The sequence below is a fragment of the Microtus oregoni genome, unplaced genomic scaffold (assembly GCF_018167655.1).
Source record: "Microtus oregoni isolate MIOR12 unplaced genomic scaffold, Mior012 000029F_ref0000214, whole genome shotgun sequence".
Taxonomy (NCBI): domain Eukaryota; kingdom Metazoa; phylum Chordata; class Mammalia; order Rodentia; family Cricetidae; genus Microtus; species Microtus oregoni.
Window position 1 is genome coordinate 14,678,405 of NW_024543088.1, and position 72,089 is coordinate 14,750,493.

Genomic DNA, 72,089 nt, shown 5'->3' on the forward strand with positions numbered 1-72,089 from the left:
AGATGAAGGTTCTATGGTTATATGCGAAATATTCATCAGTATGGCTATAGGATAGGATCATTTCAGGTTCTCTACCTTCAGCTGCCCCAGGAACTAACTGGGGACCACTCCTTGGGCACCTGGAAGCCCCTCAAGGTCTAAGTCTCTTCGAAACCCTTAGGTGGCTCCCTTAATTAAGATATGTGCTTCCCTGCTCCCCTATCCAACCTTCCTTTATCCCAATCATCCTGTTGCCCCAAGTTCTCCCCATCCTACCCTTCTCACTTTTCTCTCCCCATCTCACCTTACCCCCCTCCCCCCACACTTAAGATCCCGATTTTTGCCTGGCAATCTTGTCTACTTCCCCTACCCAAGAGGATAGCCATATGTTTTTCTTTGGGTTCACCTTCTTATTTAGCTTCTTTAGGATATCCAATTATAGACTCACTGACCTTTATTTAAGGCTAGAAACCAATTATGAGTGAGTATATCCCATGCTCATCTTTTTGGGTCTGGGTTACCTCACTCAGGATAGTATTTTCTATTACCATCCATTTGCATGCAAAATTTGAGAAGTCATTGTTTTTTACCGCTGAGTAGTACGGAACTTATTTTTAAAAGATTTTTCAGAGCTTATATGACTATACATTACCAGAAATAGGACTCCATATGTAGATGGAATTTTTGGACTACCAACTCACAAAAATGGCACAGAAACCCATTCTTAATTATAAAATGTCAGTCTATAGCTTAGGCTTGTACCACTAGCTCTTATAACTTAGAGTATCCTATATCTTTTAATCTGCATTCTTATACAGGACTTGTCTATCTTACTCTCTAATACCCATCCTGTTTTCTCCCCATCTGGCTGGCAACCCTGCCTATCTTTTTACCAATGCCCTCTGTCCAGAATTCCTGTTATATCTCTGCCAAACTATTGTCCATTTAGTATTTTTATTAAATTAACAACACCGACAAATCTTCACAGAGTGTAAAGAGATATTTCACAACAGAAGACTATTTCTCCTTCTTTCAATGCATCTTAGTTGTCTCTAAATATTTTAGTGGACTTGAGGCCATGTGGGCTTTGTCTTATCCAGGTTAGTATGTTAATTGGTATCATCCATGTACAGCTCATGTTTAGGCAGTCATTTGTTGGGATTTTATGAGTGGATCTTCTGAAATTTCTGGACAACACAAAGTCACAACAAAGGACCTATTGCTCTTGTTCTTAGAATGATACCATTTCCTCTCCTGTAATGATCCCCAAGTTTAAGGGTTAGTAGTTGTATCAACTTTTCATGTTTATTGGCTGTGGCTTTCTGTAGGGGTCTCTGTGTCTTTGCTTCATCAGGATTGAGAGCTACACTCTTCGGTAGAAAAAAAGATTTTAGTATAGTTAGGAATTATGCTGATTTAGCAAAGTAATGATTATAGGTTCTCTTCTAACCTCCATAAGTACAATAACCATGGGTAGTTAGCTAGGTTTACATTTCCAGCCATGGTTTACTCTTGTTGATTAGGTCTTAGGTCAGATTAGACAATTATTGTCTATCTACATAATCTGCATGCCACTATTGCACCTTTAAGGTTATTTTGTCATACTGATATTTCGTGTGGTGGTTCATAGCTAAGTAAGACTCTTTGTGGCTTTGTTCCTTTGGAAATTTACATAGCACTAAATATAAAATAATAGACTCTTGGTTTTTTAAAATTAATAGAAGAAAGAACAACTATTAGACTTTCCCTTTCCTGCACATTTTTTGTATTTTATTTTTCATTGTAATTGAAAATACATTCCTCTCTTATACAATATATCCAGGTTACAGGTTCCCATTTCCTCTCCTTGCAGCTCACCCTTGCCTATAGCCTCCCTCAGATCTACTCTTCTTCTATTTCCTCTTCAGAAAAAGATCAGGCCTGTAAGAGTCAAACAGTCCAATTGCACAAAACCAGGCACACCAAGACAAGGCAAAAAGCCTTCACATAGAGCTACATGTGCACCATTTAATTTGGAGCTAGTAACGTCAGAAGATAAAGAATGTAAAAATTTGTATTTCTAGCTCTAGGTTACCTTATTCAATATCATTTTTGATTTTATCAAATTTTCTAAAAATTCCTTTTTTAAAAACAACTGAGTATTCATTATTTCTTTTTCTGAAGTTCTCACATAATTCCATCATTTTCTGCATTATAAACTTTCACAAACAGCTTTTCTGGCTCTTTCAAATCTATGGACTGTTTCTTCATTAAATGTTATTACATGCATATATTTATGCATATATACACTCATATATATCTTTCTCAACCTTTATAATGCTACATGTCTGTATGTTTTCATGGTTTATATTTGCTGGTGTATAACTGACAGGTATGTTCTTCCATGGGGAGAACTATTTCTCCCACTCTCAGCCTTTACTCATCCCATGTAGAATTTTGTGTAAGGTCAGGGCCTTATGGTCTCTTCTTGAATCATTTTTGAATGCCTATTATCATTTCCCTTGTTCAGTTCATGTTTAGGCAGTCATATTGGTAAGACTTATGGTGTAGCTTCTGACATATTAGAAGACACAGTTACAGAGACAACTCTGATCCTCTGCTCTTTACAATCATAGAACTCTATATTCTGCATGTTCTCTGAACCTTAGATGTGGGTCTTGTCTTGTAGTTGTTCCAGATATGACTGGGTTCCAGAATTCTGCCATTTGTTTCATTATTTTTTTTCTCATGAATTGTTGCAAAGAAAATTTTCCTTGGTGAGGGGTGAACTAAACTTATATGAGGGCTAATAATAAATATTTTATTAGATATTATCTTCTTTTATTAAAGTCATGGTTGTATATTTTCTACTTCATCTGTATTATATAATTGTACCTGATGTCCATTTATTATAGTTACTTTTGATAGGTAGTTGATAGTATTATTGCTCATGATTCTTTTACATCTATTTGTAGGAGTTATGCATATTTCCCTCTTTTGAATTGATCAACCCTATTCTTATTTAGAGTAGCACCATTTACTATTTCCCAAATAAGATCACTTGTACCCTGGTATTCTGCTCTCCACTGCATTCTCACCTTCTTTCCTGGTTTCTATACTTAGTCTGGGGGATACTCAGGGTGGATAGAACATGGGACATTTTTCTTTCTTGGTCTGGGTTACCTAACTCAACATGATTTTTCTATTTCCAACCATTTATGAGTAAAACATTTTCATTATCAAGTTGGCAATTGATGGATATCTAAGTGTTTCCATTTCCTACCTATTTTGAAAGAACAGCAATGTGAATGTCTGAGCAAGAATCTCTGCAGTGGGATGTCAGTTCTTTTGTGCATATGTCAAAAAATGGTATAGTTGGTCCCGGTAGCAGACATACTTTTAGCTTTTAGAGTATTCTACATGCTAATTTATGGATTGGTTTGATATTTGTACAAAAACCCTTTCTCAAAGAACCAGTTTTTGCCTGAACAATACAAGAATCTCAACTATCACACAAAGCCCCTTATACTCTAAAAATAAAAGACTTTAAGATAGAAAGTAGTTCTCGTATTATTTATCTTGGATACTGTCATGTAATTAAATATTGAGTATAACTATTGGCCATAAATTTAAAAGTAACACGAATAACTACATAGAATAAATTTTCAGCAGTAGCTTATATTACATAATAGATTGTCTGTAATAAACAGTGATGGAATCTTTTACTTTTATTAAAGTATACACTTCAGAAAACCTTTCTGAAAAATAGTTCAATAATTATAATTTTTTGCTTTACTATGTTAAAGTAGTTTATGACAGAGTTAGTTAATTGATCAAAATGATCATTATTTTTGAGAGTGTCTTTTGTTTTTGAAACATTTCAATATTTCTTATCAGGCCTTAGGAGTATTATGTAGCACTTTGGGAAAAATATGCACCCAAGCATCCCCGCAGTCGATGCCAAGATGGAAAAGACCTCCACAGCCACCATGACTTTGTCTTTGGTGCTGTGGTAGACAGGGAGGAAGGTGACCCAGACACTGCAGAACACTAGCATGCTGAATGTCAGGAACTTGGCTTCATTGAATCTTTCAGGCAGGTTCCTTGCCAGGAAAGCCACAGTGAAGCTCCCTATGGCCAGGGTCCCTAAATATGCCAACACACAGTAGAAAGCAGTGACTGAGCCCTTGTTGCACAAAATGATGATGTGATCATGTTCAGAGTGTACATCTGCTTCAATATAGGGAGGCGAGGTTCCCAGCCAGACTCCAAGGAGAATAAGCTGGATCAGGAAACAGATGGGGATGACAGAGTTATAGATGCCTGAGACAAAGAGCCTTCTCATTGTTTTTCCTGGTGCCGTGGCTCTAAAGGCCAGAATTACAGTTATAGTTTTGGTCAAAACAGTGGAAAGAGCCAGAGTGAACACCAGAGCAAATGTAATTTGTTGCAATATGCAGGAGGCTGTATTTGGCTGGCCAATGAAGAGAAATGGGCACAGGAAGCAGAGGAGGAGAGAGATGAGCAGGATGAAGCTGAGAGTCCGATTATTGGCCTTAACGATGGGTGAGTCTTGGTGCTTGAGAAAGATTCCAAAAACTACAACTGTGCTGACAGACATGCACAGAGCTGTGCAAGCCAGAGCCATGCCCAGAGAGTCATCAAAGGACAGGAATGTCACTGACTTTTGTAGGCAGCTGTTTCTCTCAGGGTTTGGATACTCTCGAATTGGGCAAGGGATACACTCCTGCTGATCTATGGGAGGAAAAGAATCAACATTTCAATTTCTAAAGTTATTACTCATTCCATATTTAAGTTTTGGAGAGCAACTTCCACTGATATTGTATATAGCCTGTCACAATCTGCTTTACAATAGTGCCAAGAAGGCCTCTCTCCTCTTCTTCTGCCTTCCCTTCTTTTCCCATCACCATGTTTCCATTTTCTCCAGGAGATCTTGGTAAGAGAATATTTTAAAAAAGAAAAGAAAATGTGTATTTCAGTAAGTGTGTAAACCTTCATGAAATGGATAAGTTTCTACCTTTGGCCATGCCATAAAAATTAAAACACCAAGTCAAGAAGCTAAACAAACCCATAACACACAGGAGATTGAAATAGTAACAAAAGTCTTCCAGCTATATAAATATTAGGACCTCGTGAATTCAGAGCAGAATTTCACCAGAGATTCAAAGAAGATGTGCAGTCAATCCTACTTAAGATATTAAAATAATAGAAAGAGAAAAATAATTTCCAAGTTCCATTAAAAAGTCATTTCATCCTAATACCAAAACCAGGTACTGACACAACAAAAAAGAAAACCATGCACCATTATTTCTTATAAATGTAGGCTCATAAAACTCAATAAATTTTTTGCAAATAGAATACAGATTTACAACAGAACTATTGTATAATACGACTAAAGTGGCTTTTTCTTTGACATAGAGCAGTGGTTCAACATAGTTAATTCAATAAATGTAAAACCCACAAAAATGGATGTATAAAACATTAGATGTTCATGTGACAAAAGCATGACAAAATAAAACTTCCTTTATCATAAATGTTCTATACAATATACAGAAAGAGGAAAAAAAATATACAGAAAGAGGGAACATACACCAGCACAATAAACGCTATATATAAGAAACTCAAGCCAACACCATTCTCAATAAAGAAAAACTTAAATCAATTCCACTGAAGTGAAGAATTAATCAGCTATATCTACCACTACCACTCCTTTTCATTAGTGTGCTCAAAATTATAGCTGAAGCAGTAAGTCAAGACAAGTAAATTAAAGGAATAAAAATAGAGAAAGAATTCAAACTATCTCTATTTGCAGTTTATAAATACTATGCATTAGTGATCCAAAAAAGTCTACCACAAAAATTCTTCAAGTGATCAGCAAATGCAACTATGTGGCAGAATACTGAATCAACCTACATAATCAATGTTCTTTCTATATATAAAGAACAAACATAGAAAGGAAATCTGGACACACTACCATTCACAATTCTATGAAATAAAGTACATTATTTAGGAATAAATCTAAGCAAGGACACAAAGGAATTTGACAAGAGAATATAAAAACTCCAAAGAAACTGGGAAAGGCATAAAAAAATAAGAAGATATCCCATTTGAAGATTACAGGTAGGTAGAATTAACTTAATAAAAAATATTGTACAAAATCTATTTATAAATTCAATGGGCACTCAATAAAAATTCTGATATTTTTCTATGCAGACAGGAAAAAATATTATACCAAGACACAACACACCAAGGCAATCCAAAATAATATTGGATGAAAAAGCACCATGGTATAGGGATTACTATTCTGAATTTAAAGTTATATCACAGTGCTAATGTTAAATAATAACAACATAAACAACCACAAAATTATATGACATAGGCAGAAAATAATCTGTAGACCAATGCAGAAACATATCCAAGACCGAACATGAGCACATGTTAGCTCAATCATTTAATACTCAGTAAGTACACCAAAAGCATAAGTTAGAGAATGGAAAGCATTATGAAGACAAGTAGAACAATGAAGTTAAACCTACACTTATCACCTTCACAAATTCTAACTCCAAAAGGATCAAAGACTTAAGACTGAAACCTCTAAAACAAACTCTTAGAATAAAACATAGGCAAAATCCTCTATGATCTAGTTTTAGTTAAAAAGAAAAAACTTCGATTGTGGTGAGTGAGTGCTGCGGCAGCTGGGATCATACCTCAGCCCGCCCACACTTCCTGCCCATCCTACAGGGGCTATACTGCCCAAACCCCCTCTCTCTTCCTATCCCACTCAGCTTACATCCAGATCCCCACACCCCCTGTCTCCCTCCCTCCTTTGGGGCATAGCGCCTCCCTGCCCAGCCTGCTAGGGCGCTGGGACCGAATCTGAACCGGGAGGACATAGGGGTGGCCGGTAGCTCCTTTGTTCCCATAGCCTGCCCACAGCGAGCAGGGTGGGCCCTTTGTTCGCGAGCTAACCAAGCAGCGTGGAGTTTCCTTCTGGGCACGGAGTGAAACATTGTGGAGAAACATCTCTGGGGAGTGACATCACTGGGAAGGTACATCAGTGGGCAAGAAGACCTGATCCTATAAAAGAAGATCCAAAGGGGAGTATTGGGAGGAAGAGATGGGCAGACGCCAATGCAGGAATTCTCCCAACAATCTGAAAAACAACACGAAACCACCAGAAGTCAGTGACCCCACAACAGGAGGACATGAACACCTTAATCAAGAAGAAGTAGAAAAAACTGACTTGATGAAAGTGATTGACACCCTTAAACAGCATATAAAAAACGCCCTTATAGAAATGGATGAGAAGTATAATAGAAAGTTCGAGGAATTGAGTAAATCAGTGAATGATACCCTAGGAAACCAAGGAAAAACAATCAAGCAGATAAAGGAAACAGTTCATGACTTGAAAACTGAAATGAAGGCAAAGAAGAAAACACAAACAGAGGGCTGACTGGACGTGTAAAATCTAGGTAAACGAATAGAGACTACAGAATCAAGTATAACCAGCAGAATACAAGAGATAGAAGAAAGAATCTCAGATTCTGAGGATAACATAGAGAAAATAAACACTCTGATCAAAGAAAACAGCAAGTCCAACAAACTCTTATCACAAAACATTCAGGAAATATGGGACACAAGAAAAAGACCAAACCTAAGAATAATTGGAGTAGAAGAAGGAGAAGTGCAGCTCAATGGTCCAGAAAATATACTTAATAAAATTATAGAAGAAAACTTTCCCAACCTGAAGACAGATGTACCTATGAAGGTTCAAGAAGCATACAGAACACCAAATAGGCTGGATCAAAAGAAAACATCCCCTCGCCATATAATAATCAAAACACAAAATATACAGAATAAAGAAAGAATATTAAGAGCCGCAAAGGAAAAAGGCCAAGTTACTTATAAAGGTAAACCTATCAGACTTACACCTGACTTCTCTATGGAAACCATGAAAGCCAGAAGGTCCTGGATAGATGTTCTCCAAAAACTAAGAGACCACGGATGCAAGCCCACACTACTATATCCAGCCAAACTTTCATTCACTATAAATGGAGAAAACAAAATTTTCCAGGATAAAAACAAATTTAAACAATACGTAGCCACAAATCCAGCCTTACAGAAAATAATAGAAGGAAAATCACTAACCAAGGAGTCCAACAATGACCACAATAACTCAGACATCTAGAGACTCTTCACCAGCGCAAATCAAAGAAGGAAAACACACAAACCCTACTACTTAAAAAGTGACCGGAGTTAACAACCACTGGTCATTAATATCACTTAATATCAATGGGCTCAACTCACCTATAAAAAGGCACATGCTAAGAGATTGGATAAGAAAACAGGATCCAACATTCTGCTGTCTACAAGAAACACACCTCAACCACAAAGACAGGCACCTACTCAGAGTAAAGGGCTGGGAAAAGGCTTATCAAGCAAATGGACCTAAGAAACAAGCAGGTGTGGCCATACTAATTTCTAACAAAGTTGACTTCAAACTTAAATCAATCAGAAGAGATGGAGAGGGACATTTTATACTCATAACAGGAATAATTCATCAGGAAGAAGTCTCAATCCTGAATATCTATGCCCCTAATATAAAAGCACCCACGTACGTAAAAGAAACATTACTAAAACTCAAGGCAGCCATCAAACCGCACACACTAATAGTAGGAGACTTCAACACTCCTCTCTCACCAATGGACAGGTCAATCAGACAGAAACCTAACAGAGAAATTAGAGAATTAATGGAGGTAATGAAGCAAATGGACTTAACAGACATCTATAGATTATTCCACCCAAAGAGGAAAGAATATACCTTCTTCTCTGCAGCTCATGGAACCTTCTCGAAAATCGACCACATACTTGGTAACAAAGCGAACGTACACAGTTACAAAAGAATATTAGTAACCACCTGTGTCTTATCAGATCACCATGGATTGAAGTTAGAATTCAACAACAATGCTACCCCCAGAAAGCCTACAAACTCATGGAAACTGAACAGTCATCTACTGAACCATACCTGGATTAAGGAAGAAATAAAGAAAGAAATTAAAGTCTTCCTTGAATTCAATGAAAATAAAGAAACAACATACTCGAACTTATGGGACACTATGAAAGCAGTCCTGAGAGGAAAGTTCATAGCACTAAGTGCCCACCTGAAGAAAACAGAGAAAGCACATATTGGAGACTTAACAGCCCACTTGAAAGCTCTAGAAAAAAAGAAGCAGACTCACCTAGGAGGAGTAGAAGACTAGAAATAATCAAATTGAGGGCTGAAATCAACAAAATAGAAACACAGAAAACAATCCAAAGAATCAATGAAACAAAAAGCTGGTTCCTGGAGAAAATCAACAAGATAGATAAACCCCTATCCAAACTAATCAAACGAAAGAGAGAGAACATGCAAATTAATAAGATCAGAAATGAAAAGGGGGACATAACCACAGACACAGAGGAAATTCAGAGAGTCATTACATCTTACTACAAAAGCCTATATGCCACAAAACTGGAAAATGTAAAAGAAATGGACGCTTTTTTAGACAAATACCATTTACCAAAGTTAAACCAGGACCAGGTGAACAATCTAAACAGACCTGTAAGTCACGAAGAATTAGAAGCTGTTATCAAAAACCTCCCTACCAAAAAAAGCCCAGGACCAGATGGTTTCAATGCAGAATTCTAGCAGAACTTCCAAGAAGACCTAATACCTATACTCCTTAATGTATTCCACAATATAGAATCAGAAGGGTCATTACCAAATTCCTTTTATGAAGCCACAATTACTCTGATACCAAAACCACTCAAAGACTCAACAAGGAAAGAGAACTACAGGCCAATCTCACTCATGAATATCGACGCAAAAATCCTCAACAAAATACTGGCAAATCGAATCCAAGAACACATCCGAAAAATTATCCATTATGATCAAGTAGGCTTCATTCCTCAGATGCAGGGCTGGTTCAACATACGAAAATCTATCAATGTAATCCAGCATATAAATAAACTGAAAGAAAAAAACCATATGATCATTTCATTAGATGCTGAAAAAGCATTTGACAAAATTCAACATCCATTTATGTTAAAAGTCTTGGAGAGATTAGGGATACAAGGGTCATACCTAAATATAATAAAAGCTATATACAGCAAGCCGACAGCTAACATCAAATTAAACGGAGAGAAACTCAAAGCCATCCCGCTTAACTCAGGAACACGACAAGGCTGTCCACTCTCGCCATACTTACTCAATATAGTGCTTGAAATTCTAGCAATAGCAATAAGACAACATAATGGGATCAAGGGGATTCGAATTGGAAAGGAAGAAGTGAAACTTTCGTTATTTGCAGATGATATGATAGTGTACATAAGCGACCCCCAAAACTCCACCAAAGAACTTATACAGCTGATAAACAGCTTTAGTAATGTGGCAGGATACAAGATCAACTCCAAAAAATCAGTTGCCCTCTTATACACAAAGGATAGGGAAGCAGAGAGGGAAATCAGAGAAGCTTCACCATTCACGATAGCCACAAACAGCATAAAATATCTGGGGGTAAATCTAACCAATGAAGTGAAAGATCTATTTGACAAGAACTTTAAGGCATTGAAGAAAGAAATCGAAGAGGATACCAAAAAATGGATGGACCTCCCTTGCTCTTGGATTGGGAGGATCAACATAGTAAAAATGGCAATTCTACCAAAGGCAATTTATAGATTCAATGCAATCCCCATCAAGATCCCATCAAAATTCTTCACAGATCTGGAGAAGACAATAATCAACTTTATATGGAAAAACAAAAAACCCAGGATAGCCAAAACAATCCTATACAATAAAGGATCTTCTGGAGGCATTACCATCCCTGACTTCAAACTCTATTACAGAGCTACAGTAATGAAAACAGTGTGGTACTGGCATAAAAACAGAGAAGTCGACCAATGGAATCGTATAGAAGACCCGGATTTTATCGCACAAACCTATGAACACCTCATTTTCGATAAATGAGCTAAAAGTATACAATGGAAGAAAGAAAGCATCTTCAACAAATGGTGCTGGCACAACTGGATGTCAACCTGTAGAAGAATGAAAATAGACCCATATCTCTCACCGTGCACAAAACTCAAGTCCAAATGGATTAAAGACCTCCATATCAGTCCGAACACACTGAACCTGATAGAAGGGAAAGTGGTCACTAAGACACAAAGGCAACCTACTTACTGGGAGAAGATTTTCACCAACCCCGCAACAGACAAAGGTCTGATCTCCAAAATATATAGAGAACTCAAGAAACCAGACTTTAAAATGCTAATTAACCCAATTAAAAAATGGGGCACTGAACTGAACAGAGAATTCTCAACAGAAGAAGTTCAAATGGCCAAAAGACACTTAAGGTCGTGCTCAACTTCCTTAGCAATCAGGGAAATGCAAATCAAAACAACTTTGAGATATCATCTTACACCTGTCAGAATGGCTAAACTCAAAAACACCAAGGATAACCTTTGCTGGAGAGGCTGTGGAAGAACGGGTACCCTCATCCATTGCTGGTGGGAATGCAATCTTGTGCAACCACTGTGGAAGTCAGTGTTTCGGTTTCTCAGGAAATTCGGGATCAACTTACCCCTGGACCCAGCAATACCACTCTTGGGAATATACCCAAGAGATGCTCTATCAAATGACAAAAGCATTTGTTCAACTATGTTCATAGCAGTATTATTTGTAATAGCCAGAACCTGGAAACAACCTAGATGCCCTTCAATGGAAGAATGGATGAAGAAAGTATGGAATATATACACGCTAGAGTACTACGCTGCTGTAAAAAACAATGACTTCTCGAATTTTGCATGCAAATGGATGGAAATAGAAAACACTATCCTGAGTGAGGTGTCCCAGACCCAAAAAGATGAATATGGGATGTACTCACTCATAATTGTTTTCTAGCCATAAATAAGGACCACGGAGTCTACAATAGGTGAACCTAAAGAAGCTAAGGAAGAAGGTGAACCGAAGGAAAAACATATAGTTGTCCTCTTCGCTAAGGGAAGTAGACCAAATTTCCGGGGAGAAAATGGGATATTGGGGGGGGTGGGATGGGGGTAAGGGGAGATAGGGAGAGAAAAGGTAGAAGGGAAGGAGGGGGGACATGGGAAACGGGAGAATTGGGATAAAGGAAAGGTGGATAGGGGAGCATGAAAGCACAATTCTTAGTTAAGGGAGCCACTTTAGGGTGGGCAAGCGACTTGACCCTAGAGGGCCTCCCTAGTGCCCAAGATGAGGTTCCCAGTTAGTTCCTTGGGCAGCTGAGGATTGGGAACCTGAAATGACCCTATCCTAGAGCAATACTGACGAATATCTTGCATATCATCATAGAATCTTCATCTGGTGATGGATAGAGATCGAGACAGTGACCCACACAGGAGCACTGGACTGAGCTCCCAAGGTCCCAAGGAGGAGCAGAAGGAGGGAGAACATGAGCAAAGAAGTCGGGACCACGAGGCATGCATCCACCCACTGAGACAGTGGAGCTGATCTACGGGGAGCTCACCAAGGCCAGCTGGACTGTGACCGAAAAAGCATGGGATAAAACTGGACTCTCTGAACATGGCGAACAATGAGGGCTGATGAGACACCAAGGACAATGGCAGGGGGTTTTGATCCTACTTAATGTTCTGGCTTTGTGGGAGCCTAGCCAGTTTGGATGTTCACCTTCCTAGATATGGATGGAGAGGACCTAGGACTTAACACAGGGCAGGGAACCCGGACTGCTCTGTGGACTGGAGAGGGAGGGGGAGAGGAGTGGGGGGAGGGGGAGAAGGGTTGGAGGAGGGGGAGAAGGGTGGGAGGAGGGGAAGGGAAATGGGAGGCTGGGAGGAGGTGGAAACTTGTTTTTTTGTTTATGTTTTTTTTCTTCTTTTTGCAATAAAAAAAAACTTCATTAAATAGCCTTCATTTGTCCAAGAATTAAGGCTAACAACAGACAAGTAGGACTTCATGAAACTAAAAGCCTCTGTTACAGTCAAAGAAGCAATCTACTGAGTGGAGAGAAACCCCTCAGAATGGGAGACATTCTTTGTCAGGTATATATCTGACATTGAAATTATAGAGAGCTGAAAAAAACCCAAAGAGTTAAAAAGTCAAATGCATAAGAAAAATGACCCTGGAGTGACATACACCTTTAATCCCAGCCCTCAGGGGGTGGGGACAGAGGCAAGCGCAGCTCTGTGAGTTCGATGTCAGTATGGTCCACAAGAAATAGTTCCAGGACAGGCTCTACAGGTACAGAGAAACTCTGTCTTGACACACCAGAGAGAGGGGTGGGGGGGAGGATCCTAGGATCTGAACAGTGGATTTTCATTGAAATAAAATGGCTAAGAAATATTTCAAAATATGTTGCCAACCTTATCAATATAGAAACATGAATAAAAACAACATTAAGATTTCATCATACCTGAGCCAAAACAGCAAAGAGCCAAAGAACAGCCAACAAGAAGTGTTTGAGCTGACCCAGAGGAAAAGGAAACACTATTTAACTTATGCTGGGACTGTAACTGGTTTAGATAGACACCTTGGAAATCAGAATGGGGAATTTTATAAAGCTAAAATTAATTCTGTCATATGACCACCCCTTGGCATATGTCCATATGACATGCCATTGTACTCCACAGGTATTTGCTTCACATGTGCAATGCTGCTTTTGTTCACTGTATTTAGGAAATAGAAAAAACCTAAGTGATCTAGTTCCGACAAGAGGGTAATAAAATTGTGATACATATACACCATTGAATACCATTTATCTGTAAAGGTGAATGAAATAATAAACTTTATGGGTAGGTGGGTGGAACCAGAAAAGATACTGAAAAGTTGAGTCATGAAAGCCCAGCACAGAAAGACAAATGTCAGGTGTACTTTCTTATCTGAGGCTCCTAGTTCCAAATATTCAGGTGTGAACTCATGTCCTGGAGAAACTGCAGAGGATAGGAAAATGAGCAACAACTTCAGGAGCTTGAGGAACAACAGAAAGAGATAGCAGGGAACAAATAACATGAAACGGGAAAAGCAAAAGATGGAGATTCTAGTTATAGAGGGAAGAGGAAGATAAATACAGTTGAAGTGAGTAAGAGAGTGAAATAACAATAAGGATGTCTGGAGAGAAAGGAAACATGGGGCAGGGGTGAAAGGGACGCAAATACAGAAGAATGAGGTGTTAAAACATCAATAAGGATGTCTAATAATCCACAAAGAATCATAATATCACCATTTCCTGAAAATCACACCTAGAATAGAGTTAATCCTCTTTACACCTTACATATAGTTTTAGTAAACTTTTCTTTTCTGGGCTTTTCCTTCCAAGAGCAGACAACATATACAAATCCAGTAGCAGACATGGGAAGCTTCCTTTAGAGGTGTTGGCTAGGGTTGATAAAGGGACACCCAAAGCCTACAGCCTATTGCTATTGCCTTTGTTTATCATCCAGAGTTGAAAAGTGAGTCCCTATTGCTGAAGACACCATGTACTTCAGAAGTAGTGTCCAGAGACCCTTGAGGTGGCTCTGATATAAATGTCCTGTCCCTGAGGATTAGCTTTCAAGATTACAGAAGACATCATGTAAGCTTTCAAATGATGGAGACAGTCAACAGTGCTATTCTTCTATGATAACTATGAGCCACATCAATGACCAGACTATTTCTTCTTCTACTTAAGCAGTTTGAGGAAAGGGATTATTTTTCTACCTGTCTGGTTGGAAATGTGCCCTTCTGGACAAAACATACAAGAAAAACAGCATATCGGTCTTTCTTCTTCTAGAATTTTCCAGAAACCTGGAACACAACTCTGTGAACATACAGATTGAGGACTCTGAAGGCAAAACAGAAAACCTGGTCATAAATTTGCATATCAGTCACAGGTTTAAAATATTTTTAAGCTAAATAATTTAAACTGCAAGTATACTATGACAGTTGTACATATTTATGAGGTACTGTGTAGTTTTCTTATAAGCGTATAGTGTGTAGAGTTGAAGTTTGGACACTTCCCATTGGTAAATGTTCAAAGTTTCTTTAAGGTGACAAACTATGACTCACTTATGCTAGCGTTTTAAAAATGTGTAGAACAACCATATATCCTCTCCTGGGAGACAGCAATCTGGAACTTCTACTTTGTATGAATTATGCAACAGTTGAATTGTCAGAGATACAGAAAGATGCCCTGTCACTCTTTTTTTTTAACAGTCTTTAGTTTTTAATGAACTTGTAAACAAAAATCTCCTGTTTCCAAATAAAAACAAAATCCCAGATCATATAGATGTTTACAGTGATCACACTTATCGAAGCATCACACATACATGTTCAGTTGTAAGACAGTAACTAAATTTGTGACAAATATGCTTTTATAGTAGCAAGAACATTATAGAGTTAATGCAGAGTCCTAAGGATAATCTAGTAGTCGCTATGTTTTTTTTTTCTTAAGTCTTCACTTTAGATGCTTTTATTACTAGCACAGGTAAGCAGGCAGAGTCTATCAAATGCTCAAACACTGGAATCTTTGGTTGCTACCATATCAGCTGGCTTGCAAACAAGAAGCCAGCCTTTTAAAGAATGTTTTAAGTTAACAATTTGCACACCCCAGGGAACACACAATTGTGAACATTCACAACCATCACAACTATGGCTGAAGACTGTTCATGCCGTTCTTCTGAAAAGAGATCACAAAAGCAGTATAGTTCAAAATAAAAGGTTTTAAACAAAAGTATTGGCATATGCACAATTTCTCCACCAATTTGTGTGTCAACCATTTAGATAACTTTTCCACTTGAAAAAAAATACAACAGAAAACCGGACACCATGTTTCACTACATCAGTTAATATTCACAATTACAGCAGCTACAGCTCAGGGTCAACACCGGCAATGCTGCCCAGGGCCAGTTTATACTGAAATTAAGTTCTTTACACCACGGAAATGGTTGTCCACAACCACTGGCTAGTGGACATATGAACTAAAAGTCCAGTTTGGGGAGGAACAAAAGCTGCTCCAATCATCTGCTCTGCTGCTTCTCTTCCTCAATTCTTCTGTTTCTATCTTTTGCTTCCCTAGCTTGTGGTCACAACCATTCACTCTGATTCACATTTCCCATGAAAGAGGGTTTGGCCATTGATGACTAGTCACAGCTTCTGCTGGCTCCATCACATATTGATATTCTATAGACACTGAAATACTATCCATTACTGTGACTTTCACCCTTGACTCCTAATGCTCAGAATAATGCCATGTTCTCTTCTTTGAAATGCTAGTGATAATATTGCTTAGCATTTTCTTCAATTGCCTTATTTAACCACATTAATCATACTAACCAATATACTTCTATCACAATTTTAATTTATTAATATTTTTAATTTTTGTAAATTCAAGCATATGTTTCTATTCTTCCCTTAGACATGCTTCTTGCCATGATTTAGACACAGTTTTTGTCTCATAAATATCTAGGTTTGTGGGGGTAGAGATTTGGCTCACCAATTACTAATTTATATATGTTCCACAGAGAAACCTGAGTTCAGCTCCCAGCGCACAAATTAGGTAGCTCATAAAAATCACTTATGAAGATGATTTGTAAAAAAATCCATATTATCTTCTTTATGAAAACTATGGACATGTTATCTTAAAAGGAGGGATTTAATGGGGTGGTGATGGCACATGTCTTTAATCTCAGCACTTATGAGACAGAGGCAGGTGGATCTCTGTGAGTTTCAGATCAGCCTGTTCTACAGGAGCTAGTTCCAAAACCGGCTCCAAAGCTACAGAGATACCCTGTTTTGAAAACAAAAACAGCAAAAGAGAGCTGTATTGAGCATCATCATGCTTATATAAAAATGTGTATGATTGTGTGCCCATGTGTGTGACTTCACACAGAAACACCCAGACACATACTTCTATATATAGCAATTACTGCTGTCTAGGAGAACAGCTTCAAGAAGCACAAGTCTTTGAAGGAATCCATGGAGTCAGTAATGTTAACCTTTTCTATCTGAGAGGGGTTAGAGAAAAAGGCACTCACAAGCTCTCTTAATGTTTTTCTTCTTTATTCCTTCTCTTCTTTATTGTTTCTCTTAATTTTCTCTCTCCTATCTCATGTTGTTTTACAGAACTTATATCCCAACAGAATCTTCCAGGCAGTGCAAGAATCAAAACAGTTACATTCCACTTTTTAAGTAAATGGTTATAAGTAAAACATACTTTTCATCTCCCTCACATGATTGAACATTTTATGTATTACAGAGAAAAAACAAATCATCCCAAGAACCCACATACATTCATACTGAAGCAACTTGTTACAGATTAAGCGCGTGCAGAAACCAAAGTGTTTTAGTCAGGTCTTTTACTATCACGCTGTATTTTGTAGTTACAAATAGAGGGCCAATTACTTTATTGCTTATCTTGAAAGATAATTTTATAAGAAATCTTAAAGAAATTAGAAATGAAAACTGATAGATATAAAAAAGAATCAGTCAGCTTTACCTAAACTCTTTAGGATATATAAAGATGTAGGAATCATTTTTTTACACCAGTACATTGAGGACAGAAATGTGTATAAGTAATTCACAACCATCACCTTTGGTCATCAACCACACCTAAAAAGTAGAGTATGTCAGCCAGTAATAATTGGGTTACTTTGTTCTTGCTCCATGACATTAAAGAGTTCCACATTCAACTATTCCAGTATGTGCCTTTCAAAAACTTTAAATTGTCATCTTGGGGTTTTTCCCTCAAAGTTATTTAACAAAAAAATCTTAGTCTAACTTTGTTATTTTTAAAGCTTTGTTTCAGCTGTGATGTACTTCAATACCTATGAACATCTCCCAATATTAAGATTAAAATTATTTAAACTACCTGGGCTAATGGGACTCAATTGCTAGTCATTAACATGAACTATAATCTGTGCAGCTCCTTAGGTGAGACTCACAGACCCTGGCTGTGAAACATATCCTTGTATTTATTTTCATTCATCAAAACTCTGTATAAGTTATTATCATCATCATCATCATCATCATCATCACATTAGGCAGTAAAACTTAGGGAGGGGTAATCTTCTTGACAGTCCACAGGTAAAAGTGCCCACTAGAACAGGTGGTTTCCAAGAAATAAACACACTATATTACAGACAGTGGAGATTTCTTACATCTGCTCATATCATGCTAGATACCAGACAAAGAGAGTAGCAGCAAACGTGTATATGCATAGCAGAAGTAAAATCATTCCAGTGTCTGTAGTCCCATGGCCTTGCCAAAATGAGATTGGCCCATCAGAGGATTCACTTCTGGTGAACTGACCCCTGGAACTTCAACTGAAACTCTCTGCTCCTCTGGCATGGGCAATGGCAAGTCACAAATAGTGACTTATTCATTTATTGCAACATGAATGAACACACACAAATTCAAATTTAATTCAAACGAATTCTAACTACAGGGATTAGTTAAAAATATGTGAGTGCTTGTATGTCTATGTACAGGTACATATACAAGTATATGCATAAATACCAAGGTCAAACTCAAAAGACTGATTTAATTCTAAATTAAAGACATGAAACAGATCTAAAGAGATGGGTCAGTATTTAATATGCTTGCCACATAAGTATGAGGTCCTGAATTTGATCATATAGAAGGGTATATTTAGGCACAGAACTTTATGGCTATAATCTCAATATGGTGGTCATAAAGACAGGAAGAAAGCATGGGGCACACTTCTCCAGAGTACAGTTAAGTCAGAAATCAGGGAGTTCAGTTACAGATTCTGTTTATAATAAAATGGAGAAAAACTGAGGAAGGTAATCAGGGCTGACTCTCCCCACAATAGACACATGCACTAATATGTAAGCACATTCATACAGTACACAGCAGAACTAAGAACTTCGAATATAAACATCTCTTGAAATTTCAAAGAGACATCACACAACCAATCTCATAACTCTTCAGATACTTCTTGAAATATTAATGACTGAAATTTTGCCAGACCTGATTGAAGTTGCTTGGCCATTTGATCAGAACTTCATTGATGAACAAGTCTTGATCTTGTAGACTTTTGGAGACAAACTCTCCTACTTTAACTAGAAATGGAAAATGATTAGCATTTCTCCTAATGTTTTGTATATCATACTTTTCCATATGATTCTTGCACTCTTCAAAGCATATCTGGTCTCCAGCAGTGTTTGTAAATTGGATTTTCCTCAGAAATGGATGAAGCTGGAGAAAAAAATCATCTGGATATGAATGGTGCATACAAATTTCTCACTGATGGTCCCTAAGAGCAATCCTTTCTCTCTTCCTACTCTGACTTTCTGTTTGAAGAAGCTTCATTTGAATAATTGTCTCCAAGTTGTTCCAATAAGATGAACTTTTATCTCCATGAAATTAATGTAGGAGCAGCTGAACCCGAATATGGTACATATATGTGTGTATGATTGGGTATATAAGTATCCATGTAGATATAAAGAGTATCATGATGTGATAATATTAGCAGCTGTTTATGCAAAGCTCCAAGTTCATGAATATATATATATATATTAAATGTACAGAAATTTTGTGTGTCTTTATAATTCAGGAAAAAGAAAATAGACCCCCTGCCAGCCTCCATTCCTCCATGATTTGATTTGGATCACAGCATTTGACGTTCAACTTTGATATGAACAATATTGGAGACAAAATTAAAATCCAAATGTTACATGCTATAGCTAAATTTAAAAAAAATAATTTCTTTGTAGTTTTAGATTTTGTTTAGTTTTGTTTATGAGTTTCCTTACTTCATATATGTATGTGTACTATGCATGTGACTGATGGCACTGGAGGACAGAAGATGGTGCTGGATCTCCAGGAATGGAAATAATGCAAGCCTGTTATGTAGACACTAGGAACTGAAACTGGGTCTTCTTAATTCCAGCAAGTATATCTAACCACTTAGCCATCTCTAACCCCTATATTTGTTCTAGTTTTATTTCTGTGCAATGCCTATAGGCATTTATATATATCAACTGCATCCCTGATGCCTGAAAAGGACAAAAGATTGAGTCATATTTTTTTAGTTCTGGAATTACAGACAGTTGTAAGGTATCATGGATGCTAACAAGCAAATTTGGATTCTCTGGAAGAGAAAGCAAGTCCTTCTAACCACTGTGTCATCCCTTCAACATGATTTAATTATATATTTAAATTAGCACAATGGGTTAATTCTTCAAATTCTGACATTTAATGTTGTGTTATTATCTAATAACCTATTTGAAAGTGAACATCAAGGATCATAAGTATAAGTGAGTCATAAGTTTGAATAAGGGTGTCTTAAAGCCAACCATATCCACTTATCAAGAGCAATGGAGGTGTGGCCTCAGTTTACCCTATTTCAGGAGTGGGTAGGAGTTGGGGGTTGGAGATGTTAAAGGGAAACTGTTGCTGGTATGTAAAATGAATTAAAAAAATTAAAAAGAAAATGTTTAGAATAATTCCCAAAGAGCTAATTAAAATAAAATAATCAAAGAAGGCAAAACAGAGTAAATAATCTGCAAAGAGCAAGTACTTTTTCAGCTACTTTTGAGTATATGGCAGACTATTTTTATTTCCCATAAGAGTTTCTTCCTATACTCTTGGATCTTTAAATGAAAATTACATTTATATGAATTAGCTGATGTTAGAGATTGTCCCTATGTTTCAATCTGATTATTAAACTTGCCAAATTTAATGTTACTTGCTTTTCGATATCTTACAAAATTTCACCTCATAACTAGGAAAAAATTTGTTAAAATATGTACAAATTTAATATCTTGAATGCAAAACAACCAACTCCAAAATGATGCACCACAATTACAGACACAAACACACCCGTTGTGAAAGAACGCCTTTACATTTTATCTAATCTTTTAAGCATAAACTGAGAATATTAAGTGTATTTGACCTCATTGAATGACCTTCTAAAAATATAGGTTCCCAATGCTTCTTTTGCTTATTCGGTAGGCTTACCTGCCAAGGCAGAAGCCAGTCCTGGTTTGCATCTTTGTGAGGTGCTATTTCTGTTTTCTTCAAAAGCAGTTTATGGAGAGCATGGGCCACTGCATACACTGCATTCCATATGGAAAAACTGAGATCAGAAGTGACCATCACAGCAATTTTCTCTTGCTTATTCTTTAGGGATAGATTCAGTGGGCAGGGTTTTTCATTTCCAGATAGCCAAAGAGGAGGTGAGCAATTAAAAGTGTTAACCCAGAATTTATGGAAGTAAAGATCACCTGGGTACTGGGATGGTGTAAGTGACTCAAGAAAGTATTTGAAGCCAGGAATATTTCTCTTCTTTGAAAATGAGAAGCTTCCTTCAAAAAAGTTCATCAACTCATTCTGCTTATTGAATCCAGATTCTAAGTAAACTAAATGGGGTTTTGCCATGATCCACACCTTTCTTATGATTGACATGATTCCATTTTGAATGCATAAAAGCTGTAATTCATTCATATCACCATAGAATACATTTACATTAACTTGTATATATTGAATGGAATCTACCAACCCAACCTCAGACAACTGAGGTTTCCAATGAGTTGGGATTTTTTCTGTAAAGGCCACACAAATATCTTCTGATGCCATCTCTGCTTTCAAGTCTGAGAGGAACTCTGTGCCTTTCAGATCATCAGACACAACGATACCCACCCACTTCCAGCCAAAATGCAGCAATAAAGAGATCACCCCTTGGGTAAGAGCTGTGTCTTTATGAGATACCTGGTAAAGGGATGGGAATGTATCTTTGTCACTTAGAAAAGAATCAAACATTCCATATGTGACCTAAGGAAGTAAAACAAAAAAAAGTGATTTTGAATTTGTAGGTATTTGTAATCATCACCATTAGAAAGGAAATGAGTTCATATTCACATAAGAGAATCAGGGAATTGAATATTGGTTAGGAAAATGTCTTCTGTGAGAATAGCTTCTCTCGTCCATTTAAATATGGAATGTGGCTTTTGTCAAATACTATGGACTGCCAAGTTACTAACAGTAATGAAGCAGCTAAGAAATGAACAGTATTCGGTTAACAATGTATTTCAAGAACATGATAGAGTAATATTGTTCCAGTTGAAATGGAACCGAGTACTGCCTGTAGAGAAAGACTGCAGAAGTATTACTAAGTGCTTCACTCTGACCACATGACATCATCTACCCTAGGACTTCTAGTGTTAGGAAAGCAAATAACAAATTTTATCATAGATTTTGCTACTCCATTTAGAAAAGAGCATCTATAGGAACATCATCAAGTATTGTTGCCTCTTCCATCTCTAATGATAGATATGACAAAATCATCACACAGTAACTAATGTAAAATTAAAATCTCTGAGAAAGATGGAAATTATTGTGTATATTGTTTTTCATACATTAGGATGCAATGCATTTATGAGTAGTTTAACCAAGTTATAATAGTGTTACTTTGTCTGGTTTTCTAATCTTGATTATTACTAAGCATAGGGCTCATCTAATGTTTCCTCTGTTTGCAGTGGTGCCTGCTGATGGTTGCTTTGCTTCAGCAGTGCCAGGCAAGAGCAAATTGTGGGTCTATATTTATGTAAGTAGCTGTTTTCTGTCAGTGCTATTCAGAGATCTACTTTTTTGAATGAGAATTAGATTTCTTGGAACATTTTCACTAGTGATGGCCTTGAGAATTGTTCCAAATTTATTTACATGTCCTGAACTTTCTATTCCTTTTTCTGTTAGTCATTGGCCACTGGATGAACTGTGAGATATTTATACTCCAGTTGGGGCAGTTTGTTATCTGTGATGTATTTTGACTTATGAACAGCATTCAGCTTTGAGCTGCCACAACACATCTTGACAATGATTTCAGATAATGCAAAAGTGATCTAAGTGATCCTCTTAGAAAACCACAGTATTTACTGTTTATGTTTTTGCCACACTTTACTGTTGATCATAGCAGGACACAGGTAATTCATTTATTTCTATGTTAATCACTGGTAGTAAACTTAGACAACTATTCTATTTTCTTTTATCAGTTATCCACTTTGACTATGGACACCAAAATTATATTAACTTACTTGTGGAATTTTGTACAGCCCCAAAAGGGTTTCAATTGCAGCAGAAAATTCAGGCCTGATTCCTGCAATGATTCCAAGAGCATTGTATTGAGTTTTGAATTTGTAGTTCACAATAAACGCACTGCTTCCAGACAGCCACATCAGAGGGCCCTCTAATGTTCTTTTGTGAGAGTCAAAGGTGTTGTACATGTGGAAACCCAAGGTCACATTGGGAAGCAGGTGAGAATCTTTATTGATCTCCTCAATGGCAAAGTAAAAGGTAAGCAAATATTGGTAGTTCTCCCATCTTTCCCTAAACAGGAAGAGCAGAAGGATGAGCACACTCAGGACATTATTCTCAGATAATCTTTAGCAAATTCAGGAAATATGGAGACTAAAAATCAGAAAGGCAAAGCTAAACCACTAGAGGTCAGGCAGTGGTCGCACACAATATTAAGCCCAGGATTTGCTAGACAGAGGCAGATGGATCTCCCTGAGTTCAAGGCCACCCTGGTCTATACAAGATCAATGCAGAAACAAATCCAGGTGGTGATGGCCTACAACTTTTATCTCAGTACTAGGGAGTCATATGCCTTTAATCCAGCAATAGAGGGAATATAAAATGAGAGGAGAAAGGCTTAGTCTGTGCTTAGTGTGTTCAATCAGCAGTCACCCACCCTTGGAAGATGGAAGATTCTCTAACGTCTTGGCTGCTTTTCTTTTCTGGTTGAACTCCAACATCTGACTCTGGGTTTTGTTATTTTGCTGCATATATGTGTGTAAATGTAAGCCTGAGTATAAATGCATGCATGTATGTAAATATATTGAAGTGTAGAAATGTCTATGTGTATAAATGCACACATGTGTATAAACATGTACCTATGCATAACTGCAGGTATGAAAACTCCTAGAAAGTGCTGTGTCTTCAGACTGACTGATTAGAAATTCAGTGACCTGAGGAGATTGGAATGTTGCAGGTCTAGAAGCTTGTTATCTTATTCCAAGGTAATAATAGCACCCTGAAGAGCCATTTATGGGCACCTTTGCAGGTTAACAAATCTCCTATAAGTAATAAATAAAACCCTTTTGGAATTTAGTCTCTTAGTAGAGCACTGGCTTCTGACATCCTAAAAGCCAATATTGAGATGAAGTAGCATCTTGGACTTGTAAGATAACTTTTCCCATTTTGCCTGTCTCCTCCTCTCTGATGCTTCCACTAATTGATTGACAGATTTCTTAAATTTTCAGTGAAAAGTTCATGAAACTACCTCGACATTAGAACATGGTATCTGGGATCAACTAAATTTGTGTTCACTTGCCATAGACACACAAATTTGGATCTAGAATAAATTCTCTCTTTTCCTATTTGAGCTAAGGGTTGAGATCTTTTTCCTATGGCACAGAAGAAATATGCAGCACCAAACAATTGATTCCGGTGGTTATTTTTATTTATTTATATATATGAGCATTTTCTTCATAGCAATAATTCTAAAACAATGACTTCGAGAGGGAATGGAGCTGGGGAGACAGGATAGAGTTGGAGGTAGGATAGGAGTGCAGGAAAATTATGAACAAGAGGAGCAGGCAGCAGGTAAGTTAGTCTAGGAAGGCATAAGAAAGTGATTCCAGCCATGGGCAACCACAAACCAAGCTTCTTACCAGAGAATTATCCTGGAGTTTAAATGAAACCTCTGAGCCTGAGACCAGGAGGAGGGTAAAAATACAGAAATGTGAATCTGTTGGTCATTGCAGTGAAGCACATGACCATGAGTTTCCTGTGGTCTGTCTTCGAGCCACACACAAGCCCCCTTGTCTGGTGACTAACAACCAAAAGCTTTTCAAGTGTCAGGACCTTTACTGTTCTCAAATCTTCCCAGTCTCAAACCACTATGGAGACACCCTCCAACTGAAATCAACCATAGTAGCATGGCCTGGGTTTACCTCAGAGAGTGAGAGAATCCATCTAGCACTCAGAATTCACAATTCAATATGTCTACAGAACTCTTATGTTCAAAGTGAGAAAATGGGTCCTATTAACACAGGCTGGTCGACATTAGACCTTCATAAAATAGAAACTCAGGTACAACTTCAACCAAAGAAAAGGGAAGAGTCCACACTGTCAGTTGACCTCCCTCCATATGTACATCTGGAATCTGCAATGACTGAGAACAGGGAGAGGCCTTTCTCTAATACTTCATCTTCCTTTCTGTATTTTAAAATTTGATTCAAATTTTCTTCACAAAATTAGTAGAGTAGGTATGTTTTCATTACATGAGACTATCTTGCATGCATAGAGTGTGCTTTTATCAAATATGCACCAACTCTCACCATCCATGAATGTTAGCAGGTAGAAATAAAGTTTTCACGTCAGCCTCAACTTGATTTCTCCGTGTCCTATGACTTGACTATGTGATGTTCTATTAAACATATCCTACCATCAAATTCTGTAGGGTAACCAAGAACAGTGGAAATAGCTTGTAGTGTCTGAGTGTACATGGACAACATTCACAAATGATTTAAAACAGGTAACCCATACCTAGCACAGGGCATTGCATTTAATGGTCCATGGTATCTGGGAGAGGCATTACCCCCCAACTATAAAATAACTCCATTTAAACGAGTTTTAGGTGTATATATTTTAGGAAAGAGACTACAGTCATATATTTCCGTTAGGTTTTCTGCAAGGTCTTAATGTTAGTTATTCATCAACACCCTCTCTCCACTGGGCTCTCCCATCATTCCTCACATAACACTTTCTGCTCCAGTATTTCCAATTTCTGCTTTGCATCACATGTATTCTATTCCCCAAATAGTGAAATCTCAACTCGTTTGCACCTTTTATTTTAGTGATATATATGTGTACTCCAGTTAAGTAGAGATACATGAAAATTCAAAACTAGAATCTGCATACAAGCACATTTAGCATTTTCTTATTATATCTGCATTACCTCATTTAAACTGGTCATTATAGCTCCAATCATTGCATGCATAGTTCATAATTCTATTTGTGTTTTCAGATGAATGAAATTTAATTGTGTACATGCATCACAGTTTCAATATCCATTCATCAGTTGGTGGATATCTAGGCATATTCAATTTCAAGGCTATTGTGAATAGAACGACAATGAAAATGATCAAGAATTTTTATAGTCGGATATGCAGTACTTTTGGTATATTTCCAGGATTGATAGACATAGTTGATAATGCAGATATCTTTCCATACTTCTAGAAATCCTTAACACAAATTTCCATAGGACCTACATCAGTTTGTGTTCCATTTTACCCACATAAATGTCAGCATTTATTATAATTTATGTTCCTTGGTAAAATGAAAGCTCAATGAAGCTGTAATTAATATTTCACTGATTGCAAAGCAGATTGAACATCTTTTAACTCTTTCTCTGTCATTTATATTTCATCTGTTCTGAACACCTAGTTTAGTTCCTTATGTTTTAAATTGGGTTGCTTGATTTTAATCGATATTTAAGTAAGTGTCAGTTGACAAGACCTTGGGATCTCCAGTTTCTGTTATCTCAGTTCTCTGATTTTGGATTAAGTGAGAACATTTGAGATGTAATCTTGAAGCCATTCATTATTGCTGGGTGAATGGGTTATTCGGTTTTTGTAGTCTGTGCATGAGTGCATGAGGCAGCTTTTCTTGCCATATTGGGCACCATTACGTGAAAACACGTGTTGATCTTTTGTGATTTGGGATATTTTCTTTGACAGATTTCTTTATACACTTGGGAAAAACGAGAAACTTACCCTTCTCCCTCCTATCCTTGTTCTCCCTCCCAGTGTGTTCTCTGCTTACTCAAACAACTTGCTATGCATACTCCTCATGTACAGTAAGTATTCAAATATCTTTTATGTCTCAGACTTAGAGATTCCAATATTCCAAGCTGTTTTATTGTAAATAGTTTGACTTCACAATAGCTCCATGACCAAAGATGACATATTGGATTTCCAAATACTCATTCACTGATGGTGGGAGTGCAAACGTGTACACCCACTTTGGAAATCAGTATGGTGGTTTCTCAGACTGGAAATCAATCTACCTCAAGACCCAACATTACCAATCTTGGGCATATACACAAAGGTTGTTCAATCATACCACAAGGACAATTGCTCAACTAAGTTCATAGTAGCATTAGTCACAATAGCCAGAACCTGTAAACAAGCTAGATGCCCCTCAAATGAAAAATGGATGAAAGAAATGGTGGTACAATTAGAGAATAGAGTATTAATCTCTTATAAAAGCAGTGACATCATGAAATTTGCAGGCAAATGAGTGGAACTAGAAAAGAATTATCCTGAGTGAGATAACCAAGACCCAGAAAGACAAACATAGTATATACTCACTCATAAGTGAATATTGGTTGTAAAGCAAAAAATAATCATGCAATAATTCGTGGCCCCAGAGAGGCTAGGTAACAAGAAGGGCCCTAAAGGAGATGCACAGATCTCACTAGAAAGAAGAAATAGATGAGATCTACTGGGCAAATTAAGGGTAGAGGGGTAGAGGAGAAGATATAGGGGATGGGAACATGAGGTACCGAGATGTTCGAATTGGTGGAGGGACAGAGAGGGAACGCAATGAAAGAGATAACTTGATAGAGGTAGCCCTTATGGGGTAACAGAAAAAGCTAGCATTAGGGAAATTTCCAGGAATCTATAGCATTACTCTAGCTAAAAATCCTTGAAATAGTGAAGATGGTATCTGAACTGGCCTTCTTCTATAAACAGTTTGGTGCTACCCTCACTGCTCCCAGAGGGCCTTCATCCAGTAACGAATAGAAGCAGATGTAGAAATCCACAGTCAAACACTGGGTCCAACTGAGGAATCCAGTTAAAAAGAGGGATGAGGGATTATTAGAGCATGAAGGGCAAGGACATAATGGGAAAACCCACAGACACAGCTGATCTTAGCTCCTGGAAGCACACAGACTCTGGACTGACAGCTGGTGTGTCTACATGAGGCCCTCTCTTTGTGGGTGACAGTGTAACTTGGTCTGTTTGTGGAGCCCCTGGTAATGGGACTAGGATCTGTCACTTGCTCATGAGGGGGCTTTTTGAAGTACATTCACTATGGTGATATTCCTTCCTTAGCTTTGTTGAAGGGGAGTTGTTTGGTCCTTTTTTAACTTGATGTCCCAGGTTTTGTGAACTCCACATAGGAAGACTTATTGAAAGATAAGGAGTGGTTGGGGGATCCGGAGAGGGTAGAGATGAGGTGCAGTGGGAGGAGGGAAGTGAGGGGGATCTGTGGTTGGTATGAAAACTGAATAGAAAATTTAAAATAAAAATGAAATGAAAATAAAACAAAGTTGTAAACTATAGAAGATAATTAAGACATGCAAGTTACAATACCTTACTTCAAACTCTACTACAAAGCTACAATACGGAAAATAACCTGGTATTGGCATAAAAACAGGCAGGAGGACCAATGAAACCAAATTGAAGACCTACATATTAATCCACACACCTTTGAACACATGATTTTTGACAAAGAGCAAAAAAAAATATCGAATGAAAAAAGGAAAGCATATTTAACAAATGGTGCCTGCATAACTGGATATCAACATGTATAATAATGAAAATAGAGCCATATCTATCACCATGCACAAAACTCAAGTTCAAATGTATGAGAGAACTCAACATAAAGACAACCACACTGAACCTTATAGAAGAGAAAGTGAAAAGCACACTTGAATGCAATGGCACTGGAGACCACTTTCTAAATATAACTCCAGCATCACAGACATTGAGAGAAGCAATTAATAAATGGGACCTCCTGAAACTGAAAAGCTTCTGTAAAGCAAGGCACACGGTCAACAAGACAAAATGACAGCCTACAGAAAGGGAAAAGGACCTTCACTAACCCCACATCAGACAGAGGTCTGATCTAAATATACAAAGAACACAAGAAATTGGTCATCAAAAGAACAAACAATCAAACAAAAATATGAAATACAGATCTAAACAGAGAACTCTCAACAGAGGAATCTAAAATGGCTGAACGACACTTAGGAAAATGTTCAACATCCTTAGTCATCAGAGAAATGTAAAACAAAACAACTCTGACATTCCATCTTACCTATAAGAATGGCCAAGGTCAAAACCACTGATGACAACTTGTGCTGGACAAATTGTGGGGCAAAGGGAACACTCCTGCATTGCTGGTGTAAATGCAAGCTGGTAAAGCCCTTTTGGGTGTCAGTGTGGTGATTTCTCAGAAAATTAGGAAACAACCTTCTTCAAGACCCAGTAATATCACTTTTGGGCATATATCCAAAGGATGTTCAGTTGTGGCACAAGTACACGTGCTCAGCTATGTTCATAGTAATATTGTTTGTCATAGCCTGGACCTGGCAAAACCTAAACGCCCTTTGACAAAAGAATGGATAAGGAAAATGTGGTACATTTACACAATGGAGTACTACACAGCAGAAAAAAATAATGGCATCTTAAATTTTGCAGGCAAACGGATGGAGCTAGAAAACATCATTTTGAGTGAAATAACCTCAACCCAGAAAGACAATTATCATATGTACTCACTCATAAGTGGTTTTTAAACATAAAGAAAAGAAAACCAGCCCACATATCACAATCCCAGAGAACCTAAACAACATGAGGACCCTAAAAGAGACATACATAGATCTAATCTACATGGCTACTAGAAAAAGACAAGATCTCCTGAGTAAATTGGGAGCATGGGGACCTTGGGAGAAAGTTGAAGGATAGGGGAAAGGCAGGTAGGGGAAGAGAGAAAATGGTAGAGCTTAATAAAAATTAAAAATCAAAAATCAAAAAAGACATGCAAGTTAATGATATTCAAAATATTCATGTAAGATTCAGAGTGGAGACTTTTAGCCACCTCTGACAGATCAAAAGACTCCAGATAAGTGTTGTTATCAGTTGATAGTGCAAGCATTTCTGCCTACTGCCTATTCCTGAGGATTCGCTTTCTACATCCCCTGGTCTTGGCACTCCTTCTACCTCCTGTTTTACTGGGTTACTAAAGTTTCCATGCTCTGAATGTATTCCTAAGAGTACTTAAAATGACAAATAAATCAGTCATTTCCAGAATTTTCTTTTCATTTACTCTATAACACCACAAATACCTAGAGGCCTAGAAGGGTGATTCCTGCTCACAGAGAAGTACATGGCTTGAACTTTCAAGAAACTACTTCTCAGTAGAGGACCCTCTTATTTTAGAATCAATGTTCAAAAGAACATGGGTAACAATTATAGGAACAACAGGGGAAAACAACAGGAAATCTGAAAACTCAAGTTAAATAACTCCTCCACAATATCATAGGTAACAAACAAATGAAGTCAAAGGTATTCAGAGAGATCAAGTGCCAGATGAGTAAATCGAAAAGTGAAAAGATGAATGACCTAGACGAAAATAAAAACAAGCAAGTGAATTCAACTGGGCATTGAGACAAAACACAATGCTGTACAGGAAGAAAAAGTCTGAGGGGAAAGGAAAAAAGCAGTATATATATATATATATGACTCAGTACCAAGAAGACAAATAAAAAATATAAATACTAATAGGATATTGAAATTCCTGGAGAAGGGAATAACAAACAGGAATGCTTGAAATAAAAATTACAAAACCTTCAATAAAAACACTGGAAAGTGACTCCAGCAGAACTCACAAAGCAAAAGACAGAGTATCAAGCATGAAGAATGTGATTTTCTAACCACTGCATTAAAATATTAATGAGAAATTAGTAAGTAATAAACCTGACTACAGTGTCCAAACTCTGATGTCCTTTAAATAGAACCATGTGGGATAGGAGCATATGGGATAGGAGATGCTAAGATATCTATTAAAGACATGGGTATTTAACAGAAACTCTCCAAGTCTGTAGAAAAATAAACAAAACCAAACATATAAACATATGACATTTAGATCCCTACATATATGTAAACAGGGTGGAAACTCTCCTTTTCCTCTCTGAGTCAGTGTGTGTAAAAATAATATAAGCTAACCATAGAATCACAGCATGGGCAGACACAAAATTTAGTGATTTCCCTCTTTTTTTCACTAACTGACTAGAAAAATGAAGAAGAGGAATACAATGGGCTGTAGTAGCTTAATGAAAGAATAAAATTTGCAACTGAGTTTTACATTTTTGTGTTTATAATTCATTATTCTTAAAGGAGTTACATGTGTACATGGAGCATGAACTGTCATGTAGCCAGAATACCATCAAAACAGTCACACAAGTACTTACGTATTGATATTGAATAATAGATCCGGTTTGCTATCAAAAAATACCTTGGTTTCTCGAAATAGTTCTACTGTTATATAAATTGGAATAAAAGCACCTAGGATTATGTCAGCCTTCATTAAGGTGCTGGACGTCCTGTATTCAGAATAGTCCCGTTGACATGTTTCTGCTAATGTAAACAAAGACTGCAGGAATAGGAAGAAGAGAAGCAAAGAAATGGACATGTCAGGTCTGCACGGAGACAATGCCCTGCAGTTAGGATGAACCAAGGAGATTATTGACTTAGGTCATGGAACACCTCATCAGTATCACAGAAGACTCTGTTAGCTACAAATGGTTCCCGATGTTGCATCAGTCTCTCAGGCTGCACATAGCCTATGGTTGTCATGCCAGGCATGAGCACTGACAGAAACAAAGTCCAGACAACTGAGCGTAAGTTGGAGTGTTCAGATTCCCCTCTAAATGTAACCAGTGTTGTCCTGAATGCACTGGCTTTTCTTGCTTCTATTTCCCTCTCATGCTCTGGGGATCTCATAGCACTAGGACACTGCACCTGTACCCTCTATGTTTTGAAAAACATACTTGTTTTTTTCCTATTCCCTCAACTCTGTGATTTCATAATCAACCACAGTTGACTTTGGAAAGCACCATTACTTGAGACATAACTGTATGTCACAGAAATTCTGCTTCTATGTTTTGGATTGCTATTTTGGATGACCCATAGCAAAAGGATGAGAAAAGGTGAGAAAAAGCCATAGCTGGACCACACAAAGCATTCAGTTGCAATATTCCATACAATGGTTTCACAAGAGGAAGAAGTGGTGATATCAGTTTTTAGTGTCTGTTATCCAGAAACACAATAACCTTGCATCTGTCTTGACCACCTTGTCTGCTCTCTCATCCTTGTAGCAATAAGCCTGAAGATGTAGAAATGAGTAAGGACATTCCAGACAAGTATAGAAGATCATTTTTAACCTCAACCATTCACGGTATTAATGTTTCCAACCAGCAAACTCATTGTCTGTACTCTGCTGTTAGTGCACTCTGATACATCCTCTCCCCCCACAAAAAATTCAAAAAACAACTAATAAATAGTAGAATAATACTTCATCTCTTTATTTCTTCCTCTTTTTTCTAATACTACTTATCAGAAATACCCTTGATATATTTCAGAGTTTTGGTATATATTACTGATAATTATAGTATAAAATAAATCAAATTTGTTACTATTTGTATACATGTTACATATAGAACAATAATGTATGAAAAAAGAAGGAATAAATTTTCAAAAGAATAAAGAGGGATACAATGAAATACATGGAGGAAGGAAAGTGCAAGAAAAGTCAAATAGTTTTGTCTCAATAAACAAACAAATAAATAATTACATGGATGTCCCTCATGTAGAATCTTACAAAATTTTTGTTATTGGAATCATTAAAATATACACAAAGTACTTTTGAATTGAACAATGTATGTTACTATTATTAGCAGTTCTATACCGAGTTTGAAGAATTTCTTTAAATTATCTGTTTTGTCACTGAAATTTGTTCTTTGACAAGCCATTCCACAATACCCTGATCTCCAGACTCTCACAGTCACCTTTCAAACTTATTTCAGGGGATTGACTCCTTAGGATCCAATTATGGTTGAGGTCAGACAACATTTGATTTCTGTTGATACCTTGTGTCACTGAATATAATTTCTGCACTGGTGTACATATTCAAAATAAAATATTGTCTTTCTTGAAAAGTTCAGTATCATTCATATGTATGTAGAAACCACATGGCTGGAGCTGCCAACTTCTGCTGCTTATTGAGAAAAGAACATGGTACCCTCTTCAATTACAACTTTATAATCTTTGTGTTTTAAATGGATATCCTAAGGTTGGATATTCTGGACCTTGATATGTAGATGAGGCTAGCCTCAAACTCAAAGTTTCACCAGCCTCTGACTTCCAAGTGCTAGGATTAAATATTGGACCAACACACCTAGTTGTAAGCTTTTCTTTAATTGTATTTCTCAAGTTTAAAACTTAGCTGGGTGGGATCTTGCCCCAAGGTCCATTAATCTTTTCCATTTCTAAATCTGTTTATCTCCTTGTTCAGCATGCTCTAGTTTAGTAGAAATCCTCATAGGTTTTACCACTAATAACAGAGGAAAAAGCTTATACATGATGTTTACAGATTTCCTCTGCCAATGGAAATAATCCAAATTATTTTAAAATTCTTCACTTTAACCTCAAGCAGACTCTTTGGTCAAGATAAAAATAACCATATTCTTTATCAAAGTATTACAAGCATGATCTACAGACCACATATTAATATTATTCTCCTCTCTATCATCTTGTGCAAGGCCCCCAAATTTCATCAAATCACATTCATCACCAATGTCTTCCATGCTACTGTTTCTGTGGCTAATTAATTAGTACTTCAAGCTTTCAACTGCAGAAACACAGCTTCCTACAATACAGAGAATATCAAGAGCTAAATGACCAGCTACCTGGTGGATACCCTACTTTCTAGGACCTCCTTAGTGGGGTAAAATCCAAGATCCCTACCCCATCTACCTCAGCTTCTATCGCCAGTCAGCAGGAGAATTTTCTGCAGGAAGGCTGCCTCAATACCAACCCCCATTCACTGGATCCCACAAGCTACAAGCCGCATTCCACATGATCATTGCATTAGATACTAAAAAATCACTCACAAAATCCAACACCACTTCATGATGAAGGTCATGGAGAAATCGGGAATACAAGGAACATATCTAAACATATAAAAGCAATATATAGCAAGCTTACAACCAATATCAAATTAAATGGAGAGAAAATCAAATTGATTCCACTAAAATAAGGAACAAGGCAAGGCTGTCTACTCTCTCCATATCTCTTCAATATAGTTTATATAGTTCTGGATAGAGCAATAAGAAAACAAAAGTATATCAAGGGTTTTCAATTTAAAAAAGAAGAAAAGAAACTTTTGTTATTTGCAGATGATATAATAGTACATATGAGTAACACCAAAAACTCTACCTGGGAAATCCAACAGCTGATAAATATTTTCAGTAATGTGGCAGGATACAAGATCAGCTCAAAGAAATCAGTAGCTGTTACATGAGGGGCCTGCTTGTTGGAGTTTCTATTCTACCTGGTACCCTACAGCTGGCAAGTCTAAAAAAAATCACACACAGTCTGCATTACTTATAAACTGATTGGCCCATTAGCTCAGGCTTCTTTTTAGCTCTTGTAGCTGATATTAACCCATTATTCTTTTATATGTCACCTTTTTCAGTGGGGCATGTCACATGTTGCTTCTTTGGTGGTCTGGGCTTCCTGTTTCCCAGAATACTCCTGTTTTCATCACCCCACCTCTACTTCTTGTCCGGTTCACCCACCTATTCCTCCTGCCTGGTCTGTCAGCTTTTATTTAAAACATGATTGACAGAATACAGACAATTCTCCCGCACCAAGTAGCTCTCCGATATACAAATGAAAAAGAATCTGAAAAAAAAAATCAGAGAAACATCACCTTTCACAACAGTCACTAATAGCATAAGATATCTTGGGGTAACACTAACCAAAGAAGTGAAAGACCTATTCAGCAATAACTTTAAGTCTTTTAAGAAAGAAATTGAAGGAGATACCAGAAAATGAAAGGATAACCCATGTTCTTGGATAGGGAGCATCAACATAATAAAAATGCCAATCCTACCAAAAGCAATCTTTAGATTCAATGCAATCCCCATTAAAATCTTAACACAATTCTCCACAGACCTTGAAAGAACAATACTCAACTTCATATGGAAAAACAAAAACCCAGAATAGCCAAAACAATCCTGCACGGAAAGGAACTTCTGGAGGCATCACCACCATAGACTTCAAGCTCTATTATAGAGCTGCATACTGAAAACAGTTTGGTATTGGCATAAAAACAGAGGAGTTGGCCAATGAAACTGAATTAAAGACCTGGATATTAATCCACACATCTATGAACATATGATTTTTGAAAAGAAGTTAAAATTATACAATTGAGAAAAGGAAGCATCTTCAAGAAACAGTTCAAGTTCAACAAACTGGATGTCAACATGTAGAAGAACGAAAATAGATCCATATCTATCGTGATGCACAAAACTCACGGTCAAATGGTTCAAAGACCTCATTATAAATCAGCCCATACTGAACCTGAGAAAAGAGAAACTGGGAAGTAGTCTTCAATGAATGGGTACGAGAGACCAATTATTAAACATAACCTCAGTAGTACAGACACTGAGAGTAACAGTAAATAAATGGGACCTCCTGAAACTGAGAAGCTTCTGTAAAGCAAAGGACACAGTCAATACAACAAAGGCAGCCTACTGAATGGGAACATCTCCAACATCAGACAGAAGACCGATCCCCAAAATATATAAAGAACTCAAGAAACAAAATTATAAATAACCAAATTTAAAAATGGTAGGTAGAACTTAACAGTATTCTCAACAGAAGAATCTCAAATGGCCAAAAGACACTTAAGAAAATGGTCAGCATCCTTATACATCAGGCAAATGCAAATTAAAACAATTCTGAGATACCATCTTACACCTGTCAGAATGGCTAAGATAAAAAACACTAATGATAGTTTATGCTGAATATCTTATGGAGTAATAGGAACACTCATCAATTGCTGGTGTGAATGCAAACTTGTACAACCACTTTAGAAATCAGTATGGTGGTTTCTCAGAAAATTGGGAATCAACCTATCTCAGGATCCAGCAATAACACTCTTGTGCAAATACCCAAAAGACACTTAATCACACTACAAAGACATTTGTGCAACAATGTTCATAGGAGCATTATTTGTAATATCCAGAACCTGGAAACAACCTAGATGCCCCCTATCCAAATAATGGATTAAGAAAATGTGGCATATTTACACATTAGAGTACTACTCAGAGGTAAAACACAATGATATCTTGAATTTTGCCTGAAAATAGATAGAATTAGAAAACACTATCCTGAGTGAGGTAACTCAGACCCAAAAAGATAATAACGGTATGTACTCACTCATATGTGGATACTAGGCATAAGCAAAGGCTATTAAGCCTATAATTCCTGATCCTAGAAAAGCTAAATAATAAGGTGAATCCTAAGAAAAAAATATAGATCCACCTGAAAAGTTGAAATAGACAAGATAGATGGGCAAAATTGGGATCATGGGTGTGGGGTGAAAAGGGAGGATGGAAGTGGAAGAGGAGGGGATAAAGGGAGTGGTGAGGGGATAACTTTTTTTTATTGAGAAAAGGAGAAAAAAAAAAACAAATTTCCTCCTCCTCCCAGCCTCCCATTTCCCTCCCCCTCCTCCCACCCTTGTCCCCATCCCCCCACTCCTCTCCCCCTCCCTCTCCAGAAAAAAGAGCAGTCAGGGTTCCCTGCCCTGTGGTAAGTCCTAGGTCCTCCCCCCTCTGTCCATTTCTAGGAAGGTGAATATCCAAACTTGCTAGGCTCCCACAAAGCCAGGACATTACGTAGGTTCAAAACCCCAATACATTGTCCTTGGGTTCTCATCAGCCCTCATTGTTCGCCATGCTCAGAGAGTCCAGAATTATCCCATGCTTTTTCAGTCACAGTCCAGCTGGCCTTGGTGAGCTCCCAATAGTTCAGCTCCACTGTCTCAGTGGGTGGGTGCTCCCCTCGTGGTACCGAATTCTTTGCTCATCTTCTCCCTCCTTCTGCTCCTCATTGGGACCTTGGGAGCTCAGTCCAGTGCTCCAATGTGGGTCTCTGTCTCTGTCTCCATCCATCACCAGATGAAGGTTCTATGATGATATGCAAGATATTCGTCAGTATTGCTATAGGATAGGGTCAATTCAGGTTCCCTAACCTCAGCTGCCCAAGGAACTAACTGGGGACCTCGGCTTGGGCATCTGGGAGCCACTCTAGGTTCAAGTCTCTTGCCAACCCTAAGGTGGCTCCCTTAACTAAGAATTGTGCTTCTGTGCTACCCTATCCAACCTTCCTTTATCTCAATCATCCTGTTTCCCCAAGTTCCCCCCATTCTCCCCTTCTCCCTTTTCTCTCCCCGTCTCCCCTTACACCCATCCCACCCCACCCCCAAGCTCTCAATTTTCTCCCCGGCAATTTTGTCCACTTCCAATAGCCAAAAGGACAACTATATGCTTTTCCTTTGGTTCACCTTCTTACTTAGCTTCTTTAGGATCACCAGTTGTAGCCTCCGTGACCCTTGTTTATGGCTAGAAACCAATTATGAGTGAGTACATCCCATATTCATCTTTTTGGGTCTGGGTTACCTCACTCAGGATAGTGTTTTCTATTTTCCATCCATTTGCATGCAAAATTCGAGAAGTCATTGTTTTTTACCGCTGAGTAGTACTCTAATGTGTAGATATTCCACACTTTCTTCATCCATTCTTCCATTGAAGGGCATCTAGGTTGTTTCCAGGTTCTGGCTATTACAAATAATACTGCTATGAACATATTTGAACAAATGCTCTTGTCATATGATAGGGCATCTCTTGGGTATATTCCCAGGAGTGGTATTGCTGGGTCCAGGGGTAAGTTGATCCCGAATTTCCTGAGAAACCGAAACACCGATTTCCAAAGTGGTTGCACAAAATTGCATTCCCACCAGCAATGGATGAGGGTTCCCCTTCCTCCACAGCCTCTCCAGCAAAGGGTATCATTGGAGTTTTTTATTTTAGCCATTCTGACAGGTGTAAGATGATATCTCAAAGTTGTTTTGATTTGCATTTGCCTGATCGCTAAGGAGGTTGAGCACGACCTTAAGTGTCTTTTGGCAATTTGAACTTCCTCTGCTGAGAATTCTCTGTTCAGTTCAGTGCCCCAATTTTTAATTGGGTTAATTAGCATTTTAAAGTCTAGTTTCTTGAGTTCTCTATATATTTGGAGATCAGACCTTTGTCTGTTGCGGGGTTGGTGAAAATCTTCTCCCAGTCAGTAGGTTGCCTTTTTGTCTTAGTGACAGTGTCCTTTGCTTTACAGAAGCTTCTCAGTTTTAGTAGGTACCATTTATTCAATGTTGCCCTTAAAGTCTGTGCTGTTGGGGTTACACATAGGAAGCGATCTCCTGTGCCCATCTCCTGTAGGGTACTTCCCACTTTCTCTTCTATCAGGTTCAATGTGATCTGACTGATAGTGAGGTCTTTAATCCATTTGGACTTGAGTTTTGTGCATGGTGATAGATATGAGTCTATTTTCATTCTTCTACAGGTTGACATCCAGTTGTGCCAGCACCATTTTTTAAAGATGCTTTCTTTCTTCCATTGTATACTTTTGGCTCCTTTATCAAAAATGAGGTGTTCATAGGTTTGTGGGTTAAAATTCGGGTCTTCTATATGATTCCATTGGTCGACTTCTCTGTTTTTATGCCAGTACCACACTGTTTTCATCACTGTAGCTCTGTAATAGAGTTTGAAGTCAGGGATGGTAATGCCTCCAGACAATCCTTTATTGTAGAGGATTGTTTTGGCTATCCTGGGTTTTTTGTTTTTCCATATAAAGTTGATTATTGTCCTCTCCAGATCTGTGAAGAATTTTGAAGGGACCCTGACGGTGATTGCATTGAATCTATAAATTGCCTTTGGTAGAATTGCCATTTTTACTATGTTGATCCTCCCAATCCAAGAGCAAGGGAGGTCCTTCCATTTTCTGGTATACTCCTAAGTTTCTTTCTTTTTTTTTTTAATTTTTTTTATTGGGAAAAGAAGAAAAAAACATAAACAAAAAACAAGTTACCACCTCCTCCCAGCCTCCCATTTCCCTTCCCCTCCTCCCACCTTTCTCCCCCTCCTCCCACCCTTCTCCCCCTCCTCCCACCCTTCTCCCCCTCCCCCCACTCCTCTCCCCCCCTCCCTCTCCAGTCCACAGAGCAGTCTGGGTTCCCTGCCCTGTGGTAAGTCCTAGGTCCTCCCCCCTCCGTCTATATCTAGGAAGGTGAACATCCAAACTGGCTAGGCTCCCACAAAGCCAGCACATTAAGTAGGATCAAAACCCCCTGCCATTGTCCTTGGTGTCTCATTAGCCCTCATTGTTCGCCATGTTCAGAGAGTCCGGTTTTATCCCATGCTTTTTCGGTCACAGTCCAGCTGGCCTTGGTGAGCTCCCCGTAGATCAGCTCCACTGTCTCAGTGGGTGGATGCACGCCTCGTGGTCCCGAATTCTTTGCTCATGTTCTCCCTCCTTCTGCTCCTCCTTGGGACCTTGGGAGTTCAGTCCAGTGCTCCTGTGTGGGTCTCTGTCTCTATCTCTATCCATCACCAGATGAAGATTCTATGATGATATGCAAGATATTCGTCAGTATTGCTCTAGGATAGTGTCATTTCAGGTTCCCAATCCTCAGCTGCCCAAGGAACTAACTGGGAACCTCATCTTGGGCACTACAGAGCCCCTCTAGGGTCAAGTCTCTTGCCCACCCTAAACTGGCTCCCTTAACTAAGAATTGTGGTTCTGTGCTCCCCTATCCACCTTTCCTTTATCCCAATTCTCCTGTTTCCCAGGTCCCCCCTCCTTCCCTTCCACTTTCTCTCCCCATATCCCTTTACCCCCATCCCACCCCATCCCCAAGATCCCATTTTCTCCCTGGAAATTTGGTCTACTTCCCTTAGCCAAGAGGACAACTATATGTTTTTCCTTGGGTTCACCTTCTTACTTACCTTCTTTAGGTTCACCTCTTGTAGACTCCGTGGTCCTTATTTATGGCTAGAAACCAATTATGAGTGAGTACATCCCATATTCATCTTTTTGGGTCTGGGACACCTCACTCAGGATAGTGTTTTCTATTTCCATCCATTTGCATGCATAATTCGAGAAGTCATTGTTTTTTACCGCAGCGTAGTACTCTAGCGTGTATATATTCCATACTTTCTTCATCCATTCTTCCATTGAAGGGCATCTAGGTTGTTTCCAGGTTCTGGCTATTACAAATAATACTGCTATGAACATAGCTGAACAAATGCTTTTGTCATTTGATAAAGCATCTCTTGGGTATATTCCCAGGAGTGGTATTGCTGGGTCCAGGGGTAAGTTGATCCCGAATTTCCTGAGAAACCGAAACACTGACTTCCACAGTGGTTGCACAAGATTGCATTCCCACCAGCAATGGATGAGGGTACCCGTTCCTCCACAGCCTCTCCAGCAAAGGTTATCCTTGGTGTTTTTGACTTTAGCCATTCTGACAGGTGTAAGATGATATCTCAAAGTTGTTTTGATTTGCATTTCCCTGATTGCTAAGGATGTTGAACACGACCTTAAGTGTCTTTTGGCCATTTGAACTTCTTCTGTTGAGAATTCTCTGTTCAGTTCAGTGCCCCATTTTTTAATTGGGTTAATTAGCATTTTAAAGTCTAGTTTCTTGAGTTCTCTATATATTTTGGAGATCAGACCTTTGTCTGTTGTGGGGTTGGTGAAAATCTTCTCCCAGTCAGTAGGTTGCCTTTTTGTCTTAGTGAACATGTCCTTTGCTTTAAAGAAGCTTCTCAGTTTTAGTAGGTCCCATTTATTCAATGTTGCCCTTAATGTCTGTGCTTCTGGGGTTATACATAGGAAGCGATCTCCTGTGCCCATCTGTTGTAGGGTATTTCCCACATTCTCTTCTATCAGGTTCAGTGTGTTCTGACTGATAGTGAGGTCACAGAGTTTAACTCCAAGGTCAATCTACCTTGCCTCCCAAGTGTTGGGATTAAAGGTGTGTACCACCGCACTCAACTACTGTGTTTCTTTCTTTCTTTTCTACTTCTAAGAACTTTAACCTTTAGCCTACATAGATTTTTTAACACATAGTAAAACATTTAGATGTTTTCTTCAAGCTTGAATCTTTCTTTTACTGTATTTGTCTCTTTTGTGACTACAAGAGTCTTTAATTTACCAAGCAATATCAGTAGGACTAAAGCCGTGGCTTTATAGGTTAGATCCAGCCCATTCCTTAGCTTTCCAGCCTCATGGCAGAGGTACTGCTGGAGCCATATGTATTGCCACAACTCTGTGGCATTTCAAGGTCCCTGCCAGCAAGCAAGCAGTAGCACTTCACTCCCAGACCACACTCAAGTGCTTTGGGCTGCCTGACTGAAAGGGTCAGAGTTTGCCCTGTCAGGTCAACCCAGAAAGGGGGCATTCTAAAATGGCGCAAGCCTTTTTCCTGTTACGGCTGAAAACCGAAAAGCATGTGTTCAGCTTTTCATCAACATCATTTACGGGTTTTGTGGCAGGACCTCTTAAAAGAGCTGCAGGGTTTTGCAGCTAAAGCTGAATCAGGAAGCCTCTCTTAGAAGAGAGCACTTGCTTGCCTCAAGCAAGCAGAGCAGACCCAAGAAATTGATGCTACCAAGAAACCTGGCGCAATGCTTTCATTTTGTTCTAGAATTACTTCCCAAGCTGTCTCAGGTTTTAAGTGGATACAGTGGTCCACACGTTGGCGCCATTCTGTTGAAGGTGCTGCGGGCTGTATTCCTGCCACCCAGCTCCTGGCTGCCTGGCTAGCTTATGCCCCAAAATAACAACACACAAACTGTATTCATATAAACACTGCTTGGCCCATTTCTATTAATGTGTGCAGCACACGAGGTTTGGCTTAACAGGAAGATTCTAGCCTAGTCTAGAATAGAGCTTTGAGAACACATGTGTTTTGGATAGTCACTGTCAATTCTGTAGAAATCTTGTGAAATCATGGCATTTCTCTCCTTCAAAAAGTTATTCACTCCAAAGGACCCAAGTAATATATGGGTACCAAATTACCTTTTCTCATTCAAACATGTCATGGGGCCTTTGATCACTAATATTCACTTTATGTTTAATAGCCAAGTCTACTTTACTTTAATACCCCAAAATTTCCTTTGCTAATTGACCATGGAGGAACTCCAAAAAGATAGGAAGACAACATGCACACCCTTACTGGCAAACAGGTCTGGGTGTCATCAAACCTAGTGTCACAATAGAGACTGGGGTGAGGGGAATGAGTGAGTCCAGGGTTTATGGTTGTCTACTGATCCTATCTAATGGTTTGGAATGTCAGATATGTCCCCTTGGATACTGGCCCTTCTTGTGTGCTTTCACTATTTCCTGTAGTGCTGCTTTGTCAAGTCCTTCCTACCGTTTTTTTTTTTTTTGTGGTTCTATAGTACATGTAGAGTTGACTGTTAATGTCGATGTGGGTTATTTAGGTTGGAAACATTTTGGTAGTTGGGAACAGCAAGCAAGGCATATCCACCAGGAACAGCAAAAAACTATAAACAGTGTGGCTAATAAAGAGGCCATAGAAAGAATAAATAGAACATGATAAAGGATGTATGTGAGTTAATTTATTAATATTTTGTGCTCTGATCCTTTGGTTAGATTTCCCATTGCTATATCAAATCTTTCTGAACACTGAATGGTTTAGCGGGGTTTACCCACCAAATAAAACTTGATAAGAGGGACCAAAGTTCTAAATTATCAGATCTGGTTCTTGATGCCTCTCTGCCACTCTGGTCATTGGTAGTGTATGTCTGGAGGCCTCAGAAAAAGATGGATTGTCTTCTCTGTGATGAAGGCAGATATTTAATTATTTTTCCTACTATCTGGGCAAGTAAAACATAAGTAGTAAATATCATGAACTAAAGTCATCTATAAATGGAGTTAAATAGCTGGGAGGTGGTGGTGCACGCCTTTAATCCCAGCACTCAGGTGGCAGAGGCAGGCGGATCTCTGTGAGTTCAAGGCCAACCTGGTCTACAAGAGCTAGTTTGAGGAAAGGTTCCAAAACCACAGAGAAACCCTGTCCCGAAAAACCAAAAAAAAAAAAAAATTGAGGTAAATAGGAGTATGAAGATCTAGAATCTTTCATAGCAAGGTTACTTTAGGTCAATCTCTTATTTGTAAATGAGGCAAAACCAGAGTATACTTATTTTTCTAACTCTTTGAGGGACTATCAATTAAGAGTCTTAGAATGTAGTATATTTATGCTAGTTAATATCTACGAATGGCTTTAATGAAGTACTTTTGCCTGGACACTTAATGCTGGCCAAATGACTGCCAATAAACATAATCACAGGCAGTTAGTTCTGTGTTTACATTGGAAAAAAGAATGAAGTTCTCATAGTGGGGAGGAAGGTTTTTTTGACAGTGTGCCTGTTTTTCATATAATTCAGGGAAATTTTGCACAAAAAGTGATCAAATGGTACTAAACTGTGGGAGGTATATCCAAAGTAAGTAACAGATGTTAGTATGCTATGGGAGAATTCTGTAGCGAGGAAACATTCAGTTCCTTACAAGACAATTATGCCAGTATGCCTTACATCGTGATTAAATCCATCACCTAACAGAATTATAGATTCTGATGGGTCGATCTTGTGAAACAATAACTGTATACTTACTGCATAATTCTGTGGCTCGTAGTAGGTTAGTGATTCTGTAATTTCCCAGCATGTGTTAATGCATGTCATGTGAATCAAGACAGACCTGATTAATGGTTATACAATTGGGGGGTTTCTCTTGAGCAAATAAATATTTAAGGAAGGGTTTTTGTTGTAGTTTTGTTTTGTTTTGTAAATAGGTACTGTGGAATACTCCTATATACAATGACAATGTGTTGATGTCATTATTAGTAACAAAGTATAGGAAGGAAAACCAAACTGAGGACTCTGGGAAGAACAAGGACAGAGTCAGAGAACTCACAAACCAAATGAAGACATATAAGGAGATGAATGTGTTAGACTAATAAATGTACAACCACATGGCTGAGCATAGATCAGAAATATGGGTTAATTTGAAATGTTAGAGTTACCTAGTAATAAGCCTAAACTCTCTGCCAAGCATTTATAATTAATATTAAGTCTCCATGTCAGTTTTTGGAAACTGTCAGAAGAGGAAATCTCCACCTACAAATGTGTACAGTCCTAATTGACAAAACTGGGTCATCCCAAGGTTTCAGACACAGGCCATTGACTGTAGCAGTGGTTTCATGTCACAGATCTAAATCAGCTCACATTACACAAGTTCACACTGCTGTGGGATGATAATGCTTGTGTTCTCTGAATATGTATTCATTTCATTGGTTAACAATATACCAGAATAAGCCTATAGTTAGGCGTAATAAGGCTAGGCAGGAGTGGGCAAAGGAGATACAGAGATCAGCAATTAGACTTTGATATGACAGCATATGTGCAAGTTAATGCAGCTGCCAAGAAGGCCTGGCATAGACTTTCATCTTCTAAAGAACAGGCTGAGGAGTTGTCTAGTATGAGACAGGGATCAGATAAATTATTTCAAAACTTTGTCTCCAGACTGACACAGACATCTAATTGGTTGATTGGAGGTACAGAAGCAGGGCAATCAATAGTTAAAGAGCAAGTATTTGAGAATCCTAATGCTGTGCATAAAGCGGCTCAAAACCTTTCAGAAAGCATGGTGTCATTGTGTACAAATGGCAACCCAATATGCCGAAATCAGCCAAAAAATGGCACCAAAATGTGGGTCAGACCAGTGAACCACAAAACACACAGAAATGTCGTCATGTGTACAGGGAGCACGTGACGGATCCCACAAGAAAACTGCACCACAGGTGGAGAGGTAAGTAATGAGTGCTCAGAAATAAGTAGTAGATATTAAAATGAAAGAGTAAAGCTGGGCATAAAATTGGGAGTAAAAACGCAAATATTTGTAAACATGGCACAAGGAAATAGTACTCAAGTGTCTGTACAGTTGCTAAGATGGATTTTGATAGCCAGAGTAGCTGAAGAGAAGTAGAGACAAAGGAAGAAATTTTTAGAGTTTTTAAATATGGTCCTTCCCCAGCACTGGCAGTGTATCCGCTGCCATCTTCAGGCAGCTCCAGAATGTGGAGAGACCAAAATATGTTTTGCCTTAACCTTTTCCACCAGCAGTGCTGTGGTCACCAAGCCACAGCCTCTCCAACTTCTGACTGAGTGAAAAGAATGAAGGGGGTATGGTGTTTGCCCTAGAATTGGCCTAGGTTACTGCTGAGATTGGGGTAGTCCAAGCATACATGCTGTGGCCAGCTGAGTCTGACCCATGCTGTGCCATGTCCAGGAGAGGCAGACTGGAAAGTTTAAAAGGCTATACCTCCCACAGTCAGCACCCACAGCCCGTCAGTGGAAATACCTATAGGCTAATTGACCCATTAGACAAGGAGCCTATAATGGATAAATCTATGGCTTTTAACAGAGGAGAGGATTCAGAATTCTTCTTATTGTGTAATTACAAAAGATAAAATAATAAAGCAAGTATAGTAAAAATCGGTATGAGTGTACCCACTTAAGCTTAAGAATGTGACAGTCTCAAAGCCTCTGTAATGCTGGACACCTGAGAACCTGCGCTAAATTTGCCACCTGGTCATAGTCTGTTATGGGACATAGTCTGTAGCTATCATGCAATCTTCTGGCAGGAGAAAAAGAAATCAGCTTAGTTGTCATTTGGTGCTTGGGTTGTTCTCATGGCTGTCAGAAGTGCCTGTGACTCCTGGTGTCAGCCTGAAGCCACAGAACAAACATCATCTTTGGTTTCTTAAAATCTGTACTCATTAGTATTCTTTGAACCCTTCCATCTTTTGAACAGGAGAATCAGTCTACTGCACATTGTGTAATGGGCTGTGCTAGCTAGCCATGTCATGTCCAGGAGGATAAAGGCAGTGTGGCTGTGGATTGCAGGAAGACAGCTGTGTCATCTATCTGATAGAGGCATAAGTGATATTGAATTTCATATCTCTGCAGATCTGTAAAAGTCTGGGTCTGGGGTGGAAGCCAGAGCCAAGGAATCCTGCGCTGTGTCTTTAAGCACACTGTAAGGCTTAGGGAGGTTCTCTTGTCAATCAATACTCACTAGCCAATCAAGACCTCCAGGCCGACCTGTCAGTCAGAAAACAGGCAGGGCACTTCCTGGGGCCATGCTGCTGGATTGATTTAAAGCTGAGCCAGTGGATTGTATTCTGTGCTGTGAGTGCTACTGCAGCGAGCTCTGAGGAGAACATGGGTGAGCCTGGAAGCCACGACATGGTGAGTAAGGGGTTGCTGTTCCAAGATGAGGAGGAGAGGATGGTGAGCCATGGGAGACAGTCTGGCATGCCCTCCTTGAGCGAGTGCAGGAACCCACGGCTACCATCAGTGTTTACTGAAGTCCCATATCGTCCTTGCAACTCCCCAGAACCAGGTCTTGGCCTCTGAATGACTTCCCTCTGTGGGCTGCATCTGCGAAAAGCATTTCCAGCAGGAAATTGTGTGTAGAAACATCTTTGAGGTCCACATCAACGTGGTTTTGGCGGGATCCCAAACTTGGAGATGCCTAGTTTTTCTATTATCTTTCAGAAGCTTTGCTCTTTGCATTTAACATTTAGGAGTAAGATCCCTTTGGAGTTAATTTTGTGGAGTTTGTAAATGGCATTCTTGTGTTCCTTCCCACTCTACCACTAACCGGTGGTGCAGAAGAGTAGAAATTTGATATAAAGGCATCACCAATGCTTAGGAGATATTAGCTGAGGAAGCCTGCCTCTAAATTACCCAAAGATAGCAAAGTAGTGTGCTAACTAGGCCTGGTAGAGATTAAGATGCTAGGATACAAAATTGTTTACAAGGATTGTTTAAACATTTCCCTTTAGACCATGACAGAGACACCACTGATTTATAAACAGCCACTACTCCTGTACCAAATCAATGAAGAAACCTCTAACGTGCTGCTCTAGGTCATTATGGGCTCATAATGAACATTAGGGTGTGGTGTGACTTAAAGTTCCAATTCTTTTTAGAGAAAATTATAGTTCTGTCAGATGTATATGCTGAGAGAAGTGACAGTCATTTGAAAAGGAAAATGCTGTTGTTGTTGAGAGCTGGCCATATCAATGATGTCTTTCCATTTAGGGTCCAACTCATGGAGAAGGAACTTAACTCCTTCTCAAAACCAGGGATACTCTTGGCAGAGCCAGGAACAGCCTAGTGAGTGTCTTGGCCTAGGGGTTTTGCCTAATGTCCTGAGTTATGGAGAATAAAATAGAACTTCTCCATTGTAACCGGGAATATGTTTGGAAGAGGTGGTAAGGATCTGGAAACAGTGCCTTTCTGGAGAGGTTTTTTAGATCCTGAGAAACCAAGTCTTCCCACCACAGTGAGCTATGATCCCAAGGCCAATTTGAGCATAGTCCATAATACTCTTGAGATCACCTTTGTTTTCCTTGTGTTGCATTTTTTGTTTTGAGACCGGGTTTTTCTGTGGCTTTGGAGTCAGTCCTGGAACTAGCTCTTTTTTCTTTTTTTTGGTTTTTCGAGACAGGGTTTCTCTGTGGCTTTGGAGCCTGTCCTGGAACTAGCTCTGTAGACCAGGCTAGTCTCGAACTCACAGAGATCCGCCTGCCTCTGCCTCCCGAGTGCTGGGATTAAAGGCGTGCGCCACCATCTCCCGGCTTGGAACTAGCTCTTGGAGACCATTCTGGCCTCGAAATTCCTGAGAGCCACCCGCCTCTGCCTCTGAAGTCCTGGGATTAAAGGAGTCCTGGTATTAAAGGCGTGGGCCTCTGCCACCACCACCACCCTGCCCTTGTGTTACATTGCTTGATTAACCTTATTCTGAGTTTGTCTCATTGTGTGGTAATTTCTGCTGATTTTTTAGAAGTCTCCTATTTCCTCCCATTTCCCCTTACAAATGGTATACAAGAAGCTATTCATCTTCAGAAGTTTACTTGGAATAAGACATAGCTTATACAAGACTTCTATGTCTCAGTTTTTATCATACCTTTGTTCCAGTTTTCCTGTCTTTCTCACCTTCTGGCACTGCACGTAGGGCCCTGTCAGTAAAGTATGACCTGCTGCTTCAGGTCACTTACATACTTTAGACATAATCATGATAATATCTTTGCTGTGTAAGTTTCCCCATTCCCTAACTGGCAAGACATGCAGTTTCCAATCTCTATTTAATTTCTTCAAAGTGTAAGCTAGAGTCTCAACCTAAAAGAAACTCAAGGATGACAGTGTATGTGGAATGCATTGTTGATTCTAGATTCTCTCCTCTTTGAGTATTTGCCAGAGATGTATGCATGCTATCATTGTACAGATTTTTCTTTATTAATCTCTTAAGTGTGTACAGTGTTTTCTCACTGGAAAGGGATATTCTAGAATAGCTGCCCTTCCTGCATTGTAGAATAATATTGGTGAGATAAGGTCTCTTATGTTTTTATATGAAACCTCGATTTCATTCTGTAGCATTCCAGGTCAATGACCTTGCTGTCTTGATTTAAAATTCTTTTATTTATTTTTTTTTTGAGATGAGGTTTCTCTGTAGCTTTGGTGCCTGTTTCAGAACTGTCTTTTGTAGATCAGGCTGGCCTCAAAATCCAAGAGATCTGCCTGCCTCTGTGTCCCAAGTGCTGGGATTAAAGGCGTCTGCCACCACCACCTGGTAATGATTCAATTTATTTTTTGAGACAGTGTTTCTCTGTGGCTTTGGAGCCTGTCCTGGAACTAGCTCTGTAGACCAGGCTAGTCTCAAACTCACAGAGATCCGCCTGCCTTTGCCTCCTGAGTGCTTGGATTAAAGGCGTGTGCCACCATCGCCAGGCATGATTCAAAATTCTTAAATGACTATGTGGCCTCAGATTTTTAAAATTACCCACTTGAGTCATGAATTCAACTATTCATTATACTCACAGGAGAAGGATCTGCGTGTGGAACATGGTTTCTGCCTTCAGACCAGAGTAGAAAGAATAGTTTGCTGAGTGCACTGCAGAGGAAATGGGAGAAAATCAGCTGCTGGGGTCACCTTTATTGAGAGGATAAAACTCAGACACTGCAAGCTCATAATTGCTCTCTCAGGCTCTCTAGACCCTTATCATCCCTGCCTAGTTGATTCTGTAAATTGTGGTCTTTTCCATGTCCTTGACACATCTGGCTTCTAAAAAACCCTCACCCAAATTTCTTCTGGCTTCCACATGCTTTAGCTAGTATTTTAGTAAAGTTTTTTACATCTGCCATAATCAATTTTCAGAGAAAGGCCATCTTTTGACAGTTAGTCTGGGAAACAATCTATGATCTTATTAGAGTAAAGCTAGGAATCATTATATTGATTATTGTTTTCTTTTTGTTACTTGTATTTTGTTCTACTCTAAATTCTGAACCATTGAACTTCTCATTCCTTGCCATCCAGGCAGTGTTGTTTATGGGTTGCTTCTTTTCCCTTTGGCCTCAAGTTAGTACCATCATTGGGTTGCCACTACACCAATTTAAGCCACCAATTTCCTGGTATATCTTCAGGACAACACACTGGGTGTCAGATATTTTGTGGCTGGGTTTCTTTTTTATTCCTGCCACATGGAGCCATATGTCATCGGAGAAGATGACAGGTTCAGGCTCCATATTCTTAGTTACTGGGAGTCCTCACTATGGTTGCCCTCTTAGCTAGCAAAAAGTTTCTACTATATTAGGTTTCCACATCAACTTTAAACATTTCCTATTCCAGTCATCTCTCCCTATATATTCTCCCTCCATCCATCCATTATCCCATGATTGTTGCTCTTGCAATTTTCTGTTCATTCATAAAGTCTAGTCTATTTTCGTCTTTCAGGTGGGCTCCATGCATCCCACGCTACAGCCATTCTTGTAATTTACCCTTTCTGAGTCTATGGATTGTACTCAGATTATTTTTACACAACTGTTAATATCCACAAATATATGAGTACATATAATGTTTGTCTTTGTGGTTCTGGTTTTACTTGCTCAGAATAAAAAAAAAAAACCTGAGGAAACTATATGTTAAAATAAAAAATAAAAAAAAATCTAAATAGAATTCTAAATAGATGAATTTAAAACTGGCTGAAAAGCAGATAAATAAATGTTCAACAACCTTAGCTATCAAGGAAATATAAATCAAAAGTACTTTAAGGATTAATCTTATACCTGTCAGATTGGCTAGGATCAATAACACAAGTGACATTTCATACTGGCTAAAATACAGACAAAAAGGAACACTCCCCCATTGTTGCTGAGATTGTAAACCTGTATAGCCACTATGGAAATCAATATGGCAATTCCTCAGATAATTGGAAATCTATCTACCTCAAGACTCAGCTATAACACTGTGGTAGTTTGAATATAATTGGCCCCCATAATCTCTTATGGAGTGGAAGTAGTGGGAGGTGTGGCTGTTCTGGAGTTGGCATGGTCTTGTTGGAGGAAGTATGTCACTGTGGGTTTTTGAGTTCTCTTATCCTCAGGATAATTCCCAGTGATTCAGACTATGTCCTGTTTCCTCTTAGTCAAGAACAAAGGACTCTCAGTTCCAGTATCACATCTGGCTGCCAGCTTACAGGCTTCAAGCCATGATGATAATTAACTCAACCTCTGAAATTATATGTGAGCCCCCTCAATTAAATACTTTTGTTATAAGAGTTTCTCTGGTCACGGTGTCTCTTTCCAAAAAAAAAAAAAAAACTAAAACAGAAGTTGGTCCCAGGGACTAGAGTATTGCTGTGCTAGTCCTAACCATGCTTTTGTTTCAAATCATAAGGTCTTTGATTCTTTGGCTTACAAAAAGGAAAAATGCATTTGTCACTGCATACAGGGTCATACTAGGAGGAGCATGGGAGAGAGTGACCTTGATAATGAAATGAAATATCAGGAGCCAGCTCAAGAGGTTTCAGAGAGGAATTTTAATATGTTTCCTACATGTCGGGGAGTGGTGGCACATGCCTTTAATCCCAGCACTTGGGAGGCAGAGGCAGGCGGATCTCTGTGAGTTCGAGACCAGCCTGGTCTACAACAGCTAGTTCCAGGAGAGGCTCTAAAACAACAGAGAAACCCTGTCTCAAAAAACCAAAAAAGAAAAATATGTTTCTTACAAATGATTCTTGTGATGTTTTGGTGAAGGAAGTGCCTTGGTTCAAACAGTCTGCCTGATGCTAAAGTAAGGAGATTTTGATTAATTCCCTGGGAAGAAGAATCCTCAACACAGCGTGAGATAGATTTTGTCAAGTGGATGTTGGTGATAACTCTACTGAAGATACTTAATAAAAGGGATTCGTGGCTGAGGGGGTGGTGGCACATTGACTTTAATCCTAGTACTCTGAACACAGAGGCCGGCACACCTCTGTTAGTTCAAGGACAGCTTAGTTTACACATCAAGTTTCAGAACATCCAAGCTTATACAGCCAAAATCAGAAAGCTGGTAAAGATAGAATTAAACAAGGTGTCATGTTCCAACCCCAGTAAGCAGCAGAACCTGACAGCTGGGGCATCGTGGTTCTGGCTTAAGAGTTAAGGATAAAGCCGGGCGGTGGTGGCGCACGCCTTTAATCCCAGCACTCGGGAGGCAGAGGTAGGCGGATCTCTGTGAGTTCGAGACCAGCCTGGTCTACAAGAGCTAGTTCCAGGACAGGCTCCAAAATCACAGAGAAACCCTGTCTCGAAAAAAAACCAAAAAAAAAAAAAGAGTTAAGGATAAAAGAAAGGCATTATATTCTGTTTCTTCTTATCTGAGGCTGAAGAATCAGCTGTGCTGAGCAAGTTATTAGAAGTATTTAAGCAAAATATGGTTCTGCTGGATACTTAATGCTGGACAGCTAGAGCTAAAAATTTAGTGATGATTACGAGACCAGCATCACTGATGTGAAAATGTCTGGGAAGTGTTTTCTAAGAGCACAGAGCAACTGTCTTCCAGGGGTAGCCACAGTTGTACCTCAACAGGTAGGTGGAGTTTCTAATGTGTTTCACCAGGTGGTAATATTTTGAAGGTATTGATGGATGTAAGGCTTGGCACTGTGAGAGGTCAGAAAAGGACATCACTGAAGGTGCAGTGTCATTCGCAGTTGAATGCCCAGGACTGTAAGGGTCTGGCCAATAGGTGCGGCACCCTAAGGAGATTCTATGAAAAATACTGGTGAAGGTGAAACTTATTTACAACAGAAGACTCCAGTGTCTGGAGAGGCCAGCACTGTGAGATGACCACCAAAACAGCAGTAGCAGTGGAATTGAGCCAGCCAGAGTCTAGAAGACCAGATTTGTGTACTGCAGAGGGCAGAATCAGTGTATTGACCCAAAGCCTATGGAAGGGTCCTAATGATCTTGAGTGGGCCTTAATATTGGAAGGTTGGAATTCTTTAATTATCCAAGATTTAGCGATCCCAGGGTCATAGGTTACCTGCCAAGGAGAGCTACTAATGTGCAATGGAACCCGCCAAAGAAAAAGAAGTGTGATTTTCTTGACAAAGCTGAACAGGATTAGAAACCTGGAGAGCTATTGGACATGGAATTAGTTATCATTACATTGACTTTTTTCTTTATTGTTACTTGTATTTGTTTCTACTGTAATTCTTTGAGCCATTTAACTTCTGGATCCTGCCCATCTAGGCGCTCTTCCTAGGCATGTTGGGCCTCAATTTGGGCCAGTCATTGGTTAGCCACTACACAAACCTTGAGCCACCATTTTCCTGATCTATCTTCCAACACCACATGTGTGTGTCAAATATTATGTGGATGGCTTGGTTTTATAGTCCCACTACTGGGAACCATATGTGATTACAGAAGATGGCCAGTACAGGCTCCATATTTCTGAGTTATAGGGAGTCCTCACTATAATGACCCTCAAAGATTGCAGAAAGTTGTTACTGCACTGTTTGACCATCATCCATTGAAAGATTTCCTATTCTAGTAATTTCTTGCTGTGTTTTCCCCCTACATACCTACATTTACTCTTATGATCCTCCCTATTCTTGATCTGTGTACTCCCACAAAATCTAGTCTATTTAATAGAATCTTTGGGATCCATGCACCCCCTGCTACAGCCATCTTTGTCACTTACCTTATCTGGGTCTGTGGATTGTACAGTAATTAGTCTTGATTCAACAGCTAATATCCACTTACAGTGAGTACACATCATGTTTGTCTATGTAGTTTGGATTTACTTGTTCAGAAGCAAAAGACCTCAAGCAACACATCTAGAAATAAATTAATTGAATAAAAATGTGGTACAGATTTAAACAAGGAGTTCTAAGTAAATGAATCTAAACTGTCTTAGAAACACTTAACTACATGTTCAATATACTTAGCATCAATCAAATGTACATCAAAAGAGCTTTTAGAATTCACCTTATACCTGTCAGAATAGATAGGTTCAAGAACATAATGGAAAACGCATGCTGGCAAGGATGTTGAATAAGTAGAACGTTGATTGGCTAGGATCAATAACACAAGTGACATCTCATACTGGCAAAAAATGGACAAAAAGAAACACTCCCCCATTGTTGCTGAGAATGTAAATCCGTATAGCCACTCTTGTAACCAATATGGCAGTACCTCAGATAATTGGGAATCTATCTATTTTAAGACTCAGATAAACCACGCTGGTAGTTTGAATGCAGTGAGACCCAAAAATCTCCTAGGGAGTGAGTGGCACTATTAGTTGTGGCTTTATTGGGCTGGGTTATGGCCAAGTCAGGTCAATATCATGATTGTTATAAGAGACTTTACATTGAAACACTTCAGGAACTGTTCCAGCCTATGACAGTCATTGAAGTTAGAGTAAATACGTGTTATCATGGGATGACTATGAATATTTATGCATCAGGGTCAGAATGTAGTTGATCGAAGGAAAAGGTCCCAGATTAGAAGAAGTGGTTGAACATTTGTCATTCCGGGGTACTCTTCTTTGTTGTAACATTGACTAGGAGAAATCTTTTGGATGAAATTCCTATATTGGGGATTGGATTTACATGTTCATAGCCTGAACCTATTTCTGGTTATGTGTGTCCTGATGTTATGACTTCACCGCCATTATAGATGGTGTCACTCAATGACAAAACATGCAGTTGAAGCAATTCCTGTTCACCCTTAAGCCTTTTACTATCCTGATTTCTATTTTAATTTTTGGTTTTTACTTTTGATTTTGAAAGACAATGTTTTTTCTGTGTAGCTCTTGGTCCTCAGTGTAGCTCCTTAGACCATGGTGTTCTCAACTCAGAAATACAAATGATCCTGGCTATTGCACAGAGGGATTAATGGCGGAGCAACATGCTTGTTATTTTTCTGTCTTCTTTTACTGTCTGATGAGCCTGGAATATACGTTTTTGTACATTTCAAGAATAAGTTTCGTGCCGGGCGGTGGTGGCGCACGCCTTTAATCCCACCACTCGGGAGGCAGAGGCAGGCGGATCTCTGTGAGTTCGAGGCCAGCCTGGTCTACAAGAGGTAGTTTCAGGACAGGAACCAAAAGCTACGGAGAAACCCTGTCTCGAAAAATCAAAAAAAAAAAAAAAAGAATAAGTTTTGATGCTGGGCTTATTGAAATGTGAAGTTTGGTGGAGGGTATCATTTCCTTTCCCAGGAGAGTAGTATGCATGACATCAGTACCTCTGCCATTTGCATCCTTGCACTGCAGGGGCATGACTTTCTACGTGCCTCTATTTTTTTTGTTGTTGTTTTGAATGCTTTCAATGAATATGAGGTTGTATCTGTATACAAGGGTATGTACCACAGGCATGCCTGTTTCTCACGGTTGTCACAAGAGGCGTCAGAACCTATGAAGTTGAAGTAATGGATAATTACAAGTCCCTATTAGTACTGGTAATTGTGCCCACTTATCTGCAAGGACAGCAAGACCGCTTCATTGCTGACCCATCTCCCTTACTCTGTGTTGTTTATGATCATCATTTGCAGGGCTGAAGTTTTCTTTGGTCCATTTGTAAGTGTTAAACATGCACTCCCTTTTAAGATCTTATTATGAAACAGTTTAACCTGGGCCACTGCAAGTTCTGGAAGATGAATGTAGAACTAAAGTAAATACAAAACTTTTTATAAGAACTTCATTTAAAACCTCTGATTTCCTTTTACACTTTTTTTTTGGGGGGGGGGGTTCGAGACAGGGTTTCTCTCTGGGTTTGGAACTTGTCCTGGAACCAGCTCTGTAGACAAGGCTGGCCTCGAACTCACAGAGATCCGCCTGCCTCTGCCTCCCGAGTGCTGGGATTAAAGGTGTGCGCCACTATCGCCCGGCTTCCTTTTACGTTTTTTATTTAAATGATTATGGATGGATACTGGGTTTTATCAATTTGTAAATCTGGCTTACCTGCAAGCCATTGCATAGGCTTTGACCGACATCAAATTCAATTTATTTCATCTGCTTTTTTCATTGATCACTGGGATTAAAGTCACAAGTGAATATACCCAATTTTGCCATCCTTTTTCTAGATAATCATTGGTATTATTATTTCTGTAATGTTTTCTCAGTAGTGTTGATCTGCTTGCTGTTTGTCTCTGTATGTTTGTTTATTGGTATTTCTTTCTCAAGGCTGTATCCTTTTTAAAGGGTCAACGAATGGTACATATGAGCCTCTTCTTCAGTTTCCTTCTACAGTGACTTTTCTTTATATTCTAATGCAGTGGCATGGAAGAAGTGTGGGAAGCAGCAGCAATATACAAATATATCATTGTAAAAGAAGTATCCTGTGTCAGGATCACACTTTGATTTATTGTTGATTGGATTCTTCTAGAACTCAGTGACCTATGAGGATGTTCACATTGACTTCACTGAGGAGGAGTGGGTTTTGCTGAATCCTTCCCAAAAGAGTCTCTACAAAGATGTGATGCTGGAGACATACAGGAACCTCACCGCTACTGGTAAGATTGTGAACTTTCCTTTAAATTTAAAATAAGGGGACTACCCTGTATTATTTATTGATACTTTTTTATATTTTTGTTGGAGAAAGAGTAAGAATGAGCCAAATAACTAAGGCATAGTTCACTTAAGGTATTCAATTTTGTACAATATCCTTTAATATATTGTCTACTTTCTGTTCCTTTATTTTAGGCTACAGTTGGGAAGACCATAATTTTGAAGAGTATTGTCAATGTGCTAGAAAACATGGAAGGTAATTTTTATTTGCAACTTGGTGTATATTTGTCTCTGAAGAAATTTTAATTTGTCCTGGAAGATTTAAAGAAAAAAATAGTACAAATAATCATGCCATAACGTATATGGTTTATTATTAATTTCTCAATAATCATATGCCTCAATATGAGGTAAATGGTGTGTGCATTCCTCTAAACAGAAGAGAAGGAAACAATGTCTTAACTGATGCTACCATGAGAATTATACTGTAGAGCTGCTAATCCATTTAGTTTCATACCACTCAGATAACACATAGACACATTGAATATATAATAAGGATATGTTTAAAACTGTGCCAAAAATACTCTGTAGTAAAGCGCATGTTACTCATGTACTTATGACTTTGCCAAACTTGTTGAAAGAGTTGAGTCATGAGAGTAAAAAAGGCTCTTGTGGAGAAACATTAATTCCTATACCGCATGTCTGTGAGGAGCAGAAAGTCATACTGTGTGAATTCAATGTACAACCATTTATTTCTTCTTCCTTTATTAAGAATGTCATATGTCACAAGTCAGCTACCAAAATGGAAAGAGAGACTGTATCTCTTTCAGAATAATTAGAATCTAGGAAAGATATTTAGTATTTCAACACTGGGTAGATTTGTGGAATTGCTATATGATTATATTTAATTGGTTTTCAAACTTCCTTGGGAAGACATCAGCAAACTCACACTGAAGATAAGCCCTATGAGTGTTGGACTGTGTACTTACTTTTGTTTGTAGTTGTACACTTTCTTGTGGTAGGTACTGCACTACAGGAAAACATAAGAATGAAAAAGGAATGTAAGGTTATTTAAGACTGAGTTAGTCTCATTCCATTCATATATGCAAAAAAATCTTAAATAAAATGATACTATAAATGGGGGTCATTTATAAAAAAACCCTTACCATCAAAGGTTCTTCAAAGAGACAAAACATCTCATACTGAAGGAGAGCACCACGAATGTAAAACTTAAAATCTGATTCCTTTTTACAATAAAACAAATTTATAAAATTAATTTATACAGATATTAAAATGCATCAGTGTTATGTACATGGTAAATCGTTTACATGTCTCTACTATTTTCACAGGAATGAAAGAAACCATAATGTAGAGAAACCCTCTGAATATACCCAAGATGATAAAGCCTTTGCATGTTATAATCATCTTCAAAGCTATGAAAAAATTCATTCTACAGAGAAGTCGTATGATGTTATTCAATATGATGAAGGCTTTGCAGCTACCACTTGTCTCCAAATACTTAGAAGAACACATGCTAGAGAGAAACCCCACACATGTAATCAATGTGGTAAAGCCTTTTCACAGAACAATCATCTTCGAGTACATCAAAGGACACATACTGGAGAGAAACCTTATCAATGTCATCAATGTGATAAAGCTTTTTCAAAACAATCTAACCTCCAAATACATGAAAGAACACATACTAAAGAGAAACCCCATGAATGTAATGAATGCGGTAAAGTCTTTGCACGTCAATATAATCTCCAACTTCACAAAAGAAGACATACTGGAGAAAATACCTCCACGTGTAATCAATGTGGTAAAGTCTTTTTACAACTCAGTAGTCTCCGAGTACATCAGAGGACACATACTGGAGAGAAACCCTATACATGTAATCAATGTGGTAAAGCCTTTTTACAGAACTGTCATCTTCAAGTACATCAAAGGACACATACTGGAGAGAAACCCTATACATGTAATCAATGTGGTAAAGCCTTTTCACAGAACAGTAATTTTCGAATACATCAAAGGACACATACTGGAGAGAAACCTTATAAATGTAATCAATGTGATAAAGCTTTTGTGAGTCATGGTGAGCTTCACAGACACAAAAGAACACATACTGGAGAGAAACCCTATGAATGTAATCAATGTGGTAAAGCCTTTTCATATATCAATAGTCTCCAAGTTCACAAAAGAACACATACTGGAGAAAAGCCATATGAATGTGATCAATGTGATAAAGCCTTTTCACAATTCAGTAGTCTACAAACACATAAAAGAATACATACTGGAGAGAAGCCTCATAAATGTAATCAATGTGATAAAGCCTTTTCACATTGCAGTAGTCTAAAATCACATAAAAGAACACATACTGGAGAGAAACCTTATAAATGTAATCAATGTAGTAAGGCCTTTGCATGTCGTAAAAGTGTACGCATCCATAAAGGAACACATGCTGAATAGAAACCCTACAATTTTAGCAAATGTGGTAGAGCCTTTGTATGTGGCAACAGGCTTTAAATCTTGAGAAAAAATCATACTGCAAAGAAACCTTTTTTTTTAATTTTTGAGACAGTGTTTCTCTGTAACATTGGAATCTGTTGTGGAACTCACGTATAGAAGAGGCTGGCCTTACACTCACAGAGATTTGTCTGTCTCCCAAGTGCTGAATTACAGGGGTGTGCCTCCACAGTTTAGCCTGTCAAACGCTTTAAGTGCAATCAGTGTGGTAAAGTTTTCTTCTTCTTGGTAGTCTTTATACAAGAGTAAACGTTTGGTGGAAAAGAGGTCTATTAAGGCCTTTGCATATCACAGTACTCTGAGGTACTCAGAAGATTCCTACTAAAGGGACTGTAACTGTAAATGTTTTTGAAATATCTTCATCCAATACACATTTACTTACATAAGACTAAGAAGAAAACAAGTCTACAAGTATCATAACTGTTCAAGCATTATAAAGTCTCTATTTTGTTCACACCTGCAAAATTATATGGACAGAAGTCCTATGAATTCACTGATAAGGTAACTATTTTTGATTTTGCACTTTTCTTCAATTATATAAATACAGCTATCTCTAGAAATTAGCTGACTTTGGGAAGTAACCAGGCTACCTTAATGATAAACAATTATATTTTTACTTATTATAAGAGAAAACTCATGCCACAGGAATGGAAAGTCCAAGTTCCACTGTGTCCTATGGGAATCACCCAGATAGCAAGCACCTGGTCTACCCCAGTTTTTTCTCCTGGGCTCCAGGAAGCCATGCCTTAACTAGATTCCACTTCTTTAAGATGATTGGTTAACAAAGCTTCCCCTATCACTTATCCAGATGTAAAATTTGGTAGATGGGTATGAGTGCCTCTTCTGTGTCTGTGATGAATCATAATGTCTAAGTCACTTAATAAAAGCGTTTAATGTGACTCTGGGTTCCAGACGGTTACATGATTACTTTGAGAGTGTTGTCACAAGAAGTCTCAGACATGACACCTACACCGGGAAGTGAAGGACTCATATACTTAGCCTGTATCATGAACTAGGTATAGGATCTTGAAATGGTGTGTGAATGTATACTCTCAGTAAAAAACACATGACATTTCTTCCAGTATGACAATATGTTCTAAATTTTCCCAAATGATGCCATTAATTGAAAATGATTAATTTCTGTAACTTCAAATCTACATTCTTGTTTTTTATTGCATGAACCAAATCATCATTGAGAAAAACTGTGGAAATAAGCCTTTAATACCTCAACACCTGGGTTACAGGAATGCATGCTTAGAGGAGGAGAATATTCATGAGCGAAGAATTGTTTAAAGATTTTATTTAATTTTAATCATGTTATTTTAGTGTGCCTTGGTTTGGGAAAATAAATATTCATGCTTGCTCCCAGGAAGGTTAGACCATTGGGTATTCCTGTTGCAGGCAGGACTACAGAAACTTCTGAAAAACCTAACATTCATCCTGACGATGAACTTGTCCTAAATTATTGTCTATGTCTTTGCCCTGTATATATGTTAAAGACATTATTTTTTATCATCTTAACATCAGATAATAGGGAAGAACTCATGAAAGAGAAAAACCTTTGTGTTAATAATATGGTAAAGACTTTAGACATCATTTAGAGGTCTTTATTGTCCAGAAATTCTTTATATATTTTTCATCATGAAGGTTTGTCATTTACTCTCTTCACTCACGTCTGATGGTGGACATTTCTCCATTACAATTTCTGGTTAGTGAGAGATATTAAAGTGTTCTATACATTTATCAAATCCTTTCAATGAAGTTTATTTTGTGCTCTTTGTTTTCTCTCTGTGATTTTTGTACATCTCCCACTGTGCTTTCACTAAGTGATAGGTATTTTTCTGCTTAAATATATAGAATGAGATGTCCATAATCTAAGTGAAACATTTATTTAATGTTCGACAGTGTATATTCATTCCTTTTAAGTAATGCTGTCTGCGAAAAGGTGATGAAATTTTTTCCTGCATTTGTTTTTCATTTTTTCACAAATTCCCATGAGATGCCATTTGCTATCCAGTCTAGCTTGTATGTCATTAATTAGTTATTAATAGATCTGAACTCATAATCATCATGGGCCAGTCTCTTGAATATAAGTACAAGGGTACATGTTAGACCCCAACATTTGCTGTTTCGTCTACATATCTTATCAAAATGAGGGCTGATGAGACGCAAAGGACAATGGCACGGGGGTTTGATCCTACGTAATGTGATGGCTTTGTGGGACCCCAGCCAGTTTGGATGTTCACCTTCCTAGATATGGACGGAGGTGGGAGGTCCTAGGTCTTACCTCAGGGCAGTAAACCCTTTGGACTGGAGAGGGAGGGGGAAAGGAGTGGGGGGAGGGGGAGAAGGGTGGGAGGAGGGGGTGTAGGGTGGGAGGAGGGGGAGGGAAATGGGAGGCTGGGAGGAGGTGGAAACTTGTTTTTTTTCTCCTTTTCTCAATAAAAAAATGCATAATAGGATAGATTATAACAAACATTACCTCATATGTGTATCCACAGCATCATTTTCATCAAACTGGTAGAGATATGAAATATTAGATAATCAGTAATCTATTGAATATTTTAAAGTATAGCTTGATATCCTGTGGATATGTATACATTATGTGAAGCTCAATGCATCTTCCTGTCCCCATTAGTTATCCATTTTTCACTTCATCATGTAGTGCTTCCTTCTAAGGGAATTATCCGGAGATGCCAGGTAATGAAACTTCAATGAGATTTATTTGAAAAAAGTTTCTGTTATATGTAAGTGTGATATAATTATGGAATTTTAGCCCTGACACATGTGAAGACCATAAGACAAGTTTTTGGGGTGCCTCTTGGCTTTTTTCATATGGTAATCAAGATTAGGTCACCAGGCTTGCACACCGCACACATTTCCCACTAAGGCAGTACCCTGATTAATTGAAACATTCTATCAGAAAATTATTGCCATTATTAAGATTGTAAACATGATTTCATTGAAGAAAAGAGGAATGACAACAACTTAAATAATAAAGCATATGTTCAAGGAAACTGATAAACCGCTATCTCTTCTTTTGTTTTTCCCTTTTTTGTAGAATGTGTTATCCTTAGGACTCAACACTTGTTTTCACATTTTCTCAGAACCTCATTGAATACCATAATATTTCTCAGTACAGGAAGGTTTTTGCTGCTGTTTGATGACTTGAGTTTGTCATTGATTATACTGAGTATAAAGTGGAGGTAAAAGTGGAGGCCATCAGAGGGTATCTGATCCCCTTTCACTGGAGTTAAAGAGAATTGTGAGCTGTTTTGTGGATTCTGGAAAACAAAGTCAGGCCCTGTGGATGAGCAACCAGTGTTCTCATCTGCTGAGCCATCTACTCGGCCTAGTGAACATGTCATTATAGCAGTAAGGTGTGAATGGGTGATCCTAAGTTCTTCTTTGCCTCATCTCTTATGACCCAAAAGAAATACAATATGGGAAGCATCAGAAACCAGCTTAGAAATATGCACAAAGATGTCTTTGAGCCCAAATCTCCATAAAACAATAGAAGAGTACAAAAATTTTTTCAGGAGAGAAACTGAAAATATAAGTGTTTAAAAAGTGACAGACTCTTAATGAAATCACAAACCTGAGTTTAGCCCAAAGTTGGTAAATAGTCAGCAATCGGATACCCCAAGTATACAGGGCAGGTGGAGCCCTGCTTTAGTTTATGCCTCCTTTATGGAGATAAAGGGAATTTACAGGCATGAAGAATGAGTTTTCTGAATTTGATCATAGTCTGCTTCCCTGATGACTGTAAAACTTTCAATTAGGAGACTTGAATGGTGGTGACTTCAAATGATGCACAGATTTTCAAAAAATTCTGATACTTAAAAAGAAGTCACTGTAAGGCTTGGGCAATCAGGCATTTATAGAGAGAGAGCTGTGGAGTATTGAATTGTTAGGGAGAAACCATTGCCCATTAAAACCCAATCAAATAGGCAGAGTCAATGCTTGGGTTGTACCTGAGCACAGACTCCCTCCTACTGTGCTCTCTGTATCCACTCAACTGTGGTGAAAGGCATTTAGATTATATAAAGATTTGGATATTAAGAATAGTGCTGCTATGAACATAGTTGATCATGTATCCTTGTGGTATGATTGAGAATACATTAGGTATGTACCCAATAGTGATAATGCTGGATCTTGAGAGTAGATTGATTCCCAATTTTCTGATAAACCACCATATTAATTTCAAGTTGACTGCACAATTATGCACTTCCACCAGCAATAGAGGAATGTCCCACTTACTCCACATCTTCTCCAACAAAAGCTGTCCTCCGTGTTTTTGGTCTTATTTACTCAAACAGGTGTACGATGGTATCTCTATTGACTAAGTATGTTGAGCAATTTCTCAAAGTCTTTGCCAATTAAGAGTCTTCACTTGGGAACTCTCTGTCATTATCCTTTCCTATCTATTTTTAATTGGATTATTAGGTATTTTATGGCTAGATTTTTGAGTTATATATTGGATTTTTAGTTTTTAAATTTTTCTTAATTTAAATTTTGATAATCAAATATATATATATATAATATTTAGTGTGTGCATGAATTTCTGGTTGTTCCAAACCTCACTTGGTAGTTTAGACTGTCCTAGGACATAAGTGAGGTCTTCACACATTGTCTCCAGAGTGTATGCATAATACATGCGCACAGCACATCAGGATAACATGTTTTTTTAATTGGCTTAATGAGAATGAGTGTCTGAGCCTGGTTAGTTTAGGAAGCCAGAGCATAGACTCTGGTCCTAATTCAAGTCACAAAATGGCTCCCATCAAACACAATACTTCTTCCATAACGTCTACTCTTTTCAACTATTTAAACGAAAGTTTTTCTTTATCATTGAGTCAATTATAACTAATCAAGGGACTAGCACATAGTTCTGAATTTATTCAAAGGATAGTAAAACACAGGCTTACAGAGATCAGTGCTCTTATAATGTAGTTAACTGCAATGCTCTTTTTATTCATCCCATCTTTCTTATGCCTGACTAAATGAAGCTGGAGCAATCTAAGTCAAACATGCTGGCACAGACATGTAGTCATGGGACTAAGAAAGTGGAGGCAGGAACTTCAGGATTTTTAAGTTATCTTAGATGGGAATGGTGAATAGGGTGTGGAGGGAGGCCCAGAGTTCCAAGGAAGACTGTGATTCGCTGAGATCAACGTTCAGAGTGTTTCCTGCGGGGCTAGAATTTCAGAGTCATTAATTACCCCAGCAAAGGTCTGATGAGGTATTTGCACCAAGGGTTTTCTAATTTTGATAGTTTCCTACCCAAGAAAGCCTAGGTCACTGTGGGGTCAGATTATTTTGTTCTTTAGTGACTGGAGTTTTCATTTAAGTGGGAGAATTTGACTCAGGCAGGGATGAGCTAACTAACTGAGTATCCAATGGAACATGTTCAGCCCTGGAACTATATATACACAACCAACAGAAATGGCCTCAGCAGGTTTTATACAGGTATTTGCACACACTTTGTCACACATGCTTAGCAAGGAGGAAATTGGAAGGAATTAATTTATGAACCGGTGAAAAGAGAACAAAGAAGAATGAAAATGATATATTTTAAGTAAAATGTATAAAAGTAAATTTTAAATAAAAAAAGCAGCTGTAGAGACAGCTTATCAGCTAAGAACACTATCTGTTGTTAAAAAGGAAAAGGATCCATTGCAGGAAACCATGGTGGCTAACCATCTCCCTTAACTCCAGTCCAAGGGATCTGATGACCTTTTATGGCCTCTTAGGTTGTGCAAAGAGAATGGCAGGCAAAACACCACATACCATAAACATAATGAAGCCCTGAGACAGACAGAGGGCAGGTCTGGATAAACTGAACTCCTGGTTCTGCAAGGAGGCAACTGTGACTTTAAAATCTAGCTAGCCCTATCAGAGGAAATGGCAGCCTTAATCTAACATTTGAGGAGCTCAGCAAGGCTGTTCATTTAATAATGGCATTCACAGTGGGGATTGGGTAATTTTCTTTGGTTTTTACCTGTTTTTGTGTTATTTTCCTTTCATATGTGTGAGGATTGTGGCAATGGTACATCTTTGAAATGTCGTACTGCTTCTCCTCAGTGCAGATCATAATGTATGATCTAAAAGATAGATTTGCTCTTTCACTGTCTGTCCCAGCTTGCTCAGGTATCAGCAACCTGATGCTCTCCTACACTCATGGCCATCCCATCCATCCAAAAAAAACAAAAAAACAAAAACAAAAACAAAAAACAAAAAAACATGGTGCTGCTTGCTTGATAAGTTTAAATCCTACACTCTTCCTTTAACTCTAAACATCTCTAAACATTTTTTTTCATTCTAATACTAGGAACCTATTTCTTCACCTGTATAGTTGTCTTCTTATTAAGTGTTATATACCTTACAGGTATAGATAAAATATAGCTGCAGAATAGCCGTCTCTTTGCTTCTTCCACAATATTGATCTCAAGACAGAGCACAAATAGTAATAACCTGATAGATCTAGTATTTTTGCCTCTTAAGAATGATTCTTATGAGCTTCAAGAGATCGATTTAGATCCAGCATTATTGTCACAACTAAAAATAAACTCAGCTTAGTATTATTTGTTTGTAATTTGTTTTTCTACCTGCCTAATACTTTTGTGGGGGAGAGGAACTTTCCCTGTCTCCCTGGCCCAGTTTGCCTTTTTCTAATCTGACAAAACTGTGCACTTACACATTTCAAGTGTGCACCTAAGAGATGAAGTTTCTTATTTGAGATTCCTTAACTTCCTATTCTTCCATTAACATGTATTTATTCCACCAGATTTATAATCATTTAAGGAGTTAGAGATTGCTAGGCAGCTTCCTTGCCACAGCTGTGCACCTTGCCCTCCAGCTCTGTCTGCAGCTCTCACCCAAGGAATCCCTATTGCATTCTCCTGACACAGACTGCTCCAAGGCTGCCTGCAGGCCTCCCAGAGTCTGATGCAGCCTGCTCTTCCCTGGTCTCCATGGGTTTCCACTATGCTCCAGCCTTCAAGACAACACCTACAACTTCTCCCCTTATAAGCAGGAAGCAACTATGAGAGAACTTCACATCTTATGTCACCTTTTACTGTGTTAATCTCTATGCCCCAGAGACTAGACTGCCTTTAAACATATTCTATCACTAATGTCTATATTCTGCCCATGAGACTGTAATGTATATGTTATCACACTCCTCGTGGATTTCTGAAAACTTCTGCTATGAACATCTAGCTATGTATGTTTTGATAACGTTGGTATTGTCCTATCCTGAATAAAATGGGTTACCGTTGCCTTGATCACAAACTTTACTTATCAGGTCTATTTCAACAGCAAGCATGGTCCCACAGATGCATACCAGGTAATCTCTGCCTAACAATTCTTTATCAAAGTACATTCTAATAATCAATGACTAATAGAAAAAACTAGCCTTCTAAACTAACAATCATTTCTTTAAGAAATCAATTCTACAACTCTTAGATGGACTTAAATACATCATGTCATAATAACTGTGAACTTTTATATTAGTGCTCTGTTTTCCTATAGATGAGAGATATTCTAAAATTTTATAAAACTCATCTGTAGGATAGAAAAACTAGTTCTCTGGTTGCCATCAATAGACTATTTGGCATTAATTTTAAAATTATTATTCATTTCCCAGAAAAATATGCACAGTCTGTTTTTATTAAACAAAAGAAGTGGAGAAGTTGCAGCCACAAACATTACACAATAAATGCACAGCTGACAGACCTATAGGCCAATTCTCAGGAATATACACCCCATATGGAGAACCGGATTGCAGAGCTTTGGGGACACTTGTGTTTTGGACAGTCACTGTCAATTCTGCAGAAATCTTGTGAAATCATGGCATTTCTCCCCTTCAAAAAGTTATTCACATCAAAGTACCCAAGCAGTATATGGGAACCAAATAACCTTCTCTCATTCACAAATGCCACGCGACTTTTGAGCAATAACTTTCACTCTATGTTGAATAGTCAAGTCTACATTACATTAATACCCCATAATTTCCCTTGCTAATAGACCATGTAGAAATTCCAAAAAGATAGAAAGACAACATGCCCACCCTTACTGGCAAACACGTCTGGGTATCATAAACTGGTGATCACAGTTGAGATTGGGCTGAGGGAAGTGGGTGAGTCCAGGGTTTATGGAAGTCTATTGATCCTATCCAGAGGTTTGGAATGTCAGGTATTTCACCTTGGATACTGGCCCTTCTTATGTGGTGTCACTTTTCCTGCAGGGCTGCTTTGTCAGGTCCTTCCTACCTGTTTTCTATGATTCTGTAGTGCATGTAGAGATGACTGTTAATGTCTGTGTGGGTGATATATACTGGAAACCTCAAGCTAGGTGGGAACAGCAAGCACAGCATAACCACCAGGAACAGCAAAGTATTATGAGGAGCATAGTTAATAGAAAGGCCATAGAAAGAATAAACAGGACATGATAAAAGGATGCATGTGAGTTAATTTATTTATTCTTTCTGCTCAGATCCTATTAGTCAGATTTCCCACTGCTATATCAAATCTTTCTGAACGCTGAATGGTTTAGTGGGGGTTACCCCCAAAATAAACCTTGATATGAGGTACTGAAGCTCTAAATTAACAGATCTGGTTTTTGATGCCTCTCTGCCACTCTGGTCATTGGTAGTGTAAGTCTGGAGGCCCCAGAAAAAGATGGATTGTCTTCTTTGGGCTATGGGCAGATATTTAATTCTTTTTCTTGATATATGGGAGAGTAAAATATAAGTAGTATATCTCATGGACTAAAGTCAACTATAAATTTAAGTGAAGGTGGGTATGAAGATTTAGGAGTCTTTCACAGCAAGGTTACTTTAGGCCAGTCTCCTATCTGTAAATGAGGTAAAACCAGAGTATACTTATTTTTCTGTCTATTTGAATGACTATCAATGTACAGTCTTATGAATGTAGTATTTCTATGCCCTTGAAATATATGAATGGTTTTAATGAAGTACTTTTGCCTGGACACTTAATGCTGGCCAAATGACTGCCAATGAAGATAATCACAAGAAGTTATAGTTCTGTGTATACATTGCAAAAAAGAATGAAGATCGGGTAATGGGGAACAGGTATTTTTGTGATACTGTGCTTTTGCATATAGTTAGGGGAAATTGTGTCCAAAGTGAGATCAAATCATGCTAAACTGTGGGCAATATATCCCAAATAGGTAACAGATGAGAGTAAGCTATGGGAGAATTCTGTAGTCAGGAAACATCCAGTTCATTTACAAGGCAATTTTGCCAATATGCCTCACTTCATCACAACAGAATCATTGATTCTGATGGGTCGATCTCTAAAAATGATAACTGCATAATTACTGCATAATTCTGTGGCTCCTAGTAGGGAGTGATTCTGTAGTGTCCCAGCATGTATTAATGCATGTCATGTGAATGAAGACAGACCAGATTACTGGGTATACAATTGGGGGGATTCTTTTGAGCAAATGAATATTTAAGGAAAAGGTTTTTGTAGATTTTTGTTTTCTTTTGCAAAAGGTACTGTGGAATAATCCTATATACCATGACAATGTATTGATGTTATTATTAGTAACAAAGTATAGGAAGGAAAACCAAACTGAGGACTATGGGAAGAGCAAGGGCAGAGTCAGAGAACTCACAAACCAAATGAAGACATATAAGGAGATAAATGTGTTATGCTAATAAATGTAGCACCACATGGCTGAGCATAGATAAGAAATATGGGTTAATTTGAAATGTTAGAGTTACTTAGTAATAAGCCTGAACTCTCTGCCAAGCATTTATAATTAATATTAAGTCTCCATGTCAGTTTTTGGAAACTGTCAGAAGAGGAAATCTCTGCCTACAAACGTGTATAGTCCTGATTGACACAACTGGGTCATCCCAAGGTTTCAGACACAGGCCATTAACTGTAGCAGTGGTTTCATGTCACAGATCTAAATCAGCTCACATTACACAAGTTCACACTGCTGTGGGATAATGCTTATGTCTTCTTTGAATATGTATTCCTTTCATTGGTTAATAATATACCAGAATCTGCCTATAGTTAGGCAAAATGAGGCTAGGCAGGAGTGTGCAAAGGAGATAAAGAGATCAGCAATTAGACTTTGATATGACAGCATATGTCCAAGTTAATGCAGCTGCCAAGAAGGCCTGGCATTGACTTTCATCTTCTAAAGAACAGGCTGGGGAGTTGTCTAGTATAAGACAGAGATCAGATAAATTATTTCAAGACTTTTTCTCCAGACTGACACAGACATCTAATAGGTTGATTGGAGGTACAGAAACAGGGCAACCGATAGTTAAAGAGCTAGCATTTGAGAATCATAATGCTGTGCGTAAAGCGGCTCTAAAACCTTTTAGAAAGCAAGGTGTCATTGTGTACTAATGGCAACCAAATATGGCAGAGTCAGCCAAGAAATGGCACCTAAATGTGGGTCTGACAAGTGAACCCCAAAATGTATCGAAGTGTGGTCATGTGTACAAGGGAGCATGTGAGGGATCCCACAAGAAAATTGCACCACAGGTGGAGAGGTAAGTAATGAGTGCTCAGAAATTAGTAGTAGATATAAGAATCAAAGAGTAAAGCTGGGCACAAAAGTGGGAGTAAAAATGCAAATATTTGTAAACATAGCACAAGGAAATAGTACTCAAGTATCTGTACAGTTGCTAAGATGGATTTTGATAGTCAGAGGAGCCAAAATGAAGCAGAGACAAAGGCAGAAATTTTTAGAGTTTTCAAATATTATGGTCCTACTCCAGCACTGGCATTGTATCCTCTGCCATCTTCAGGCAGCTCCAAGACGTGGAGAGACCAAAATAAGTTTTGCCTTCACCCTTGCAACCAGCAGTGCTGTGGTCACCAGGCCACAGCTTCTCCCACTTCTGATTGAGTGAAAAGAATGAAGGGGGTATGGTGTTTGCTCTAGAATTTGCCTAGGTTACTGCTGAGATTGGGGTAGTCCAAGCATACATGCTATGTCCAGCTGAGTCTGACCCATGCTGTGCCATGGAGCCAGGAAAGGCAGACTGGGAAGTTTAAAGGGCTATACCTCCCACAGTCAGCACCCACAGCCCGTCAGTGGAAATACCTATAGGCTAATTGACCCATTAGACAAGGAGCCTATAATGGATAAATCTATGGCTTTTAACAGAGGAGAGGATTCAGAATTCTTCTTATTGTGTAATTACAAAAGATAAAATAATAAAGCAAGTATAGTAAAAATCGGTATGAGTGTACCCACTTAAGCTTAAGAATATGACAGTCTCAAAGCCTCTGTAATGGTGGACACCTGAGAACCTGCGCTAAATTTGCCAGCTGGTCATAGTCTGTTATGGGACATAGTCTGTAGCTATCATGCAATCTTCTGGCAGGAGAAAAAGAAATCAGCTTAGTTGTCATTTGGTGCTTGGGTTGCTCTCATGGCTGTCAGAAGTGCCTGTGACTCCTGGTGTCAGCCTGAAGCCACAGAACAAACATCATCTTTGGTTTCTTAAAATCTGTACTCATTAGTATTCTTTGAACCCTTCCATCTTTTGAACAGGAGAATCAGTCTACTCCACATTGTGTAATGGGCTGTGCTAGCTAGCCATGTCATGTCCAGGAGGATAAAGGCAGTGTGGCTGTGGATTGCAGGAAGACAGCTGTGTCATCTATCTGATAGAGGCATAAGTGATATTGAATTTCATATCTCTGCAGATCTGTAAAAGTCTGGGTCTGGGGTGGAAGCCAGAGCCAAGGAATCCTGCGCTGTGTCTTTAAGCACACTGTAAGGCTTAGGGAGGTTCTCTTGTCAATCAATACTCACTAGCCAATCAAGACCTCCAGGCCGACCTGTCAGTCAGAAAACAGGCAGGGCACTTCCTGGGGCCATGCTGCTGGATTGATTTAAAGCTGAGCAGGCGCCAGTGGATTGTATTCTGTGCTGTGAGTGCTACTGCAGCGAGCTCTGAGGAGAACATGGGTGAGCCTGGAAGCCACGACATGGTGAGTAAGGGGTTGCTGTTCCAAGATGAGGAGGAGAGGATGGTGAGCCATGGGAGCGAGTGTAGGAACCCACTGCTACCATCTTGTTTTCCGAGGTCCCATATGGTCCTTGGAACTCCCCAGAACCAGATCTTGGCCTCTGAATAACTTTCCTCTGAGTGCTGCATCTGTGAAAAGCATTTCAAGTAGGGAATTGTGGGTAGAAACATCTTTGTGGTCCACATCAACGTGGTTTTGATACGTATAGAAGGCAGGATCTCAAACTTGGGGATGCTTAGTTTTTTCTATTATCTTTCAGAAGATTTTCCCTTTGCATTTAACATTTAGGAGTAAGATCTTTTTGGAGTTAATTATGTGGAGTTTGTAAATGGCATTCTTGAGTTCCTTCCCACTCTACCACTAACCGGTGGTGCAGAAGAGTAGAAATTTGACATAAAGGCATCACCAGTGCTTAGGAGATATTAGCTGAGGAAGCCTGCCTCTAAATTATTCAAAGATAGCAAAGTAGTGTGCTAACTAGGCTTGTTAGAGATTAAGATGCTAGGATACAAAATTGTTTACAAGGATTGTTTAAACATTTCCCTTTAGACCATGACAGAGACACCACTGATTTATAAACAGCCACTACTCCTGTCCCAAATCAATGAAGAAGGTTAATGCTCAAGGTCATTATGGGATCATAATGAACATTAGGGTATGGTGTGATTTAAAGTTCCAATTCTTTTTAGAGAAAATTATTGTTCTCTGAGATGTATATGCTGAGAAAAGTGACAGTCATTTGAAAAGGAAAATGCTGTTGTGTTGAGAGCTGGCCATATCAATGATGTCTTTCCATTTAGGGTCCAACTCATGGAGAAGGAACTTAGCTCCTTCTCAAAACCAGGGATACTCTTGCAGAGCTAGGAACAGCCTAGTGAGTGTCTAGGCCTTGGGGTTTTGCCTAAGGTCCTGAGTTATGGAGAATAAAATAGAACTCCTTCACTGAAACCAGGAATATGTTTGGGAGAGATGTTAAGGATCTGGAACCAGTGCCTTTCTAGAGAGGTTCTTTAGATCCTGTGAACCCAACTCTTCCCACCACAGCGAGCTATGGTCCCAATGCCACTTTGGGCATAGTCCATAATATTCTTGAGATCGCCTTTGTTTTCCTTCTGTTGCAATTTTTGTGACAGGGTTTTTCTGTGGCTTTAGAATCTGTCCTGGAAGTAGCTCTTGGAGACAAGGCTGGGCTCGAAATTCCTGAGAGCCACCCTCCTCTGCCTGCCCACAGTGCAGGGATTAAAGGCATGCTCCACCACTACCCTGCTATTGTGTTCCATTGCTTGATTACACTTATTCTGAGTTTGTCCCATTGTGTGGTAATTTCTGCTGATTTCCTAGAAGTCTCCTAGTTCCTCCCATTTCCCTTTACAAATGGTATACAAGAAGCTATTCATCTTAAGAAGCTTACTTGGAATAAGACATAGCTTATACAAGACTTCTCTGTCCCAGCTTTTATCATACCTTTGTTCCAGTTTTCCTGTCTTTCTCACCTTCTGGCACTGCACGTAGGGCCCTGTCAGTAAAGTATGACCTGCTGCTCAGGTCACTTACATACTTTTGACATAATTGTGGCAATATCCTTGCTGTGTAAGTTTTCCCATTCCCTAACTGGCAAGACTTGCAGTTTCCCATGGCTATTTTCTTTCTTTTTTTTTTATTTCTTCAAAGTATAAGCTAGAGTCTGAACCT

The 72,089-nt window shown here is 38.6% G+C and overlaps 2 protein-coding genes across 2 annotated transcripts; one reads left to right on the top strand and one right to left on the bottom strand.

Moving 5' to 3' along the window:
* Positions 1-3,838: 3,838 nt before the first annotated feature.
* Positions 3,839-31,384, bottom strand: LOC121465157 (vomeronasal type-2 receptor 116-like). Its single transcript, XM_041678352.1, has 6 exons — positions 31,269-31,384; positions 23,041-23,332; positions 20,969-21,781; positions 18,977-19,204; positions 14,708-14,831; positions 3,839-4,713 (listed from the first exon to the last, which is right to left on the bottom strand). The coding sequence occupies exons 1-6, from the start codon at positions 31,382-31,384 to the stop codon at positions 3,839-3,841; spliced, it is 2,448 nt and encodes an 815-aa protein (XP_041534286.1).
* A 13,368-nt stretch (positions 31,385-44,752) lies between these two features.
* Positions 44,753-58,224, top strand: LOC121464686 (zinc finger protein 120-like; the record flags this gene model as incomplete). Its single annotated transcript, XM_041677712.1, has 7 exons — positions 44,753-44,817; positions 45,978-46,047; positions 55,727-55,853; positions 56,044-56,104; positions 57,195-57,412; positions 57,503-57,628; positions 57,713-58,224. Coding segments are annotated over exons 1-7 (1,179 nt in total), but the record flags the coding sequence as incomplete, so codon positions are not given.
* Positions 58,225-72,089: the final 13,865 nt, after the last annotated feature.

Coding starts and splice junctions, on each gene's coding strand:
- LOC121465157 (XM_041678352.1), bottom strand. CDS start 31,384: ATGAAGGCTGACATAATCCTAGGTGCTTTTATTCCAATTTATATAACA. Junction 23,333..31,268: donor CTATTATTCAATATCAATAC/GTAAGTACTTGT, acceptor CTTCCTGTTTAG/GGAAAGATGGGAGAACTACC. Junction 4,714..14,707: donor GCACATTTCCAACCAGACAG/GTAGAAAAATAA, acceptor TTCCTCCCATAG/ATCAGCAGGAGTGTATCCCT.